The sequence below is a fragment of the Vicugna pacos genome, chromosome 1 (assembly GCF_048564905.1).
Source record: "Vicugna pacos chromosome 1, VicPac4, whole genome shotgun sequence".
In the NCBI taxonomy this organism is placed as follows: domain Eukaryota; kingdom Metazoa; phylum Chordata; class Mammalia; order Artiodactyla; family Camelidae; genus Vicugna; species Vicugna pacos.
In genome coordinates, this window is record NC_132987.1 from 55,754,590 (window position 1) to 55,826,678 (window position 72,089).

The following is a 72,089-nucleotide window of genomic DNA, read 5'->3' on the forward strand; positions in this document are numbered from 1 at the left end:
ATAGCTGCCCACCATGCGGTCTTTCATACTGGGAGAAAGTGAAATTAAATAAAGACAAAATCCTGACCCTAAATCCTGGCCTGGACCCACTTACCCTGGCTTTTTATCGCTGCTTGTCATTCCATGTCCACAGACTGAGTCCATGGAAAGATGTTTTACCCTGAGAAAGAAGAAGGAGAAGAAACCTGGAATACTTCCAAAACAGTGATTGAAAATCTTCCTTGAAGTCAAGGGAACTTAGTGTATCCTTACAAGGTTATGACTGTAGACCAGACAAGCAATGCTTTACAAATCTATACAGTGTTCCTTTCCCACTTTCAGTTTCATCCTCACTCACGTTTGTGGTTTTCCTGCTAGGGATTCCAGGTTGGTCAGGGTCCCTATCACAGGGGAGTGAAGTTGGTCAGCCGATGACTGGGTCCTAAACTGAAGAAACCGATAGAACGGCAGACTGTTAGGGCTAGAAGGAAGCTTGGAGATACTCTGGACCACAGTCTTCTGTTTACAGTTGGGTGTCATGGAACTGAGAGAAGGCAAGTGGGTTACCCAGCACATGAATGGACTGTGCCATTGATGCTCCCACCCATGTGTGACGAGGGTCCCTCCATCTGAAAATTACAAAGCAGCCCCTTTGTAATACTCAGATGTCTTTTATGAATAATCAACAGATTGTGCCCAATGCCAGGGAGCTGAATGCTTCTTACAGCCTGGGTCTAACTAAGCCACGGGCACCTCCATGAGGTATGGATCGTGAGTTGTCCTTGCCATCTTTTGCTCCATGGAAAGGTCAGTATACAGAAAACAGGGGAATTTCCCAAGATTATGTGATGACTCAGCGAAAGCTCTGAGGCAACATGCTGTTACTGGAGGAAAATTCAGAAGACAATAATTCCAGGCTTCATACTATCTCTAACCAGTTGAGAGATCTGGGGCAGCTCACTTCCCTCTCTGAGTCTCAGTTTCCCCATTCATGGAGGGACCTTTCAGCTCTGATGGCCTGTGAATCTAGAAGACGAGGCTCAGAGCTATTTCATCCCCAAAGCGTGATTGTATGAAGCCAGCCATATGCTGCTGCTATGACATGCCTCAGGGGGCAAACTGTCAGGGATAAATGGGTTTTGTATCCAAAACAGAGTAATAGTGATAGTCTTCTAGCAATTTGTATGCAAAAGGTCATAAATTCAGCTTAATTTTTTTCCATGGCTTTTTTCCTCAAACTCTTTATATCTGTTATCACTTGCCTGCTTGCAAGGGCAAGCACAGAACACAACAAATAAATGAGTAATAGACAGATAGCAATAGGAAAACTCAGGAACATAATAGTTTTTATCATCTTTACTTTTGAGATATAGGTAAGAAAATAAATAATATTTGCTGAATGCTTACCACAGTTTATACACACCATCTTATTTAAGATCCTTAAACAATCGGTGTTGTCAGGCCCTTTCATAGAAGAAAGCATCAAGGCTCAGAGATGAACTAATCTCCCTACTGAGCACACAACTGTTCAGCAGTGAAACCTAGATTTGAAGCCAGTTCTCCTGACTCCAAAGCCTGCGTTTTCCACAATCAAAAAGCTGCATGCACAAAACACAGACATATTGTTTGCTGGCAAAATTGATCTTCCATAAGGGAGGGAAATTAAATTTATCAACATTTTATTGGATCCCACAAAGAACAACACCATGGTTTCCCTGGGTTCCTACATCTGAACATCTCTGAAAACAGGTAAAGAACGTGAGGCATTAGTCTGACTTTCCCCAGGAATTCTAGAGAGAGGGGACACCCATGTCTAGAAATACTCCCATCAAACAACCAGGTGGTTGTTTCTTTGTTTAGAATTCACGTTACTTCAAACATGCACGGTGCACCAGGCTTTTGTCCTGACTCCCTCCCTGGTTTCAGCCCTGTAGTCCTCCTAGAGATAGAGGGCAAGATTGGTGTGGACTTGAAGAAGCTGTCTCAGATTCAGAGTCTCCCCTACAAGGGGAGTCTATACAGTGTCTCCTCAAAGTGGCCTATACATCAGTCCCCAAACGTATGGAGTAACCGGGACCAGATCCCTCAAGTTCTTCATTCTGCATTGATTGACGCCCTTGGATACTTCTGGCATGGAGCAAGTCTGGTACTACCAAAACAAGAGCAAGTTAGCCTTGATGTGGCCTTGGACACCTAACCCAAGTCAGGCCTAGACCCCAGGAACGACCATGGGAGGCTATATATTCCTGTGCCTGCTTCCAGGAGCTGGAGATAAAAGTCAAGTGATACGGCCAAGGGCCCTGCGTTTTCTGTTTTGGCTTCCACCGGCATGAAAATTGCTGTGCCAGTAATTTGCCAGAAAATCAGAGAATGTCAAAGTTTGAAATGACTCTAGAGAGCTGGCTATCACTTCATTTCAAATCCTTCCTTTCCGAGATGATGTTATGGAGGTTCAGAGAGTGGGAGGGTTGTCCAAGGTCACCCACAGAGTGTGGGGCAAGGCTGGAACTAAAACCCAGGTCTTCTGGCTCCAGGCTCAATGCTCCTTTCACTGCTGTTGTCTAATTGCCTTGGTAGCAGGGAGACATTACCCTAGAAGGAAAAGAAGTCAGTCTTTGTTTAAGGAAAAATTATAACCAAATGGATAGATAGATCTGCACTTCCTTTAATTGCAGTGGCTCGTGGTTACATTGGACTGATTCTATGGCCTAGTAACAAAAACACCTTATGCTGCGACCATTATGAACATCCTGAACACACCCAACTTTTTCATGTTGTGCACATTATATTCTTTTGGTCTGGAATATCCTTCCCCTTTCTTCTTCTGGCCAACACTTACTCTTTCAGACCCAATTCCATCACTTCCTCTGTGGAACTGGGGTGGATTTGTTCTGGGTCATCTTAGGTAAGCTGGAACTATGTTCCCAGATGCCCCTTCCCTACAGAGTAGCACTGGTGTTTTTCACAGTATTTGGAACCTGATAGTGAAGCCACTATGTTTTAATATTTAGAAGGTTGGTTCAGGGCACCCTGTGTCAAGGTAGCTTACATACATTGTCCCTGATCTGCTGGTTCACCTGTTGGGGTGGATTAGCGGCTGGGTCCACATCTCCTCCTCCACCAGATTGCCTCTTACAGCTCCTCCAAATCTCAGACCAGCAAGTAGAGCTCCATGGGGAAGGCCAGCTTCTCTTGCAGGTCACTAAGATCATCATCTATAGGCAGTTAGAAGCAGAAACAGACTCCAGCTGGTCCTTGCAGGTTGCAGTCCATCACAGCTTGCCCAGCTTCCTGCCCATTTCTCCTACGCAGCTGCCTGCTCTGCTGACTCCTAGTCCAGCATCAAACTCTGAAGCAACAGCCTCACATCAACAGATTAGGCAGTTCCTACAACTGTGAGGACTGAGTCCTGATAATGAACACCTGCTTCCACACTGCATGCAGTGGTTCTGCTTCTCTGATGGAACCCTAACTTATCAGGAGTCTTCTGTGAAGCTCCCAGGGTCAGTCTTTTCTAGGCTGTGCACGTCTGTGAAAGCACACAACCCGCCATGCTGCACTTTGATGACTGACAAGTCCTTTCTCATTAACGGGGATAGCTGACATGTACTGTGGGCTTACTTTGTACCAGGCACTATTTTGAACACACATTTAATTCTTACACCAACTGAATGAGGTAAAAGTTGTTATTATTATTTCCATTTTATAGATGAGGCAACCGGGGACCAGAAAAACTAAGTGATTTGCCTATGCTTTCATAACTAGGAAGGGGAAGACCCACAATTCAAAACCAGGCAGCCTGGTCCAGAGCCAGCACTCTGACCCTCCTCATGTGAGCTATTCAAAGAGCAAGTCTCATCCATTATCCAACTCTGGTACTAGAATGAATGAAAGGATAAGTGATCGCTCTATCTCATCAGAGGAGAAAATGACTTTTCTACAAAGTTGATGGAGGGTTGATGACAATGGAAGCTTCAGGGCCTAGGGTCCTACTGTACCTTGAATGCTATCTCTCCCAGACTGGAAGGTGACTTTATAAACAGTCCCCAGTCAAGGTCTTGTTAGTAGACAAGAGACCTGCTTCCACGTAAAGTGTGCATCGCCTGAAAGCTATCAGCTGCACTTGGAGCAGCAAACACTGACGGTGCAGCACACCACCAGGTGAGCCTGCTTTTCTCCCCGGCCCAGGAAGACACCCCACCCTGGGTGGAGCCCTCTGTGCACTGTGAGTCTCCGGCAGTAGAGGCTGAGCCTGGCTGGAGGGCAGAATTCCCACACAGGTGCCAGGCACACAATTCCTGTTTAACACTTCACTTCTTACACGTCACCTCAAAAGTGTCCTTTGTACATAGTGAACATGGACTAGGACTCACACTTAATTTTTAATGTGATTGCCAATTCCTAGATATCAAACTAGAATGGAAATTCCAGTTTGGACTTCATACCACAGTATCTTGAGCACTAGTCTGTTGTTCAGTATGAAACTGAGTGTTCCCTTTTCATCTTTCCAGGAGAGATTCAAGGAAATTTATGGCCTCTATCTTATGTGTGACACACCAACATTTTTTTAAAAAGGAGAAGGTGAAGGAGAAAAAGAAGAAGGAGGAAAGAGAGAAAGGAAAAAAGAAAGAAAGAAAAAGAAAGGAAGGAAAGAGGAAAAAGAAAGGAAGGAAGGTAAAAGAATTTAAAATATATAGGAAAAAATGGTAAGAAACAAAAACCAGTTGCTACAAAAATTAGGTTCAATGTCTATTGCTCTTCTAGGACATGGAAGGGAGGCAGGTAAAGATCTAGAAGCTTTGTGCAACTTGACACGTTCAATTATTCACATAAGAGGAGAAAATTCTCATGATAGTCAAGGCTCCATCAATGGCCAGCAGAGACATTATGTATGTGTTCTACATAAGCCAAACCATGAGAAGGGCTTGTAGTATTCAAATTTGGGGCTTTTATTCAGAGCCAGACTTGGAGAAGACCTCTGAATGGATCTAGTCTAACCTTTCATTCACAGATGAAGGAACTGAGGCTCTGAAAAGGTGGTACCTCTGATTCCAGGTGGATACTAGCCAATCTGAGAAGAGGCCCAGAGCAAAGGAGTCCCAGCCTGGAAGCAGTGGAGTCAGCTGGGACCCAGGGCTCTGGCTCCAGCAAGTCATCCCTCCTCACCTTGCAGGGTTCCACCTGGTACCCAGAGCCCCCATGCCTCCTTTGTGGGATGCCAAGCCAAAGGGTTCTGAGTCTGCCAACCTGGCCTTGCTGGCAGGGAAATCTGGATGCCCAGCCTGGGGGTGGTATGTTCAAATCTTCCTGGGGTTTTAGCCCAAGCTCATAAACCCATTTCATTCTTCCCACACCTGAGAGCTAGCTTTCCCAAACAGCCCCTGCCGCACCTGACAGGAGCCCCACAAGAGCTCCTTCATTTAATATCCAAAGGAGAAAAGGGGGCCAGAGTCTGGGGACAGTGCCACAAGGAGATTTATTTCCCTTTCCCTTAAAAATTTTCTTCCTGTTCAGGAGCATTTCCCCTGGAATAAAATACCATCAGTGCAGAGAGCCTTTAGAGACAGTCTAGCTCAATTCACTCATTTATTGGATGAAACTGGGACCTAGTGAAAGGGGGTGCTTTGCCTAAGGGCCCGCGGAGAGTGAGGTGGGCTGGGACTGCCAGAGGGCCCCTGGTCCCTGGGCACCACTCCTCCTGCCAGGTGCATCCGGCTAGTGTGTATGTGTGTGTGCGTGTGTGTACATGTGTGTGTGTACATGTGTGTGTATGTGTGTGTACATGCATGTGTATGTGCACATGCCTGTGCACACGTGCACTTGGTGCCAGGAACCCAGATTGCACTGAGAGGTTTTCTTGCATATCACGGAGGGGTGGGTGGAGAAGAGAAGTGGGTTTGTTCAAAGGTAGAGTCAAAAGGACATGCACACGGCGTGTGAAATTTTTATCTTCATCTGAACCAGAAATGAAGAGTCCGCCTCACATTTTTACCTGCTGCCTAATTTGAACAATTATTAACTGGAAAGTCACGTATGTTTTTATATAGAAAATTTGGAAGTTAGAAGAAATATGAAAGAATTGAAACTACGCCTAGTTCCACCACCTAGAAACTACCTTTGTGTTTTGGTTTACATTCCTCCGTCTTTGAAAAAAATGTAATTATGTGGCATGTTCTGTTTGTATGTTCTGATCAAGCTTTGTTTTCCTAATACTAAATACTCTTCCACGAGATGTTTTCGATGGCTGGCTAGTTACTGCATTTGCTGATGTATTCATTCAACTCATTTCCTACTACGGACACTTTGGTGTTTTTTTTTCCTATCACCAAGAATAGTGAGATAAATGTTTCTGGCTCTTGAATGAGATTTTTAAGATAGAATTGGTGGAATGAAGAGAATGACACCTTCAAAATTTGGCATATATGTTTCCAAGTCATACTTTAGAACAGTTGAATCAATATTTTTACATTCTCAGCAGCAGTGCAGGATATGAGCACTGGTTGCTCTATACATTTTGCTTACAATTTTCTGGAATTCCAGAAATTTTACTTCTGATTTAATTACATTTTTAAAAATTTGATTTAATTTTAATTACTGCTGTGTAGGCATTCACTATATTCCACTTGATTTCTATAAAAAATTTTGAAACTAAGCAATACTACAAAATACCTAATTCTGTTTTACATTGTTTGAAGTTTGATCTCCTCTTAATAAACATGAGTTTTCAAAGAATTATAAATAAGCATACACTGGCAACTTAGCATTCTTTTATGCAAATATTTCTTTTAAATGCTATGATGTGCAAACTTGACGTTTTAAAACTGTAAAATACTTTTAAAGCACTCTAATGGTCCAAGGGGTAGTACCCTGTCATTTGGTGAGCCACGCCTTTATTTTTGAGTACCTGAGTTGTTTTCAATTTGATTGGAATTAACAGGTAGAGAGCATGAAGGCTTCCTAGTTCCTGCTCCGTGTTAGTGTGTCTCATTGAACTGTGCTCTGTGCATCACTGGGGACAAAAACAGCCTCCATTGTTGCTTCTGAATGCCAGTTTTTGCAAACATCTTTATTTTTATACAAATAAACTGTATTTTTTCTCAAACCCCTGGACCTCTATTTTGCAGTTAATGTGATTATCTAATAGAAATGAAAAACTGAAGAGGAGGTATTGAAAGTATAGTTGCATATTTATCTGTACATTTTAAACTTTTTATTATATAATTAGTATATGTTGTATGTAGAAAGTTATAGAATGGAAGTGAAAAAAAATTAACTTGTAATCATATCATGCAAAGATAATGCCGTTAATATAATGATGTTAGTATCTCCCAGACGTGTCCCTAAAGAAATAGATACACATTGTCCATGGTGCTTTTATAACTACAACGATATGTGAGGAATGTATCATCATGCCAATATGCCAACCAGTAGACCCCCCTTATCCACTGGGATACGTTCCAAGACCCCCAGTGAACACCTGAAACCACGGATAGTACCTAACCTCGTATACATGATACTTTTTCCTACACTAATAGGCAGATCGCATATACAGCCACTGGACAAGCGGATGACTCACGGTCCAGGCAGGATGGAGCGGTACAACACAAGATTGCACAAGATCTACTCAGAACAGCTCAAAATTTAAAGCTTACAAATTGTTTATTTCTGAAATTTTCCATTTAATATTCTCAGGTCACTGTTAAACACAGGTAACTGAAACTGTGGAAAGTGAAACCACAGAGAAGGAGAGAGATACACAGCTATGAGCAGACCATGACCCGGTCCTCAAGGAGCGTACAGGCCAAATAGGGGGAGCAGGGAAGAGCTCCGGCTTCCCGAGCCCCGGTCCAGCACTGTTTCCCGGTTTACTCTCGTTACTGGCGAAAGCCTGGCTCCCTAACAGTTGTTATTTTTATTTTTACTTATTTATTTTTACATTCCCAGTAATTAAAAATCCCAGTTTGCTTAAACTTGTCTTTAAGTCACAGGGGTTTCTTATTGACTTTTGATCCATAGACAGTCAAGAGTCATGGTCATACTGCCTTTTCTATTCAGCGAGCCCCTGTCTGGCATGGTGGGACACAGGTCCCAGAAGCCGTGGAAGCAAACCTTTTCCTGCAGCAGGTGCTGCGGGCGTTACTACAAGTCGAAAGACATCCTGGCTTTGGGAATGCAGATCTTCCCGGTGCTGTAGGGTCCCTGGGGTAGAAGGGCCCTCCTGGTTCCACTGAGGGCTTTCTGCTCCCTAAAGCCTGCCATGACCCACACAGATGTCTGTGAGGTGGGACAGGCTCTCCAGAAGGGAAGCCGAGGCTCAGAGAGGGAGTGATGACTGAGGCCCTGCCCCAGAGGGACTGAGCAGGGCCAGGACGAAGCCCAGGCCTTGTGATGCCAGCACAGTGCTCCGTCTATCCCTCCCCACCTCCACTGAAGGCATGACCCACTGGGCTGAGAAACCAGCCTGGGTCAAAGATAGGCCACTGTTGTCTGCTCGTCCCATACACCCAAAACACACGGTGAAGATCTAGATGGAGAGATTGGTCATTGATTTAAAATAATCCTATAGATCACCATGAGTTAAGCTCAGAAAATCTTTCTTGTATTAAGTAAGACAGAGGATTGCTCTAAACTTTAAATAGTTGTGCCAATTGCTTTTCAGGGATAAAAAGATGACAGTTCATTAAAATCCTGATGTCTCTTCATACAGCAGTGAAAGTCATGAATATTAGTTGACATGGCTGAAATAAAGACATTTTCACAGACATTCAAGAAAGGTAGAAGCTACCCCTCCCTAAAAAGCTTGTAAAATTAACGTGCATCCATATGTACTAAATAATTAGCCACTGGTTTATAAAGCATAGGAATCACAACTCTCAGATTATTACATCAGAAGAACAAGAATGCTTCTGAATTTTTGTCATCTGTATTTTGATTTAGGATCATACCATGCATTGCAGAAGGTTTTATTTCAACTATGTGTGAACTTAATATATGAGAATTAATAAAACTGAGTGTTTTTTTTAACATGTTAAAACACATACACACACACACACACCTGAAACACACACATAAGCATATTCAGATAAAAACAAGCAATCCCAACCAAAATGCTCACAGGCATCCTGTAAGTCCTCCCACCCTGGAAGGATCTGCCTCGTCTTGTGGTCCTTGCACGGTTGCTGGAGCCTGATTCATACTTAACTATTGTTTGGACCAGACCACCCACAGCAAGAGACCATCTCCAGGCCAGCCAGGATCCCTTCACTGGAAGTTTCCAGGGCTGTAACACACATACCCCAGGGCCATGCTTTCCCCTAGCAGGTGGAGTCCAGAGGCTCAGGGCGACGAGTCCCAGACAGCAGACTCAAGAGCAAGATGCAGGGCTGTGCTGTGAAGAGAACCCTGCGATGATACAGTGCTCTAGAAAGCACCCCATTCCCATTAGAACCATATCTCCTCACTATACATGGATTGTGCTTTACGATTCACAGGCGTCTTGCCTGCCTGAGCCCTACGTGAACGATGCATTATTAATTTATTTCAGTAGTGAAGACACTGAGGTTTAGAGAAGCTTACTAGCCTGGCCTGCCTTAGACAGTGAGTGACGCAGCTTGGATCTAAAGCCCAGATCTTCTGACTCCAAAACCAACGCCCCCCACATTCTCAAATCTGGGCCTCAATACGTGATGTGAGTCTCAGTTCTCATTGTGACTCAGGTGGTGAGTCTGACTGATGAGGTTTGCTGTTCTCACTTAACAGGTGGGGAAATTGGCTCAAAAGTCAAGACAACCACAGTCCTGGGGCCATCTGGCCCTCCTGCCCCCTGCCTGGTCCCTGGAGAGGAGGGAACGGTGAACAGAGCAAGCTCAACAAAGACTCAGAGCAGACCGTGCACTCCCTAAGAGGGCTGCAGAGAAAAGTTTTGGGTGCTTCTGCTGAGAACCACCCCTGGGGAGTCCCAGTCCTGGGCCAGCACGGGAGTGTAATGTATGTTTAGAGGTCGTGTCTGCTTCCTTTTCGATGTTGTCGCCTGTGATCTTCCTTCTGGTCTAGGTCAGGATATCGATTACGATTGGCCAGGCATAGAGTCCTACTTTAGAATGTCCACCTGTTGTTAGCTGTGTGGTTTCTTTGAAGAAAAGCGCAGACAGGGCAAGGTGGGGAGGAAGTGGGTGAGAGAGGGCAAACACACACACGCTGGCATTGTCTCCTGCCTGTTCTTGGAAAGGGTTGTAGAGCATCTTACACTGATTCTGGCCTGTTCCTTTCACTGTGTATAGAGCAGAGTCAGAGACGCTGATGGGAGGTAATAGCGGGCAGACACGTTCGGAGACTGTTGCAGAAACCCAGATAGGATACGAAGGAGACTTAGAAGCAGTAGTAGGGTCAGGAAGTGGACACAGGCTGGAGAAAGATTTCAGAGGAAGAATCAACCAATCTTAGGGACCAGATGAAGGAGAGAACAGTGAGAGGAAGGAATTTGGGATGACTTCTGGGTTACTGTCTCAGGCAACTGGGTGAACAGGTGAGAACAGGGCTAAGGACCACAGAAGAAGAAGAAAGTTCGGGTAGAGTATGATGAACTTAATCTTTTATATGCTGAGGTTACACATCTGGGGAATACTCTCATGAAGCTGACAAGAAGGCAAGATGCTCGGAAGAGAGGTCCCCTGTCTTCACCCTAAGAATTCACAGACATTGCTACAGCCACCACGGCCACTGCAGACATGATAAGGAGGGATTTGGGAAGGAGTAGGCTGTGTTTATGGAGTTCATGATAAATAAAGGGAGGACCCTGGGTAGGAGTAAGTAGGCCTCCCTGATTCCCTTACAGTCCTTTATTTTCGTAGATTGTTCAGTAGACAAGTACTGATGTCACATTGAAAGTGTCATAATGGAATGACTAGAGCATCTTGAGTTAGGAGGTCTGGATTTAGTGTTAGAAATTATTAACTGTGTGACCTGGGGCAAAACACTTAACTTTCCTGATCTTCTTTCTTTCTTTATAAAATGGTTGTCTTATGAAAATGCTGTGTAAATTGTAACAGCTGTTCTTGGGTAAATGATTAGTTTAATATGTCATACCAATAAGCAACTAATTTTGTAACTGAAATCAAATGCTTACCAATTTGAGAAGCTAGAGCTTTAAGGAGGAAGTGCTAACAAATTGGAAAAACCCAGTGAATTTTTTTAGAGCAAATTATAGGAAACCCTCAGAGCTCCAGCATCCTGTAGTGATGTCTTTAGGGAAAGGAAGATGCAAGAATGGAAGTCAGGGGATGTCCCACCAGCCTCCTTACTCCCCCTCCCCCGACTAGCAGCGGTGATGTTTGCATGTGGAATGAATCTCTACGCTCTCGTGGATGCTGTGTTTGCTGCTCTGGTGCAGATCTATGTCACTTTGTTATCCTTGGATCTCCCACAGGGTTTTAGTTTGTCACCTTCTTGGGCACCAGCTGCTTATGATTGCTTAACAAGCAATCACTTCACCATCAACTCTTGAGGCAATAAAAGGGACAGAAGACACAGACTTCAGTTTAATGAAAACCCGATTGTTTACTGAGCTCCTTGGACTTTGGGGGCACTGTGCTAAGCGATGGAGAGAGAATGCTGAACCGAGCAGTCAAGGTCTCTGCCCTCAAGAAGCTTTTACTCTACCAAATTTCTGAGCTGGAAGAGATCTTAGAGACTGGGTGGATATATGGGAGAAGAAACATGGGCTGAAAAATAGATGCCTGAACTTGGAGTGATAATTTGATCTGTCCCTCACAACCAATACAGCTTTAGACGAGCTCATGTTCCTGCCAAAGGAGAATGTTAGAAATAAGAACTACCTTCCTTACAGTATGCTGGGAAGAAAAAGATGAGGATGTGCCTTGTCGGTGGCAAAGTCCTGGACAAATAAACGTTATTAGAGAGATGTTTCATTTAAAAAAAAAAAAAAGGAAGAAGAAGCAAGGAAGAACGGAAGAGTATCTTCAGCCCTGATGGGGATATCTGTTAAAACAACAAAAAGAAAAACAAAAAAAACCACTAAAGGCTGAACAAACCCTTTCCTGAGTTTCCTACCCCATCTTATCCCTATTCACACTGGTTTTCTGTTACCAGACTGTGAATTAGTCGAGATGGTAGTATTAATTTGTGCAATATATACCAAAATTACTTTGAAAAAAGGGGACTTTCTGTAGGCACGTGTATTATGAAAAGAACTCCAAGAAACATAAAAACATATACGCATTGGAGGTTGTTGCTCCACACTTGTTTTTGTTAACAGAGCCCTCCGTGGGGTCCCTGCAGCCTGACGCCTCCCAGAGCTTCTGCAGTGCAGGCTCCAGCTGAGCGGAGAATCCTGGTGTGACAAAACCCAGAGGGATCAAAGAGGGAAAGGTGTGTGGAGATGATTAGATGTTGCAGGACAAACAATAACATTTGTGTTCACTCAGATCTGAAGTCAGGAGGTAGCAAATTCCTCGGGCGGACAAGGAAGAGTGGTTGTTTCTTACCAAAAAAAATTTTTTAAAGTATACTTCTTTTTCAAAAAATTTCTTTCACGTATCTGAAAAATGAAATGCATGTTTTTCTAATTTAAAAAAATGCCTTTATTAGAATATTATGAAGTAGATAGAACATGGACTTCAGTCATTTAAAGCCATATTGCTAAAGTATATATACATGTTTGCCTTTGAAATTTATTTATTTTAAATTGAAGTCTAGTTGATTTACAACATCGTGTTGGTTTCTGGTTCACAGCACAGTGATTCAGTTATATATATATATATTTCTTTTCATACTGTTTTTCATTATAGGCCATTACAAGGTATTGAATATAGTTTCCTGTGCTCTACAGTAGGACCTTGCTGTTTATCTATTTTATATATATAGTTAGTATCTACAAATCCCCAGTTCCCGATTTATCCCTCCCCACCTCCCCCTTTACCTGCTGGCAACTGTAAGTTTGTTTTCTAAGTCTGTAAGTCTGTCACTGTTTTGTAAATAAGTTCATTTGTGTCCTTTTTTTGGTTTGCTTTTTAGATTCCACGTATGTGATATCATATGGTATTTTTCTTTCTTTCTGGCTTACTTCACTTAGTATGACTAGTATCTTTTTGTATCTTCAGATACATCCATGCTGCTGCAAATGGCATTATTTTCATCTTCAGCGTACCCCTCTGGTGTTGGGTTTGAGAAAGTAAAATCTATAGGCATGTTGTTAAAAGAAAGGGCAAGTGGCATTTCGTGAGCACCTACCATGTGCCATGCACTATGTGACACATTTTCTGTATACATTGTCCCCTTTTCTCATTAATCCTCACCACTATGCTCTCTCTCATCTAGATCTTTGAACAGGAGAATCCCTTGGCCCAGCACATTTTTTTCAGATCCCTTCTGCTCCCTCAATTAACATTTGCTCCTTCTCACTCCTCTGATCCCTTGGATAACTCTTCCCCATCAAGATTCAGCCTGGCCCAAGGTTGCCTAGGTTTTCTGCTCCATGCTCTTTTAATCTCCAGTCCTTCCTTACTCGTGCATTGCCACAGAGTATGGCGTTAGACTGCAGTGGATTTCCCTTATGAAGTGTAAGCTCCGTGAGGACAGGGGCCGTGTCTCTTTCTACTATGAGCTTAGCGCATATGGCAGTTCTCAGCACATAGAATGCCCCCCACGATGTTGGCTGAAGGAGCAAATAAATGAGCTAAGTATGAGCTAAGTATTATTAGTCCTCAATTTTCAGAAAAGAAAAATGAGGCTCAGAGAAGGTTAGTAAGTGGTCACACTATAGTAGATGTTTGTTTTGTTAAGTCTAGGATTTGAACCAGCTTGTCGGACTGTTCTTGCTCTTACTATCAACAAGAATGGGTCCTGCCTGATGTCCCACTGCCTGTCCTCTCTGGCTTCACTTTGTCATCCTATAGTGGTAGAACACTGATGAAAAAGAGAGGCCCCAGAGCACCTAAGGCCAACCAATGGTGCAGGAGCCAGCTATAACCTTGAGCCCAAGAGCCTCTGCGAGGAACAGAGAATTGAGGTTGATAAAGTTCAACATGGGTTTTCTGAGTGCTGTATGTTTCCCCCGTGCTGTAAGCTGTAGGGAGTGTGGAGACGGGCACCAGATCTCTCTTGACTCTCAGGCTGTTTCCGGGCTCTCCAGGGGTGACAAGATGACACACACACGTAGGGGAAACAGCCTCAAGTCAGAAAGGTCCCTGGCTGGAGTCAGAGGCCCTGCCTCTGCCTTTCTCTACCTGTGACCTTTGGAGAGCCACTTGCTTTCCTCTTAAAGCTTCAGTTTCCTCACCTGCAGAAATTAGCCAATGGACTAGAACCAGGGCATTCAGCAGATCAGGTCTGGTTTTGTCCTGCTGGTATAATATGGCTTGAATTGTGTTTCTCCCCAGATTCCTAGGTTGCAGTGCTAACTCGAAGCATCTCAGGATGTGGCCTTATTTGGAGATGGGGTCTTTATAGAGAGAATCAAGTTAAGATGGGATCACTAGGGTGGGCCCTAATCCAACATGACTGGTGTTATTAAACACACATGCGTGCAGGGAGAAGGCCATGTGAACTTGAAGACCGCCATCTACAAGCCAAGGAGAGAGGCCTGGGGCAGACCCTTCCCTCACAGCCTGCAGAAGGAACCGGTTCTGCCAACACCTTGACAATGAACTTGTTTAGCCACCCAGTCTATAACTCTGTTATGGCAGCCCTAGCAAACTAGACACCGTGGCTGTTTTTAACTTAAATACTTTTGGGTTTTTCACCACATTCCTCACCAGTTTCTGTTTTCTTCCACCCAGCTGCTCGGCCCATTTACTTTCTCACCTGGTTCTCCTGGCAACTGAGTCTGTCTTCCCTGGATAAAGACTACCCCAAAGGGCTCCTTGAGTGCTCACGTTTCATGGCTATTCCCTGAAAGTCTTTAAAGCCAAAGAAGCAAGGGTCACATTCCACAAGAAGTCTATTTCAGACCCTGGTAAAGCAGACTAAAGCCAGTGGTGTTTAATAATCAGTGCTTGAGGGGAGAAAGGGGGAAGCCCTGACTTGCAGTATTTGTCAATTTCTCACCATGGCCAATTTCAAGCTTTTGGCTTGAACTTGTTGAAAGGAGAGACGGGAGGAGATGTGTGCCCTTGGCTTCAGGAGGTGGCGGGAGCTGCCCCAGCAGGACTGCCACTGCCTTCCCAGTGCCCTAGATTTGAGGCACAGAGCTCTTTACACCTGAGGACCTAACACCTGAGCTCTTTAAATCACCTGAGCTGAACATCAAGAAACCAGGGTCCTAACCCTACCTTTTCTTTTGACTCACTGAGTGAATTGGGATAAGCCTCTAGGCTTCGATGACCATCATTTGTAAAATGAAAAGGTTTGAACAAATTAGGGGCTTACAGGTTTGGTAGCTTGGCTTCTGCACCACTGAGAGTGGAGAGGAGGGCAACAAGTATACTGGGCCCCCCAGCCGCTCTTCAGCCAAGGCACTGTGCCTTTATATACTTCCTATGTTGAGGGTATAGATCAGGTTTGTCTGGGGAGAAAAAGGAGGAAGTTCCACTGCTGAAAAGAAAGGAGTGACTTCTGAGGTCCCTGTGCCTGAAGTGCTCTGTGCTCTTCTGCGATTCTAGGCCAGAAGTCTCAGCCTCACCCACAGACTTTAGAAAGGAAGCACAGGCAGGGCACAGCTGGGGGAAAAGGGCCAACGGGGCGACCAGTTCCAAATACAAGACAATGGATGGGGACAGGCCAAACCACTGGATGGGCCCCAGCAATACCACACATTTTCGGAGCGTGTTTCTTCCAGAGGGCTCTTCTGACAATTTCTGTGAAGGGAGGAATATTTTTACCTGCTCTTGGATGGCTTCCAGGTCTGGGGTGGAAGGTGGCAGCTGTTTCACAGCCCATGGTAACACAGCACGGCAATTAGGGCAGGAAGTGAAGCAGGCTGCACGGCACGGACACGGGCCCGGGGGAATCTAGGCCGAGAGAACGCAACACCTCTGGATTGAACTCAGCCTTCTGCCCCAGATGGATGTCCTCCACCACTGGCAGGGCACTTGGGAGAGCAGGGGCTGGTTTCTATGAAGGAGAGTCCTTACAACTGTGGCCCAGTGTAGAGACTGGGGAGCAAGGACAGGACAAGGGCGGGAGGATGCCATCCTCATTGTGCTTGGGGATCGTGTGTCTGGCAGCAATGTGGAACACAGGCTGATGGGGGTGGCTGGGTCAGGGGACCAGGTAGCAGGTTACAGGGACTATCTAGGCGACAGGTCATATACATTTGCCTTGGTTAGGAAGAGTGGCAAGGATGGAGTTTGTTCTCAGAGGACCAGACACTTCATACAGAGAATGCCTTCTTGCTCAGACCTCCCTTTTATGGACACTTCCAACCTCTCTGTTGTCCTCTGGGTTGGCCTCTGGGCTTGGCAGTTCTTCTGATTGAGGGAAAAACAGACTTTTCTTTTGTATTTCTTTCATGCCATATTTATACTTGTGCACAGAATAGAATTGAGTAAACATCATTCCAGGAACCTCAGGCCATGGAATGGGAGTCACATCTTCCACCTGGGTTTAATAATCCTGCCAAGAAGCAGGACCCTTGAGAGAATTTGGATCTATTTTAAAAGCAGCTCAGTCTCTGTCCGTCTGTCTGTCTGTCTGTCTCTCCACACTTGGGCAGGGGAGTTTGTGAAGCTGATGATGGGATTCTAGTGCAGTCAAAGGATTTGCCGGCTTCAGGGGGGCTTTAGCCATTGATTTTTGGGTCAAGGAAACTGTGTTGGCTCCACATTTGACATATAGACCCAGAATCTTATCACTTTACATGCCCTGCAGCTGTCCCTCCTGGACTGTGGCAATCACCTCCTACCTGGTCTCCCTGCTTCTCCTCTTGTGCTCCTTGGTATAATTTCAGACTAACCCTTGCAGAATGTGCATGGGGTTGTGTCACTCACTCCTCTGCTGAAATCCCTGCCTTGGTGTCCCATTTCTCCCAGAGAGAAGTCCCAGGGCCTCCCAGTAGCCTTCCAGGCCCCACAGGATGTGGCTGTGCAGTGTCTCCCTGACCTGACCTACGACCCCCTCTTGGCCTCAGCTCGACCACAGGGCTCCAGCCACACATGCCGCCTGGCTGCTCCTGGCATACATTCCTGTTCGGGCCTTTGCTGGCCCCTGGCAGACTCTTCCCAGGTGTCTGCTTGGGCAACCCCTCTCTCCCCTCCTCTCAAAGTCTGCTCAGTCAGGCCCACCTTGACTAGTGATGCATCAGCTTCCAAGTCGCTCCCCACCACCCCAAACCTGGGACACCTGCTCCCCTTCGTGCTTCTCTACTTTCCTCCCCCATAGACTTAACACCTCCTAACACGACAGACACTTTTCATATTTCTTGTGTTGATTAATATTTGTCTCTGCCTGCTGGGGTGTCAGCTCTACAAGGCAGCCAGCGTCCTCTCTTGCTCATGGAAGTTTGCCTGCCTCGTGGTGAGCCCAGCTGAATGAAAGAGCATGCAGTCATGGAGAATGTAAGCTTTTCCTTAAGCATTTTACTTTGAAGGGATTTCAGATTTACAGAAGAGTCACGGAAGTAGTATAAAGGGTTCAAATATACCCTTTGCAGAGATGTGTTAATATTTTACGATCATGCTTCATTTGGAAATATTTGATAATGTTAATATTAGCATTCATAATGATAGTAGTACCAAAATTCACATACTGAAATCCTAACCCCCAAGGTGATATTAGGAAGCGGGGCCTTTGGGAGGTGATTGGGTCATGAAGGAGCAGCTCTCGTGAATGGGACTAGTGACCTTCTGAAAGAGGCTCCCAAGAGATCTCTTGCCCCTTTCGCCCTCTGGGGACAAAATGAGAAGGCGCCGTCTGCGAACCAGGAAGTGGGTCGTCACCAGAACGCCACCAGGCTGGCGCCTTGATCTTGGACATCCCACCTTCCAGAACTGTGAGAAATAAATATCTGTTCTCTGTGAGCCACCCAATCTGTGATCTTTTATTAGAACAGCTCGAGCAGACTAAAACACTTGTGTAGAACCCTCTAGGTGTGCCAAAGGCCTTATTTACTTGTTTTTCACGCATTAGTCTGACGGTCACTCTCCACATCTCCAAGGCGAGGCAGGGAAAGGCTGCTGCACCCACGAACCCGAGAGCAGAGCGAGGCTCATCACGCTCGGGCGGCTTGCTGCCCAAGGTCACGCCACTGGAAAGAACAGGGGCAGAGCTGGGGGTGGAGCCGAGGTTCTCTCACTCACCGGTGGGCACTGGCTCGCCTGCTGGGGCTGCCCGTTCACAGCCCGACTCCCTCTCCTCTGCTCCTCCCGTGGTGGCTGCCTGGGCCAGGAGGGGCTCTCTGACAAAGTGAAGAGGGCAGCTGCCTCATCCAGGCCGGGCTGCCCTCTGAACAGCTGGGAGCAGCACCACCAAGGCCGTGAGTCACCACATTCTTGCCCTCTCGGCGCACGTGCTCCCTTCACTCAGAGCCTCTGTCCTGTGCCCGCAGTGGCTGTGTGGGGACGGGCTGCCAGCCTGGGCCTGACCGCAGGGTCCTCAGGCGCCCTCCAGCCTGCTGACTGAGATGCCATCTGGCACCACCACAGCTGCTGGGCCTCCGCCTGGCCCGGGGAAGTGTGAGGATGGGTGAATGATGAAGGTAGGGGAGAGACTTCCTGCCTCTGGTCCAGGCTCCATAGCTGCCTAGATGGGACAGGCTACTGAGCCTCTCCCAGGCCCCAGTTTCCTCACTTGTAAAGTGGGGAGAATAAGTAGTTCTGAAATTGACCACGCTTTCTTGATCCTGCATCATCTCAGCCCATGATTCCTCTTCAGGGAAGACATCTCAAGCCCTGATCCCCCAGTAGGAAAACTGCTGGGCATGGGGACCCATCAGTAGAGATAAAGGAGGGGCAAGAAGTGTCAAAAGGAGAGAGAGCTGATGTAGACACTGCTACTAGGATTAAATGAGTTACTATAGGTAAAGCACTATAAGTGGTCAGCGGTCAAAGAATATTTGCAATAGCAATGGTAAGAAGGGCATCTTCCCTGGAGTCTCCCTCCACGTCTGCCACTCTCCCCAGGCCAGACCTCCTTTCCTCCCTTCTGAAATTCTGCAGTAGACTCTGGTCATCTGGACCTCCCTTTTCCAACCCAGTCTGCCTGCTGCAGTCAGAGAAATTTTCCTAAAGCACAGTTGTGCCACATGTCCCTTTCCTGCTCAGAATCCTTCAGTGGCCCCCTGCAGCCTCCTGAGTTGGGTTCAGATGCCTCCGCCTGGCAGTCAGTCCCCTCAATAAACAAAGCCCCAGCTATCTCTCCCACTGCGTTCCATCTGCCCACACCTGCCTAGTGCTTCAGGAACCTACCCCTTGCTGCCCTCTAGGCAGGAGCAAGCTGTCTCTCCCTTGTTGAGAGAGATGAGATGTTAGAGTAGTTAAGAGATCAGATTCTGGGGTCAGAAAACCTGAGTTTGAATCCTGTGTGGCCTTGGGTAAGTTGCATAACCTCTCTGAGCTTCAATTTCCTCATCTATAAATGAAGATTTAATAATGGCATCTCTTATAGGGATGGTTGTGAGGATAAAATAAAAGCAACTGATGTACAATGAATATCAATTAATACCTCTCATTATTTAACCCTTACCCTGAACACGTCCTCCCTACCCCATGCCCATCCCTCTCGTCTACTAACACCGTCCTACCTGACGGCACCCTGCCTATTCCTCTCCTTCACGCCCCTTCTGAGGCACTCCCTTCTTTCTTTCCCTTCATAAGGTGGTAACTTGATTGTGTTTATTTTTCCACTCTGACTGCGAAGTCCTTGAGGGCAGGGAGGAATCTGTCTCTCAGGTTCAGAGGTCTCTGTATCTCAGGATCTAGAACAGCTCCCAGCACCTAGAAGGTCTCAATAGCGATGTGTTGAGTGAAGGAACAAAGGAATGAGATCACAGAAGGCTCAATCAACGAAGGCATGAACAGTTGAAATGCAGAGAAGCATCCTGGTGACCTGGGGGTGTGATGCAATTTCCCCGAACGGGGGACACAGGCTGGCTGTGATGGACCTGAGGTTAGGAAGCTCGCCTTCGATCACTGTCCCAGGGGTAAAGCCACCCCAGGGCTCGGGCTGGAGTGGCCTCTGTATCCAGGCCCTGTTGTGCCGGAGCAGGTGCAGAGTGTGATGAACCAGGCCTGGCCAAGGTGAGGAGGGGCTGGCAGAGAGTGGGGCTGTATTCTATCTTGTCTTAAGTTACTAAAGCATCTTGGAGAAGTGACCTCTCCTGGCTCTGAAGGGAAAATTGGGCTAGATCAGTGGTTCTTAAAGCTTGTCCCAGAACAGCAGCATTGGGGTCCCCTGGGAGCTTGTTAGAAATACAGACTATCAGTCCCACCATGAAATACTGAGTCAGCAGCCTTGGGGAGGGACCCAGCCATCTGTGTTTTCTCTAGCCCTCCAGGAGATCTGAGGCTCGCTTAGGTTTGAGGAACACTGGGCTAGATTCATGGGGGCTTTCAAGGTTGTTTCCTATTTTTCTTTTTTTCAGTTTGTAATTGCAGTGGACTCTGTTTTTGTCCCCACCCCCACCCCCCCATGAAATCTCAGGCAGATGCCCAACAAGTAAAGCACATTAGAGCAGAGCCCCTCTGGTTGACGGAGGGGCCAGGCCCTTCATCCTGACTCCTCCCCATCAGCACACCCTGCCTGTTAGGCTCCCGGTCTCACAGGCCTCCAGCCAGCCGCTGGGCAGGGACCTCGGACTCCGCGCTGCAGGTGGGCTGTGCTTCCCAAGAAGACACTCCTCACTGGCCCCCTGCTCAGTGTCCCCAGCAGGCACTGCTGTGTACCCAGGGGGCCTGATATGGAACGGCCCCAGGCCTTGGGGAGGGGGGCGCCACGGCCTGGGGGAGCCTGGGCTCAGAAGGATGACTGAGGCTCCGGGATGCCTGCTGTGGAGGCTTCTGTTCTTGGCCCCCCAGCCAGCCACTGAGCCATCTTTGAGCACGCGAGGCAGGAGCTGCCCTGTGTTTGGGGAGGCAGCTGTCACACCTCACTTCCCCTCTGGCTGCTTTTGGAGACAACATGGCACTGCTCAGATTTGTATACCTTCCCTTTCGTGAAGTTCAGCTGATCAGGCGAAGCAGGCAGGAGGCCTGTAGGCCTCCTCATCTGGACTCACAGACTCACCCTCTCTGCTTCTCCCCCTCCTGCTTGGGGGCCGATGAGTCACTTGCATTTCTTTTTTATTTCATTTTCTGAAATGAAGATGATGGTTGGAGAGGGGAGCCTGCGGGTGGGGGGGACGTTGGGGAAACCCAGGGTTAGAGGACTTCACAGAAGAGGCCACGCTGGTGGAGAAGCAGAAGGGAGAAGGCCCTGGGGACTGTTAGAAAGTGTAGGTGACGGCTGGGGCATTCTTTGAGGTGGAGAACCAGAGAGAGGCCTGAGATTATGTCCCTGACCTGAGAATACACTGGAGGATGCAGCCTTTGCCCAATAGCAGAGACCACACCAACGGCAGGGGCTCGGGGAGTGTGGGGACAAGAGGTAACGCCAGGGCTCCCAACTTGATGTGAAAGTGGCCATCTTCCTGACTCCAAGTCAGGATACATGTGCCTCACACAGCTGAGCAGAAGGAAATCTCCCTGGCCTGGAGCACTGTCCCAGACAGTCATGCAGTGGTGTCATTCTCAGAAAGAGAGGAAACACCAGGCCATGGGCTGGCACTGGAGTCCTCCCAACGAGGGAGCCCTCTTCTCTTGGTCCTGGCACTAAGGAATGGGAGCCACACCTCTTCACATTTCTTTGCCTTGATTTCCACATCTGGAAATAAAGAAGAATAATAAGTAGCATCGACTTGCTTTAGAAAAAGCACTCGGAGCAGGCATGGCCATCTTAGCACCTCCCGTTTGTCCAATGTTCAGGTGCTTCACATCCCTGATCTCACTGATCCTCCAGTCAAGTTTGGGTGCAAATTGCCATCCTCGTGGGAAAACTGCTGCTCTGAGAGGGTGAGTGTTCTCCCGAGATCACACAGCACGTCAGTGTTAGCACAGGTTTTCTGATTCTCAGCTCATTGCTTCCTTTTAGGTCCTGCTGCTTCCTCATCTGTGAAATGCAAAGACCTTGCAAGAGAAAGCTTGCCCCTGGTTGCTCCAAATGCTTGCAACCTTAACAACCTTGATTGCATTCACCCCACTCTCGGAACTCAGCCTTTTCCCACCATAAAGACTGGCGCAGGGCTTCTTTGGGACAAGCTGGCAGGAGACTCAGCAATGACTTGTGCCCTATTTATCCCTGAGCCCAGACAGAATTCCTTCAGATTCCAAGGGGCTCATTTGGCTTCCTAGTTCTCATTTAGAGTCAGTGGGAAACGTTACTTTCCTGTGGATTCCGGAGAGCTTGACTCCATGACTTCAAAGACTATTCAAACACTGAGACTGTGTGAATTTATGACCTAGAGGGGAAAAATGCAAGGCCTTCCCAGGGGAGGTGGGATCCTTGCACGTGGCTGGCAATCACTGAGTTCAGATCCAGTGTGCCGGGCCCCTCACCTGTCTCTGAATTCCCTTTTCACCACATTTCTGAAATAAAGATGGTAACAGCTGTCTGTGAAATGCCTTGTGACCAGGCAGCAGGCACTGTATTGTGGCCAAATATTATAGAACAGATGAGCTTTGTCTGAATCCATCTCCCAAAGCATTCAAGTGGGGAATATTTGGAGGCACACACAAAATGCCATTGCTGGAAGGGGTGTTCTGGCAATTATCTAGCCAAACCATCTATTCTCTAAATATATGCTTTGTTCACCACTTTCAAGGAGAGGTGGTCCAGCCTCTGCTTGATTGCTTCCAATAATGGCAAGCTCACCATTCCAGAAGGCAGCCCATTTCTCTGTTGTACATCTCTGCCTTACAATGAGTAGGAAGCCGGTCGCCTTTAATTTTCACCCGTTTCATCTAGCGACTCCCCAGAGAAAATCAAGCTTCTACCCCCACTCTATCCTTTATATATAGGGTATACTTGAAGGTGGCTTTAATGGTCTTTCTTTCAAGGGACCCCATGTGTGCTTCATGACCTTGTGTGGATGCCATGTTCAGAGAAAGTGGGAAGGTGGCAGCGAGGCACTGGGTTCTGCCTGTGTCTCTTTCAGCCCTCGAGGACTAAGAATGAAGTCCCTCCTGCACCCCCTCACATTCCTGACTCCAGCAGGTGCCTGACAGCCTGTCCATTTTACTGTGCAGCTTATCAGTCAGAGAGCTGAGTGTTATACTGCCACGTAAGGAGAGTCAAACATTAACAAGAAAATTTAAAAAGGAAAGAAGGATTAATTAGGCAGAGGCTGGAAAGCTTCTCCGATGGTTTCGGCACTGAGGCAGAAACAAAGATGCTTGCTCTGTCGTGTGCACCTGGGGCCCTTGGAAGGGATCTCTGTCACAGATGGACTAGGCTTCTGTTTAGTCATCTAGGGATTAGAAGTCACTGGTCCCTCCCCGCCACACACAATCCTCAAGGCTGCAGGCTTATACAGAACAGCATTTCAAAGACACCCAAAAAAGAGCCCACGGTGAAGAGTTTCTGAAAGCTCAAAAGCCTGTTATTCTAGGATTCATATTGTGTTTGAGGAGCAGAGTTGGGAAAGATTAAGGGATTTGAGTCTAAAAGCCTGGGTTTGGGTACAGGCTCTGTTGCTTCTTGGTTATGTGATTTTTTGGGCAAGTCATATCACTTCTCTAGGTCTCAGTTTCTGAATCAGTAAAATGGAGGAAAAAAATTCCTTAACTATAGGGTGTGTGGTTGTGTGTGTGTGTGTGTATATGTTTGCTTGCACAAGTTCACTAATTTTGGGATTAAATGCGCTAAAGTTTCTCTTGTAAGTTGCGTTCACTGTTGTCAACTTCAGAATGGTCTGCCCAAAAGTCCTTTTCCAGTCGTCCAAGATGTCAAGAGCTAGTTTGTACGGTGACAACTTTTTCTTGCATCCAGTTTTTTTTTTTTTTTTTTGGAAAACTAGATTATATAAATAGGTTTGAGTCTTTATCCACCAGTCAATATACGTTGAAGAGTATAGCACAGCTCTTTAGTGCTTTGATAAATATTGGGAAATGGAACCCTTGTCTTTCATTTTAGTTTTAAATCTTAATAATCTACTACAGACTCACACTCATGTATCTTTGTAGTTTGAACCTCAAGCCACCAGGAAAATATCAAGTTACATTCTAAAGAAATCACACCCAACTTAGGACCTTTGCTGTTGTTTTTGTTTCCATCCATTTATTCATCCACCCATTAATTCATCCATTCAATGACCGTGTTTACTATGCCTCTGCTATATGCTGTGAGGTATTCAGTGTGACCCCTTGTCTAAAGAGATCACAGTGTAGTTGGGGGTGTGAGAATGGCACACACAACAGCAACATGGAAAGTGAAGTAAGTACTCGCGACATTTACAAGCACACTGCTTTGGATGTGCGAAGAGGGAAGAGCTCCTTCTCCCCACTAGTAGGAAGAGGGGGGAAGGTTTAGCATAGCCTTAGCAGTTCAGACAAATAAAATTAAATTAAAAGTCACATTCAGTGATAGAGTGTGGGGATTTGGAGTCCCCCTGGGCTTGGTTCCTAGCTTCCCCATTTCTTAGCTGTGTGGCTTTTGGCAATTTTCTCGGCTTTTCAGCAATGAGAACGTGGTAGTTCCTGTCTCACGGAATTGTTATGCAGGTTAAATGAGATAATGCAATGTTCGACCTGTAGTAAGAAGTCAGTAAATGTTAGTTGATGTTGTTATTATTTCACAGAAGGTAGAGGCTGAGGTGAGCCTCTCTGGATGAATAAAATTTCAAAAGATGGAAAACAAGGGTATTCCAAACAGAGAGAACAGTCTGAACAAAGGTTCAGGGGAAGAAAGTTTGCAGAGGAAGATGTCCAGCCTTGTGAGTTTATACAGTGCAGTGTGTGGGCGATCATGGGAATGGGTGGAGTTAGTGATGGTTGGACTTACGGGCAAAGAAGTAGGTCACCAATCTTGGAAGGCTAAGGACTGATTTGGGTAGATAAGGGTTTCCAAAAAGGAGTGCATGCTCCTAGGAGGGTATGCAAATCATACCAAAATCTTCATTTCTATTTACTTTTATTTACATAAAAGTAGAATTTTAAAATGCCTATTATTTCTTATATAGATTTTGGGGGTTATTGTTAATGGAGGTACTGGGGACTGAACCCAGGACCTTGTGCATGCTAAGCACACGCTCTACTACTGAGCTATATCCACACCCCATATAGACTGACTAAGGGACCCATGTCAGATCCCTGAATCAAATGATGGCATGTCACATCTCTAATTAAGGTTATTCTGAGGGAGGGGTAGGGATTCTATGCCATAGAGTGTCCAAGAGGTACCCACGCTGTCATTTCAATTTAGCAAGTTTTTTGGATTTATGGAATCTTTACCTAGATTTTACTAAATAAATTTACATAAAATGGACAAGAGGTCTTAAAAAGATTCCTGCAAAGAACTTGTGAACTGAGAATAATTCTTATAACAAACACAAGCAAACAAGAAAATGGCAGAGCTGACTTTTCTCCTATTCTTAGCTTGCAGCTGGCCACATTTCAGGGGTTAAAGCCAATGATGATCTAATCACATATAATACGCAGTAGACAAAAAAAAAAAAGAAGAAGAAGAAAAGAAAATACCTTTAAAATTCTCAGGAAGAATGATGCTTGAAATATGGGTTTGCATTCACTGTGATTAATGATGAGCTCTGCCTAGAGTGTTGATTGTGTCTTGATGGTCTGGTGTTATGAGATCAGCATACATCTTAAAGTATTCTTTATTTCATATTTATCTCTTCTTTCAGAATTTCTATTTTTGGTTTATTTTTATAACATGCATAATATATTGGCATGGTTTGACACCCATGCATATATGTGTATTATAAATTTATTTGGGCACACAAACTATTAATCTTTTTAACCAGTGGGGCTACAGACTCAGAAAAGTTTGGAGGCTGCTGGCTGGGGCCATGGGAAACCATTACTGGAGGCTCTTCCAAAGTGGGAGGCATGATCAGAGCTGTATTTGGGGTGATAAACTTGATCACATTTTCTCAAAGAGAGAAAAAAGAGAAAAGTGTTGCACCAGGAATCAGGGAGGTGGAGTCTGGAAGGGAGTCATTCTACTTGGCTCTTCCTCTTCCAGAAATGTTGTTCTCTCTTCCCTATGAAGGTAAACCTCGGACCTCCTCCAACCACCAGCAGGAGGTCTGCAGGACAGGTTCCTGGGCCAGGCTTTCCCTGGCTGCCTGCACAGGACGAAGACTGCCTAGAACAGCCTTCAGCTGCTCTCCTTTCTTCCACAATTCTAGCTTTAGAAGCCAAGCCTAAGACAGTTCTCAGCTTTGACCCACAGCACAGGTGTCTGACACTGTCAGGTGATATGAGCGCTCCAGGCTTTCCAACCTGAAGGAGGCAGGATTTCGGAATGGTGAGAGGCAGGAGCTCTGGAGTCAGACAGCCGAGGTCCAGTTCTGCCAGCTATTCCTGGACTCACCTTGGCTGGTCACTCACTTTCCTTATGCAGCAGTTTCCTCGTCTGTAAATTGAGGTTAACCATCATACCTCTGTGGTACTGGTAAGGAGTAAATAAGACAATGCGTGTAAAAGACAGAGAATGCTTTTTGGCATAGAATAAATTCCCAAGGAATGTGAGTTCTTCTCATTACAAAGGAATGAACTGGAGCATGGTCTGAAGGGCCCCAGGGAAGAAACGAGGAAGGAGGCTTCCAGGAACACAGATCCTTTAATCTCCTTAAAGCAATATCCAAACAAAAGTATAACTCTGTGGAAGCCAGCGTGCTCAAGGTTGCCAGTTTGGGGGGGGGCGCTAAGATGGTAGTCTCTGAGTCACCCTCTCTCCCTGACTCATCTGTCACCTCTGTCATCTCTGGCTATTGCCACAGTTTTTGTGAGAAATTACGAAATAAACAGCCAGTGCGGTAATGCCTGGGTGACTAGGTGAACCTGGGGCATGGGGCCAACTCTCTGTGCACTTTAAATATCCTTAGATTTAGTGGACTCTGCATGATTTAATTTCCTTAAAGAAAAAAGATGCTAATAATCTTGCTCAGGAGGACTAACAAATGCAAAGTTAACATTCTAAGGCCTTAGAGGGTGAGATTTACCCAAAGCAAAAAGATGTGGTGGGTGGTAGGAGTAAACCCTGCTCATTCATAGCCATGTCCTTTTGTTTCCAGATGTTTTCCTGGAAGTCAAGGATAGATAATCATGGTAAGAGTTAAGTCACCGTGCCAATATGCTCATTTACACTGGGCTGAAGAATTTCCCAAGTGCTTTCTGATAGGATGATACCAATGATGATGATGATGAATTCTTTTACCGGGCCCTTTATCACCTCCTTTCTCTTTCAATCTCCCAGCAGTTCCTATGGATGTATTATGATCCCCATTTTACTTGTGTCAAAACTGAGGCACAGAGATTTTGAAGAACTGGGTCCCAATCACACAGCTGAACAGTAGCAGAATCAGGTGAAAATGCAGTTCTTCCAGCTAAAAGTAGAGTCTTCTTTCCACTCTGCCACTGCTGCCTCCCCATTTTGTTCATGTGTGATCATCCTAAAGCACTCCAGATCCCTTTGGTCTGGAAGGAAGTTTCCTTCTCTGTCAGACCTCCTGTCTTTCCCAGGCAAATCTGGCCATTGCAGTAACACCGCTTTGTCAATTTCTCTGTGACAGCGTGCGTTACACCACATGCTGATGATCTTCTTATATGTGTCTCTCCCACGGGGCTGAGATGTATGGAAGAACTGGGATGCTATCTGACTCATCTGGGTATGCCCAGCACCTAGCTCAGAGCCTGCTATGTGGCAGATGCCTATTGACTGAATGAGGAATAAATGAAGGTCTCCAAACTAAATGTCCTTAACACTCTTTTCTGCCTCTTCTACTTTTATCTGTCCTTCTAATCCCAGCTTAGGGCCTATGATGTGATCCATCTCTTCTGAACCTCTTTAGAACCATAAACTCTCAGCCATATCCTTGGAGTGTATATATCTTATCTATCTTTAAAGGGTTCTTGAGGGTAGAGATTACATCTGAATGTCCAATGAGTCCTTCATGGGATCTAGGCCAATTCTAGGTAGAGTGGATGTGTGGTGAGTACCCATGCCCACACTTACATGGTTGCCTGCACTTTGTCAAGAGCTGGTGGAACAGGTTGGTGGCAAAGCCCAAGGTGTCTTGGCAGAGACTTAATTGGTAAGAGACAGAAGAGCAGATGGCCAGGAACCCAGTCTTTACCTGCCTTATCAGCATGCCCCTTTCACAATCACTGAAACTGTGTCTCATGGACACTTTTGCAGATGGGCAATTTCCTGAAGCCAGATAATGGATCTGTGAAGTGTTCAGGCTTTAGGGTGAAAAGTTATCACTGCAATTTACTTGTGTAAAAATATGTGTACCAGAGGGTCATTGTCAGGAAGGAGCAAATATAAGGGATTCTGTGAACCAGTTAGATGTGAAAAGAAACAAACCAGGAAACTGGGACATTGAGCTAGTTAATTAGTGAGATGGTGAACTAGTCAGTTAGTTTGTTTAAATGAGGGAGGAAGACTGTGATTAAAAATAAACACATTAAAGGAAATAACCACCAACAACTTGTTCAAGTTCTCATCTCTTTTGTCCTAACAGTTCCACTGTTGGAGAGTTATTCTAAGAAAATAATCCAAGACTAGGAAAAAGGATGACAGGAAAGTGCCCAAAGAGGATTATTGATAATAGAAGTAAATTAGAGGTAACATAAATGTCCCAGGACAGTTTTGAAATGCTGATATAAATGACAATGTGTTCGCTAAAGTTATATTTTAAAGCTATTCAAATAGGTCATTATAAAGACCACGCTGGAATTGCTCATTGTGTGGCACTTATGACAAAGATTAGAATGCAAAATTATATTTCTGCTGCATGTCCAACCCTGTGAGAATATATGCTTTTTTGGAAAAGACAGGAAAGAATGGAAATAGATGATTTATAAAGATAGTAAGCTTGTGGGTGGCTTTTTATTTCCATAATCATGGTATTATGTATTTGTATAATATAAAAAAATTTATGTTAATCAGATATTTAAAAGAAAAGCACCTTAACATAAGGTACTTTGCGCCCAACAGTCATTTCAAAGAAGCCAGACGTTAGACACGCTCCTTTCCACACCCTCATCTTCAAACACAGGTCCAGTTTAGATTTCTTTCACTGGTAACAAGTTTGAAACCGTGTACTTGAAAGTCAGAAAGACTTTGGACCCATAACTATAGATATGGATAGAGCTATGGATACACAGATGGGTGTGGGTATAAATCCCCTTGAAAGATAGACCTCAAGAAGCTTCCCGTGTATCAAATGCCTCATGCAAAGTGATGCCCTGTATATGAAGAGTGGAAAGATTATGAATGTGGGGATTTAAATGCTCTTCAAAATGCATGAGAGATGAAAAATCAAGGGAGACCATGTTTAAGGGATCCAAGTGGGAAAAAATTCTGGTCTTACTTCCCAGTGTTTCCCAGATACCCAGACACCATCCTTCTTTGTCAGGTCTCCTTGTCACTTGGTCTTGGCGATTTGCTGCCAAACATCATAGCAATTGGAAAACCCAGTTATCTTTGAATTCATGGAAGTTAGCAGTCTGTGTTCTCAATAAGTACCAAAGTCAACAATAACAAGGAAATAATCACAATAAAACCAGAAATACTCCTCGCCCATCCTTAAAGACCTGGATACCTGTCTTTCAGAAGCCCTATTTTTCTAGCTCTCAGAAAGAAATTTCAGGGATTTTGGGGGGGGTGGTACTCAACACCAGATGATCCTGTTCATCCATGTACCTCAAAAAATAGCAACTGGATTTGTTAATAAAATGATTAAAGCAATATTAGATTAAAAATGAACCAATAGGTTTTACATATCACTTTGAAGTATTGTTATGGATCATATGTTATAAAGTATCATGACCACAGAAATTACTTCTGTATCTCTATTGCCTAAATCACAATTTTCACAGGACTTTAAAGTTCTAGTGCCCACGGTAATTTTTTTTTTCATTTTTAAAAAATATTAGAATATTATAACAAAAAAACCTGAATGTAACAGTATATTGCTCAATTTATTCAAATTTCTCTTTAATAGAGAACTTATCTTGATCTGCGATAGCCAGAAAATAGATTCCATAGTTAGTCTGGGGATTATTGATATATGAACTGTCCATCTCATTATCTTTTCTTCTGATTTTATTGTTTTTTATTGGAATATCACTTATATTGCATATTTGACATAGGACTTTTTTTCTTGAGAAAAACCATTTTCCCTAAATAAATAAACATTTACAGGTGAAAAAGTCAAACTTTGATCTGTTTGGTTGTAATAGCTTTCTAATAGTATTAACAGCAAGCAATAATTCATACAGAATAACAGAAGATAGGCAAATTCAAAATTAATTATATTTTCCTTCAGAGACCATAATCGAATGTTTCTTTGAGAAGCTTTTACTGTTTTGCTTCTTTCTTTTAGTGTATTTCATATCTTATTTCTATTAAATCTAATTGCTGTAATAGTGTTCCCCATTATATATTCAAGAGTGCTTGTTGGGTCAAATATGATGTATGTTGCTCTATCTTTAGACAGGTCAAAAAAAAAAAAAGAAATATAATCTTTGAATTGTTCCAAAGTATGTGATTTCAATTATCACAATTGAGGCTCATCTTCCAGTAACAAATTTAAACTATGAGCCTTATATAGCACAAAGAACACTTTGGATTTTGGGGTAGAATCCCAGTTTATAAACTTTTTTCCTTATCATCCATGTTGCTGTCATTATAGGCCTGCCTTTGGCAATCTTTTTTTTAACCATTTCATTGAGATATAACTGACTTACAAAAAGTTAGGAGATAAGTTATCCATCAATGAAACCATCACTACTAACTATCTATGTCATAAATATATTCATCCCCTCCCATGGTTTATTTTCTACTATTATTTATGATTATTATTATTATCATTGTTGTGATTATTACATGTGTGATAAGAACACTTAACATAATATCTACCCTCTTCACAAATTTTTAAGCATACACTGCAGTATTGGTATAGTTGGCACTGTTGTACAGTAGATCTCTAGGACTTATTCATCTTACATAACTGAAACTCTGTACCCTTTGACTGATACCTCACCATTTCTCCCGCTCCTCAACCCCTGGCCACCACCATTCTACTCTCTGCTCCTATGCGTTTGTGTATTTCGTATTCCTCATGTAAATGGTTATCCTGTCCAGATGGATTAAAAACTTAAGCATAAAATCTGAAACCATAAAACTCCTAGAAGAAAGTATAGGGAGAAATCTTCCCGACATTGGCTTTAGCAATGATTTCTTGGATATGACACCAAAAGCACAGGCAACAAAAACAAAGTAGACAAGTGGGATTACATCAAACTAAAAAGCTTCTGCACAGCAAAGGAAACAACAGAATAAAAAGGCAACCAACAGAATGGGTGAAATTGTTGCAATTCATGCATATGATAAAGGGTATATATCGAAAATATATAAGAAATTCCTACAACTCAATAGTAAACAACAAATAGTCTCATTTAAAAATGGGCAAAGAAACTGAATAGACATTTATCCAAAGCAGACTTACAAAAGGCAATTGTTTAAATAAATGTCAATAGCTGAAAAATTTTTTTACTTTTTCACTTAAATCAAAACCTATACTTTTCAAGGACCTAATGTATATCACAGGGAATTATATTCAATATTTTGTAATAGCCTATAATGGAAAAGAATCTGAAAGAGAATATATATATACACTTATGTATAACTGAATCACTTTGCTGTACACCTGAGACTAACACAGCATTGTAAATCAACTATACTTGAATTAAAAAATAAGTAAGTAAATAAAAATAAATTTTTTTTTAAAATCCTATACTTTTTTACAAGAGTTGTAAAACCAATAAAATTAATTGTGTCTCCCTTTCTTTCCTATCTGGTATAATTCAGTGACATGTATAATTGTTAGTTGTTCAGGATGACTTTTGCCCCTAAAGTAATTTAGTTGTATGGACAATATGTGCTTGTTAAAATTTTACAGATTTTTTGCACTTTACTACCTACTTAATTAATAGTCTCATATTGAAATTGCTATCCCAAATAATGAAAATAGATTTTGTTACTTCGAAATCTGTCTTCCGTGTTTGGGACATTCCAATACTTCATTCCAAATAATTTCTACTAGATCCAGAAATTTTCCTGAAATAATTGATCCATTTGTGCTGTGAAAAGGATCTTTATGTTTGGCTAATTATTGGCTAAATAATATTATTCTCAACACTTTGTACTAACATTCAAGCATTTGCTTTATCTTTGTTGTATTTTATCAACTGCTGTTTTTTTCCCAGCCTTTTTTTTCCCTCAGTCGACATAATCTTACACAGGCTTTTCTGTGTGCAAGTCATTGGCTTATTTTCATTATTTCTATTCTAAAGAATTAGGCAGATCATCTCTGTATTCCTTTTCTATTCAAACTTTCTTCTTTTCTTAGGTTCTCCTGTGCTTTTTCTATTTCTCTTATCCAGATGTGTTCTCACTTTCAGTGATCTAAAAAATGTGCTATTCAACATCATCGCCACTAGCCACATGCAGATATTTAAATTTAAATCCGTTAAATTTAATAGGAAGTAAAACTAAAGTAAAAATTCCTCTGTTGCACTAGCCACGTTCCACAGGTTCCACATCTTCCATTTTGGCAGCACAGCTGTGGAACATTTCCATCACAGCAGAAAGTTCTACTGGGTAATGCAGATCCAAAGGATTACAAAACAAATTGTTACCTGTATTCAAAGTGTCTAAAATTTGAATTCTTTTCATCAAAAATGTACATGAAAGTAAAGGTAGTAAATGTAAAAATTAAAATTACTTTCCTTACACATTTGCAAAAAGAGTTCTTCAAAAATATCTTAGCTATCAAAAATTATGAATTAAAAGTAAAAAGAGGGGAAAGGTATAGCTTAAGCAGGAGACAGCATGCTTAGCATGCACGAGGTCCTGGGTTCAATCCCCAGTACTTCCTCTAAAAATAAATGAATAAATCTAATTACCACCTCCAACAAAAAATAAGTAAATAAAAAAATTTTAGAAAGAAGTTAAAAAAGTAAAAAGGGAACTACAAATGTTACAATTGGCAGGCATTAACCTTTTAAATAAAAAATACTTAAGTAAAGCTGATTTTCCAGTGTAATTTTTAATTTAATCAAAATGTATCTATTTCTGTAAAAAAGTTAAACTATTGAAAATGCTAGCTTTTAATGCCTACTTAGTTGAAAATATTATGAATCTATATCATATTTGTCATATAGATAATGTCTTAATCTACATACATACATACAAATTTAAGAGTAATATGAATTGTTTAATTTTGCAAAATATTCCTCAACTGCCATGTAAAGCTGCTGAAAATTCATGCTAAATCAAGACTTCCTCCAGGGTCACGAATTAGAACGTAAAGAGAAGCAAGGAATGGGCACTCAGTACCATGTTCTTATTAAGGAGCTATTACATTCGTGCCATCTGAGAGGAAGGATTTGACAAGTTGATTAATTAATTTCCCTTACCTAAGTGCTTTAACCATGCAGATTCTTCCTGTTCTCCAAAGCAGTATCCATTTGCAAAGTAGGTAGTGACACAACCTCCAAACTTTCACAACATCCAGACACAACTGCCTTTTGTTTCGAGGATGTAAGGTAAGAGATCTGAAGACCTGGGAGCCTGAATGGTGTTTCTCACAAGAACTGATGTTTTTGGTTATGGGTCTTGTTCTGCCAGGTCTGTGTACCAAATCCTGAATGACAGACGTGTCCACGCCTTCTTTCTCAGATGTATTTGTTCTCATGTTTGTGGTATGCCATGGCATCTTTCCTCTAAGGTTAAGCCAGGGGCCTTCTTGCCTAGGTCTTAGGGCAGCGCTGTCAAGAGCCACGTGGATGCGTTAAGTAACATGGCTAAGAAACACCTATAGCCAGGTGAGACAGACCTACAGCAGGTACCACTGATGGAGCACTTCCGTGTGCTACTGACCAGGCCCTCCTCAGGGAAACCCAAGATAACAGAGCTGGTAAGAGGCAGAGCCAAGTTTTGAAGCCAGGACTATCTGGAGCCAAAGCTCAGCCTAACGACTCCACGTCCTGCCTCAGACAGACGGCTGAGCGTGGGTGGGAGAGCCTCTAGCTCCCTGGAGTGGGTCATCTGAAGGGAGGCTCTTTCTGGGAAGGGGTTGGTGCTGAAAGCTGCCTTATTTCATGGCTGAGGAGAGTAGGACTGAAGTGAGATGCAGCCGGAGCGTGTGGACCCCCGACCGGAAGGCGACTAGGGGAGAGTCACTGCCACCATCACATAGGTCTCCCCACAGCTCTACCTTGTCCCCACGTCTCTATTGGTGCCGTGGAGCATTCCTTCAGGACAGGCCACACTCCTCGGCCCCCTGATCTTGCCCCAACCAACTTATTCAGTAGTATCTCCCTCAGCCCTAACTACCCCCAGCATAGCCCTGATTTTAGTCTCCAGGAGCTCCATCTTGTCAGAAAACAATGCACTCTCTCATCTTTCCCACCTGTGAACACACTGTTCCTCTGCCTAGAATGCCCTGCTTCCTCCCACCTGTCTGAGAAGCCTTCCTCATCCTTTAGGTTATCATTCAAATGCCACTGCCTCGGTCTCTAGTTCCTAGATTCCTGCAGAGGGTCGGTCACACTCTCCTCTGTGGCTTCTGGAACTTTATTCAGACCTAAGCTAGAGCCCCATCACCACAGCAGGCTGTGATGTTTGCCCGTATGTCCAGATTTCTCACCGGACAACGAGCTCCTGTGGAACAGAAGCCATTTCATAGTCACCTCTGCACCCTCCCCGTCCCAACCTTATGCCCCAAGCACAATCCCTCAAATATAGCAGGTTCTTAACAAGTGTTGCGAGTTGACCTAATGGACACATAAGCGCCAAGGGAAGGAGACCTTGGGGGCTTGGTTTCCTGGGAGGAGCTCTGCTCTCTGCACCCACGGTCCCCTTTGAGCAACGTCCCATCCATGGCATTGAGCCACTACTGAGGCCATTGCAGCAGTAGGAGCTTAGGGTGGGGCTGATGTAAAAACAAACAGGGTAGACAAAAACAAGGGATGTGTTGAAACCTAGAAGATGTTCTATTCCTTGGTGTTCAAACTTGCCACACCTTCGAAGTCAGGCAGGTTCTTAGCCCGGTGCCCTCAGAGGATCCATTGTAGGTATAAAGGCTTTGGGATCATGGCTGAGGGGCAGGGGAGAGACCAGGGATGTGAAATCAGCTTCCTTTGTGTAGCTTTCCTCTTTGTGTGCCTGTTTGTCTTTCCGGACTGAAGAAACCCTGACCTTCCCTGCTGTAATTACCTAATTGCTTTGACATCTCGGGCTGTTGCATCACCACAACACATTGTTTTGTCAGGGATACTGCACCGGGGTGGATCGAGGCTTAGGGAGAGGCAACTGACAGGAAACAAGTCCTGACAGCCAGGGAAATGTTGGGCAGAGGAAGAGATTGAGGGGCGGGGGTGAAAAGAAGAAAAAGGAAATGTTTGGGATGGTGAGAAGAGGAGATCTTGGGAAAGGTGGCAGCTAGGTTAGCAAAACTGGATGTCTCTGTCTGGAAGATTTCCCAGATGAGGCTTCAGGGAGACTGTGCCCAAGCAGGCAAACCCGTCAGCTTCAGGTCCCTGAAAGGGACACAATCAGAGAGCTCAGATCACCATTCTAGGGACTACCTCTGGCTGAGAAGCTCTCTTCCCTCTGGATCTCAATTTCTCCCCTCAAAAGAAGGCCAGGTTTGGAATTTTTCTCACAAGCCCCCAAATGCTCCTTACTTAAATACTCTTGAGACAAAAATGGAAGACTTAATCAAAATCATCATAAAGCCCTTCACAAGTATTCAAACAGTTAGGACTGGGGATTCTGAAAACGAACGTGGTCAAACAGAGTGTTTGTCAAAATTGTGAAACACAGCTCCAGTGAAGCACAGTCCTGGCAGATTTAACCTGGCCTCTCAATACTGTGTGGAGGGACTGAAGGAGCAGATGCAGAGAAGCCAAAAGCTTGACGATCTCTCAGTGTGAGGATGGAGAGGTGTACGTTTCTGTTGGATGAGCTGGGGTGTGGCTCAGGAGACCTGCGTTTTAGACTAACTCAGCACATTGCTTTACAGACGTGAATCCAGGTTTCTCAGCTGTAGAATGAAAGCCTGCGTCTCTGCAGGGCTCGTGTTCCTCTGGCTGGGTGGGCAGGGCTTTGCAGCCAGATCCTGGGGGCCACAGTCAGCTACGACGCAGCTTCCTGGAACATCAATTTTACCCAATGGTAAACACTTTGAAACATTATTTTTTTATTCAAAAATGAATTCACTTGGTTAACAAATGCTTATTGAGCATTTGCTCCATGTCAGGTACCATTTTAAACACTGTTTTAATAGCAAAGTAAATTATGGATATATTTTGGGGTAATGTGAATAATTTTACATGATCTAAGGCAAACAATGGTCCCTAAAATTATCTTTCACAGGCAGGGGCACTTCTGATTGTGTCCGTTCACTCTCACCTCCAGCCAGATAACACAGATTTTTTCTCTTTTGCCCCCGGGTGCCTGCCAATTGACAGGTGGGCCAGTGGTCTCAAGCCTTTTCCAGTAGATACAACCTATGCCATCACAACCACCAGAAATTAAACAAATCCTCGTTGTTGACAATAAGCTCAATATTCATATCCACCAGACAAAAGTGGAAAAAAGGAAATTAACATTAAATAAGCACCACTACCTACCTGACAGGTAATAAGGGTATCAACCCTTTTGAAATAATTTCATGTGATCTTCATATCCATCCACCTGCAAAATCAGTGTCATTGTCTCCATTTGAAACCTCAAGAGAGGAAGTAGAGGCGCCAGGAAATTCAGTGATTGGTTCAAAGTCTCAGTGCTGATAAATGGAGGAGTCAAGATTTCAAGCCGCCTTGGTCTGGCTCCAAGCCAGTCCCCTTCTCACACCATGGCCCCACCCACCGAAGGTAATGGTGCTCCTGTCACCTTTCCCTTTGATGTCTCTCTCCATCTCACAGCCTGGAAGTATCATCTTAAACGTGAGTGCCAGGGACACAGTGTTAGAAAGAAAATGCCCATGCCCCAACCCACAGGACCACAGAACGTCAGAACTGGGCCAAACTGTAGAGACTGTCCAATGCCCTTGTTTCCAGAAAGGAAACCCAGGGCCTAGGTTATAAAATGAACATTTGTGGAAAGAAGCCCTGATGTTGGTAAGATGTATCCAAGTGCAGCCCTGCCGTGTGCCCCTGAGACCCTGAAGTCCCTTAAACTCCCCAAGACTCACTTTCTTTTTCTATAAAATGGGATGGAATGGTGAAATCATGGCATGTACAGAAGGCTGTTGTAAAGACTATATAAAATCATGTAAGTGCGAGATTTTTAAGCCTTCCAGGGCTATGTACAGATGTATATGACTCACCTAAGCTCTCCCAGCACAGACCCAGTACTCAGATGTAAGCGTCCTGACTCCCGCTAAATATGCCTCCTCTGCTCCAGCGTGCTGGAGACCCTTCTTGAAGCTGCAGCCGCCCTGCTAACCATCAGGACAGACTTCTAACCCTCTGCAAAAGAGTGGATGAGTGCACACTTTTGTAATCTGAGAAAATGAAGCAATAGCGCATCTATCCTTACTCTAAGAAGCTCCTTGTGGGAAGAAAACACATGCTACAGACAGCGTGGCTAGTGCCCAGAATGGGCTGAACACTGTACCCAGAGCAGCCAGAGCTGAGGTCCCTGCCCTCCAGGAGCAAGTCCAGGCGAAGGGAGTTTCCCCAAAGGAAGTGACTCACTCGGGGTGTGTCCCTTTGATATGCCATGCACCAGGCCAAATCTGTTTTGCTTACTGCAACATCAAGTCTGTGAACAGTGGGAATATGGAGTTTTCCTCCCCTCCCCCCACCCAGGATCTCCCCAGGTCCTCTCTGAATGGACAAGATGAACTCATGGCCAGGACACCCCGCAGAGCCATCCCAAACATACCACAATGCCTCCAGTTCTTCTGGGGCCCTCTCCAAAGTTCCCCCAGGACACTCCTGCCATCACTGCCCCAGCCCTGAAAAACATGGAAAATATTCACTTTCTAGTGGTATCATTGGAGAAACTGAAGCCCAGAAAAGATTCAACATCTGCCTGTCAATCAGCATTTTAAAACCCCAGCAGTACCCAGGAATCAATCCTGACTCCCGCTTCTCATGCTCAGCCACCAAGCCCCTCCCACTCCCAGCTCCGCGTCCTCCCAGGGAGCAGAGGCCAGGCGTCCACAGGCTGTGCCAGCCCCTGGCACCTCCAGTGCCAAGCATGGCACTTTGCACGATGTTGATCAGTGACCGGGACTTACTTCTCTCTGACTTTCTGTTTTCTCATCTGCAAAATGCCAGGTTTAAATTAGATGATCTCAAAGATGCTTTCCATTTCTACCTGGTACTTTTCAGCCAGCCGAGTACCTTAGCTTGGCGAATGAGCAGCATGGAAATCAGATCAGGAAAGTTGGTTGGGGTTCCAAGAAGGGATGGAGAAGCCATCATTGGGGATGCAGGGGTTAAAGCTGAGGGAGAGGTGTGAGGGCTAAGCCCTCACAGACTCACAGCCTGGGGCAAACAGTAGTCTCACTAAGAATGGAGGTGGGCAGGCTTAGCTGCTCAGGGAATCTTTACAAGCTTGGGGGTTGGTAGACCTGGGTGCCTAGGTAGAGACTGACTTTGTTTTGCTGAGGAACCCTGGGAAAATTACTTCCTTTTTCTATACCTCCCTGGTTTTAAGTCATAAATGTTCACTCTCCTACAAGGTCATGAAAGGAGGATTTTCCCTCCTCTTCCTTGACAGGGGTGGAGCAGGAAGAGTCCTTCTTCCACTGCCTGGGACTCTCTCCTCAAAACGTAGAGCATGTGGCTAACTTTGCCCGTTTTCACCTGGGAATCCTTTGCAGCAGGTCATGGCTTTAGTCCTGACTGCATGTTCAGAAATTTGTAGAAATCTGAGTAAGTTATGGACCTTGACCTTCTCTAATTCCTCCAAATGGGTTCCCTTTATCTTCCTTTTGTTAATGTTTTAGATCAGACACCCTGCTCAGAGGACACTACAGACTCTCTGGACTGGAAGTGACCTGGTAGTCTTTACATCTAGATCTTCGTCCATCTCAGCATCAACCCACCCAGGCTGCATCTAAACATCTCCAGGAGCAAGGGTCTCAGTATCTCCCAAAGCAGCCGGTTCCATCTGGGGCAGTTCTATTTATTAGAAGGCTTTTCAAAGGAAAGCTGAAAGTTCCTTTATTTAACAGAAGCCTGAAAACCATCAGTGGCCAACTCACCAGCTATATCCTTGGATCTGTCTCCAGCAAAATGGCTGGGTTTCCCCAGGACGATTACAGTCGTACTTGTAGATGTCTTGCCTCGGCAGGTGTTCCCACCTCCGATCCTAAATCTTTGCCTTCATTCAGACTTTAGGCCCATCTTGATCATTCACAAGTCCCATAGTAACATATTGCTTGTTAAATAATGTTTGATTTTGCCAGGTTCCAGTCCTTTTGCATCGATGGTTGTTTAGCAGTCAGTTGTGGTTTTGTTGTGATTGTGAGAGGAGGTGAGTTCATGGTCCTTTCACTCTGCCATCTTGACGGGAAATCCCCTAAGTAATGTTTGACTTTGAGAATTCTTTTTCCTACTTCATTTTCTCTAAGGAACTACAACTCAGTGGTTAATTACATGAGCTAACTCCATACAACTGATCAGGTTGAGTCTCGGCTTAATCCAGGTCTCAGTTCTGACACACTTTGTAGTGGTGGGAACTTAGTCAAGTAACGTACTCTCTCTGAGTCTCAGTTTCCTAGTCTGTAAAAATTAGTAATACTTATTTGATGGGTTGTTTGAAAGAATTAAATTAAATAGCTCAATTGAGGTGTCTGTCCTAGTTAGAGGAAGGGTTAAGGAGTTCTGTTTTTTCTTAGAGTTCATTTTAATGTTGAGTCCAAATCCACCTCTCTGCAGCAGTTACCATCTTCTTGGTCATATTTCTATCCTCTGGGACGAAGCAGAATAGGCTAAATCCCTCATCCACGTGGCAATCCTTCAAATATTTCCGTTTGACCACAACCCCTTTCCATGGCAAAGGGCCTCACCAGAGAAACTGAGGTGGGATAAAGTGTATCCAGGGCCTCACCACAATCTGGAAGGAGAACCAAGAAATGCTGACTTCCCTGGCCTGGAGTGACCACTCCGACATCTGCCTCCAAGAAGAGTGGGGTGAGCCAGGACTCCTGGGAAACTCAACTTTGGCAACATATGACATTGAAGTGTTGAAACATGCCACTTTAATGTGGCATTAGCTCATGATATTGCTTTATTTTCTTAATTTAGAAGAAAAGCACAGCTGCTAGAATTTTTAATATAAGAAGAAGAATGGTGGTACACCAAAGATTTTCAGGAATTTTTCCACAAGAGCACTGTACCCAATTGTGTAGCTTTTTTTTAATTAATATTCATAGAAATAATTTTTTTTCTATTATGCCAAGGCCATCTTTTAAATTGTTTCTTAACCTCTCAACTTCTAAACGATTGACTCCTTGAATGATCAATGAACTCTGTCTAGTCGAAACAATTTCTAGAGAAAAACAGCGTTTAATTACATAAACCAATACTTAGTTTGAATTGCTCTATAAATTGAATGGAGATCCTAAAAAAAAAAAAAATCTATCCGTTACCTTTCTACCTGCTTGGGATATAAACATTAGTTGATACCATGTTTTGAACTCACGAGAATGAGACCACTAGGTAAATGCAAAATATTAATCTCATCAGCCAGACCCATAATATAGCCTATATATAGATAAATTTCCTGTCTCTGCATGCTTTTCAAGCTTGGACAGTTAGTGTCAGTGACTTGCCTGGGAAACTATAGAAGGGACTGTTTCATTGGAAAGAAGAGTGGACTAGAGGCCCCTTAAAGATATCTTCCAACCATGAGGTTCTACTTTTCTAATCAGTTATTGAGACGACCTGTGTTGGGGTTAAACAAAAAAAAAAAGTACTAGTGGAGACTCGCTCTTTGGAAGATAACTCAAAAGAAATGTATCCGACACCCAGATGGTCAAAATTCCAGGATTTAATTTTACTATTTTCTATGTAATACTGAAAATTTCTCTAGCCCATAGTAGAAAGCCTGGTCAAGGTCAGACAAATCAAGGACCATATAGTTTTTCTTTCTTTTTTTTTTTTCTTTACCAATCTCATTGCCTAATTCACTGAGTATTTATCATGCAGAATAAATCTGCAACTGTTTTTATTAACCATCTTTAATTACCTGCAGAATTTCCCATGTGATGTTTGCCTGGTGGGTTCCAAGAATGCCCAGAAGTTGATCCTTTCCTGCAGCCTTCTGGACCGTCAACAGGACCTGGAACAGCCAGGTTGTGAGGCAGTCGTCTCTGATAGCAAGTAGTCTGTTTACCCCAGTATAACAAAGAAACACTGTCAGTTTCTTTGTGTGCTGTGGCATGGGAGGGGTTGGGAAGCACTGATCTTCATTGCGAATTTTAGGCCTTGCAAAATGTACAATATAAATTTAATATCATGGAGACAATCAAAACTGGCCACTTTTTATTTTCCTTATGTTTGTTTTTAAAAATAAACTTTGGTGGAAACCCTTTCATGTGACCTAGTGGCTATGGATTGTTCATCCCTGTCTGACTCCATCTACTCATATGAAGACGAGTAGCTGTAACTTAGAAGACCTAGTTGAAATCTCAGGAGCTCCCTCATGTAAGATGGGCAAAATGTTCTCACCAACATACTTCCTCCACCGCCCCGAAATAGGCACTACCTCAGATGCTGCTCATTCAGCTCAGCGATGCCTTCTCTGACTCCTCCCATCCCATAGCTAAAGCTAGAAATCTCCCCATTCTTTGAATCCCTGTAACTCTTGTTCTCTTCTTTCCTTACCACATTTAACAATTTTCGAATCTGGTTCAGTCGTATGATAATAGCTGTCCTGGAATGTAAACTTTGGGGAGGTAATGTCCAAGTGTTACTTTCAATATCCTTTAAAATATTCCTGATAGACTTGAATTACGCATAAAAAGCACTTAACCAGCTAAAGGAAAGACAAATTGACACTTTTCTTTGATTAGTTATATCTGATTAATTTGGAAATTTAAGTTCCTTAGGAAGTATTTTAAGGGGCATTTTCTGGGGGGGGGGGTTTCAAAAAATTCTGGAAACTTATGGCAGCTTATTTTTAACTTTAATAACACAATCTAGACAAAAACAAAAGCACATGGAAAACATTAAACTTTGCTGTTAAGCAGAGAAGTACAAATGAAAACAAATTTGAAGCACTGTTTTTAATATATTAAAGTAGGAAAAAATTTTAAGCAAACAATCAATGCTTGAAAGAGCTGTGGCTAAATTGGCTAGTGGCATTTTAAATTAATACTTTTTAAAAAAAACAGTAACGAGAGTTAAAATGCCTCGGCATATTTCTCCAATCATCCCAAATGTAGGACTTTTAGAATCCATGCAACGATAAGAATTCAGCAGCAACAACAAAAAGCAAAATATGCAAAATACACAAAGGTGTCTCTGACAGCTTTCACTATAATAGCAAAAAAGCAAACAAATGAAAAACAAAAAAACTGAAGACAGCCCAAATGTCCCAAAGTAAAGGAGCGGCTTTATTAATGATAAAGCAGTATCAAAAAGTGTATTGTATTATTATTAAAATGCAAACTTAAAAAAATGCCTATTATGTAATTTTTAAACAATCAGGCCATGAAATGAAATGTGCATTATGCATGCATTTTAATGACGACAAGAAATAGACAAGAAAGTGCAAAATACAAATAAATGAATATGTTGTAGGATTCTGGCTTGTTTTCGGTTTTAAAGTCATTACATCATCTTTTCAATGACAGATTACATTTTAAGTAATTGAAAACAAAGTCTCATTAGCTTTGTCCTTGTATAAATTCCCAGAGAGAACACATTATTCTTATTCGTTTCTACCTCTGCTACTTGTCTTTGATTTGGACCTGCTCCATCCTCTTCTCCGACTTCTCACTCCCCTAATTAGACTGGAAAAAGACCCTCACCAAGCGAGTTCAGCAGAAGCTGTGTATCCAAACTGGCAAACATCAGAGGACAGGGTCTGAGACCTCGCCCCCACTGTGGCAAAGGCAGACCCAGATTCTTCAATGACCACAAGTGGCCTTGGTTTAACAAGCCTTGCCAACAAGGCATAATGTTCCCGTCCTCAGAAATAGTCCCCGGCAGAGCTTCCAGGGGCCCATAAAAGTCTGCACTCTTGGAAGAATGTGACAACTCTGGCATCAAACACAGATTCGTCATTTTCTATAATAAGAGAATGTTCAGTTGCATCAGGCTTTTTTAGCAGGGCCAACACTTAGTAAAATTCTCAGGTTGTGCAAGTGAATTTTTGCTCAGCTCTAAACTCTTTTCCCTGCCTCCAGATAATCAGTTAAATCAGTTTACAAAGCCCTTTCACATCCAATGTCTCACATGGGTCCTGTTTCTACCCAGTAAGGTCAGTGTTATTATTAACTTCACGTTTCAGAAGAGGGCACGGAGCCTCAGAGAAGTGAAATGCCTTGCCTATGTCCGCACAGCAAGTCAATGACTGAATGAGAACACGAGCCCAGCCTGGACTTCTCCCGCATTCTGCCTCTTCCAGTCAAGGGACGCACCTGTCCAGCGCGCCCACTCACACCAGTGTGCAGTGTACTGCCATCCCAGAGTATCTAAACCATAAAGGAAGGCAGAATGGGAAGGAGAGTGTATAACCTTTAAGAAGGAAAGACAAGAGGGGTTCCTAAGACGATGTTGACCTAGCCTGATATACTGGCGCCTTTCCTTGTAGATCAACTGTGAGGAAGCACAGGGGAAAAACATGAAGTTGCAGAGAAAATTGTAAAAACTCCCTGGAGAGGAAGAAGCTCTTTTTATTTGGCATGTACATGCGTCTGGAATGGTCCTAACCTAAGGACAGGGTATTCATGATGCTGTGCAGAATAAAACAAGAAAGGAGCTGTTGATTCTTAGGGTCTTCATCCCCTAACTCTGATTGCCCTGGGACAGACAGGGCTGGAGCTTAGACTTGTTGAGGAAGTGTGCTTTAGGTGTAAAAGCAGGGCAGGAGAGAAGCCCTGTGCCTGAGTGGAGGTGAGGAAAATACATTAAGATTGACTGGTCAGGTGGTCACTACCCCATCCTCTCCTTCTAAACCCCCAGGGCTGGTGGACTAGAATCTCCTCTTCTAGATGCTAGTTCTTCCTAAAATAAAGAACACATCTAAGGAGCTGTTTGGTAGGGTAAGGAATAAGTAGCTTTGGTTTTCGGATGCCTGGAATCCTCCACTTCTTAACCTCCATCCTTAACCCTTAACTTGAACAAACTGATGCTGACATAGATGGAGTTCTGATCTTCAGCCCTTCCTCCATCATCACTGCTGGACGAAGTAGCCCATAACCCCAGAGGAATGGAAGTTCATGGGCGAGAAAAGAAGCACTGATATTTCCAAAGTAAAACAACAAACTGAGTTACAGATTCCATAGGAACCAGAGGTATTAGAATTGACAGATCAAGAATTTACATATATTTTAAAGAATTTATTTAATTTTTTATATTTAAAGAATAAGGAATGATATTAGCAATACATAAAGAAAACAAAGAATCATAAAAAGAATCAAGCAGAAATGTTAAGTATGAATATATGATAGTTGAAATAACACAATAAATGGTAATTAGTAGAATGGATTTTGCCTGAAGAATGAATCAGTAAACTCGGAGATCAGGTTTAGGAATTCTTCTTAGCAGAAAATTAATTAAAAAATATAAAACATTTACATTTATATATATATATTAGATCCAAATGAAGAGGAGGAAATATTTGAATGAATAATGGAGACAATTCCCACAGAATTATGGAAAGATTAAAAAAAAAACACCCTGAGCTTAATAGGAACCACTAGACATAAATTATGTTGAAATTTAAGTATTTCAAAGTAAGGTAAAGTTGTGAAAAACTTCCAGAGAAAGAAAGAGGATCTCTTATCAAAACCAACAACAACAACAACAAAACAGAAGAAGAATACTGATATCAGATTTTTAAGCAGTATGCAAGAGTGCAAGTACAGAATTTCATATCCAGCTAAACCGTCATTCAAATGTGAAGACATGATAAAAATACTCCAAGACATACAGAGTCTCTGAGTGTTTGCCGCACAAAGACCCATATGTGAAACATTTTAAAATACATTTTTACATAAGTAGAAACCAATTTAAGGGATGATGGAAGAAACACGTGAAGAAAAGGTGATAAAATATCTTTGTAAAGTTTGTCTTGGTCTTAAAAAATAACTGAGACCAAAGAAAAGAGAAAGGAAAAACACGTCTATGAACACAAAGAATGAGAAGTCTAGATAAACTCAATATGATGGAGCAGGCAAAGACTGAGGGACATTAGAGTATGTTAATGTCCTTGGCTAATATGAGAGAAAAGAGGGCCAACTTTTAAACAATGAACAAAACGTGCAAAACATGGAAAAAAGTGTGACAAATTGAAAAAAACCTAATAAAGTAGAAAAAATAAAGTAATCCGTGTATTAAGATATTAGGATAACTACCACAGATAAAAATGAGCTAATTTGCCAAATAAAAAACCCAAAATCCAGTTATTTGTTATTCACCAGACACATTCTAAAGCAACACATAAGCAACAGATGGAAATGAAAGGATTAAAACTGATTAATCTGGCAAATAGAACAAAATATAGTATTATCAGATAATATGAAGATCACAACCTTTATACCAAAACTAGGAAAAACTGAGAAAGGATAATTACATAGCTATGCCAGTTATTGCTATAAATGTAAAAATCGTTAAAAAAATTTTAGTAAATCAAGTCCAAAGGGCATTAAAGTGACCATACACCACACTAGGCTTTCCTCTGCTGAGGACAGTCTTAACATTAGAAGATCTGTAAGCATAATTTACCAGCTAATATTGCTAGTACAATAAGATAAGCAAAATAAGAGACTTAACAATTGAAAAAGAGGAAGTAAAATTACCATTATTCTCAGATGATTTGATTTTGGGACCAATTTCCATAGCTGTTCTTGGTGAGGTTAGTCATGGTTAAAACTGGGAGTTTGTAAACCACTTAGAAAAGCAATTTGATAATATCTTATAAAATTGAACTTTATGGACTCTACAACTCAGCAATTCTACTCCTATGACTATATTTAAAAGAAACTTTGTATATGTATACTAGAAAAGGCAGATTGAGAATGTTCATTGCACTACTGTGCAAATTAACAAACAAAAAATTACCATCAATAGAGAATGATGAGTGAGCTATGGCACATTCAAAATAAATGAATACAAGAAGCGACAGTATGGACGAGTCTTCACAATATAATATTAATTAAAGAGTAAAACTATCAAAACTATTTGTGCATGATGTCCTTTTTATAATATTAAGAACATTAATCAAATATACTTTTAAAAGAATATATATAGGTGAGGTAAAACTATTTAAAAAGGAAAGTAAAGGGATGAGGAACACAAGATGCATGATGGTGGTTACTCTGGGAGGGGGTGCCAGGGGCTGAGTTGGGGAAGACCACAGGGGAAGATGTGGTCAAGCTACTGTTGAAGTCCCAGCTTTCACACTGAAGGGTCATTTACAAATGCTTGTTACCTTAGATTAACTAAGGAAGTAAACACAGTGATGCCATACATGGAAAAAGGATTATGCTTAATCCAATTCTAAGTCCCTGAGATCTAAAAGAAATATTTCAAATGGGAGATTTCAGGCACTGAGGCCCTGGAGGTGGAGGTTTCTTTAGGTAGAGCTGTCTGAGTCATATATTTAGTGGCCATTTGCTCCTTTAGGCCTGGAGGCCTGCCTACTTCCATAAATATTGGTACCAAACCGGTTGTGAAGATCACGTGTAAAGACTAAATTTCTGCTCTCAGACACCCTGTTGTTAACCAGAGGTCGGCATTTGCTTCTCCTGCGGCAATGGTATCTTAACCAGTCTCCTTATCTAAGGCCCACCCTCCTTTACAGTTCTCCATACTGCCTCCAGAGTGTTACTGCTAAACTGCAAAATTCATCAGATCACTTTCCCTACACCACTCTGTCAAGTCCTTGGCCAGGTATTACAGAAGCTCAGTGATCTTTCCCCAGCAGAACAGCCCCGAATTACTCATGAATTCCTGAATGTTTCCTGCAGTTCACACCAGCCTGCCTTTGCACATGCTGCCCTGTCTGTCTGAAATGCCCTTGTCCTTACCTGCTGACATTTCACTCTTTTTCAAATCTCAGCTCCCCTCCTTCCTGTTCTATGAAGACCTGGCAGGAGAAGGCAATGGGCCAGGAGGGTGGGACTCACCAGGAGCTCAAGAATAACTGTATCTTTAACATGGACAAAGCTTAGACACACAGAGTAAAGGCAGAGACAGACCCTGCATGTCACATCCAGGCTGCAACTGAGGCTCAATTCTGGTGAGTTACACTGTGTCGGTAGTGCCAACCCAGGCGGGCCTGAAGCTCTGATCTTTTCCCCAGTCTCCCAGAGGTGCTTTCTAGGCAGCAGTGAAGAAAGAGCTTGGGCTTTGGAGTTAGACTGACTTAAGTCAATTCTGGATCTACCCTTTAAAGTGCATCGGATCTATGGGAATTTAAATACCAGCACGCTGGAAATGAGGGAACAATTTAAATAGTGCAAGTGATTCTGCCCATCACTTTATTAAGTTTGTGGATGAACCTCAGCAAGCAGGAGAAGACACACTAGAATCTATTGCTTATGCAAAACCACATACGCTGTACTTTACTGACAAATTGAGGGACTGCCACAGTAATTTCTGACTGTGAGCAGTGTTTACCTCATGCACTGATTCTGAAATCCTAACCCCTGGGTGAGATGCTACTCCAGTGCATAAGCTGTGACTTTGAACAGGATTCTCAAGCACCCTGAACTGTGATTTCCTCATTCTTCAATTCTTTTAGGAGGGTGGCAGGTGGTATTTTCTAAAAGTGGTCACAGTAACATCTGCCACCCGACCTGAGCTCTCTCTCCACAAAGAGTGGGATCTGTCTTTCCCCTCCCGGGATATGCGTGGACTAGTGACTTGCTTAAAGCCAAGAGAGTGAAGCAAAAAGATTATGATGTGACTTCAGAGCTACGCCAGCTCCCACCTTTTTTCGCCCTCTGGAGCACTTGTTTTTAGAGCACTGCGCTAGAAATTCATGTAAGAAATTCAGTTGCCCTGAGGCCACCGTGCTGTGAAGGAACCCAAGCCACACAGAGAGGCCACACTTAGGTGCTCCCGTCCCTGTGGACAGAGAGCAGCAGCTGCCAGACATGCGACTGGTGATGGCCGACATGGTCCCAGCCCACAGCTGTGGGCCTGTCAGCCTCTGCATCTCCCAGCTGAGTCTCAGACACCACCAAGCAGAGACAAGCTGGCCCTTTTGTAACCTTTCCGAATTCCTGACCCACAGAATCCACACTCATAATAAAATTAATCTTTTATGCCACCAAGTTTAGGGGTGGCTTTTAAAGCAGCAATAGAAACTGAACCAAAGATTTTTCTGAGGACTGAACAAATATAATTTACATACAGCCCATGACACAAAGCATGTGCTCGGAAAATGGTGGCTGGTACCGGCACTGTATCCTATGCCTGGTCTAGCAGCCACTGTTTTTCTGGGCCCAAGGCTTCTCTTTAGGAATTCCTGCCCGAGTAACTCAAAAGTTTGTGTGGATCAAATAGGATGACGGATGTGAAAGTGCTTTGGAAATTGTAACGCTCTGTACAAAATCAAAGGAATCCTTACATTTGTATTTTATCTGTCCACTAACAGCTCTGGATAGGAGGGCACGCTCGTCATCCTTTAGTGACAGTCAGTGTCTGAGATCCCGAGATCAAAGGACCTCGGCCCGAGGCCTCACATTGGCTCCCTGTTGGAGATCATTAATTTCAACCATTCATCTAATAAGCTTTTATTAAGTATCTACTGCAAGCTGAAAATTTACATGTTGGGAGTTTTCTGGAGAAATTAGGGTACTCAGTTCAGTTCTCTAAGAAAATTCTGCAGAGTTAAGAGGACAAGAAATAAACCTGATGCCAGTAGAATTATTGTCTCTCTCAGTTCTCACAATGAGTCTGTGAGGTGGGTTGTTTGTTAGTAGCCTTTCCAAAGGAGAAAACAGATACTAGGAGAGATTAAGTGTCTGGCCCAAGTTCACAGCAGTAGTAAGTCAGCCCTGAAATCCAAAATCCAGGTCTGGAGATACTCCACCATGCTGCTACACTTGAGTATTGTTTTCTGCCTCAAAGAATTGTTTCTTCACATAGACCGCAAAAATTTTTCTCATCTGAGATTCAATCATTTCCTCACTAGATAACATTCCTGTTCAATCAATTGTCTTCTGAAATTTTATGTTAAAATAATTAATAATAGCAATAGCATCCCTTTAGCACGGAACTTTTGCATTTACAAAGCACATTCTCTTCATCTTTCTCTTCCTGGGTCCTCTAAAAGCGCTGTCCGGGAGGCATAATGTCATGCCCAAGGTCTCACAGACAATAAATGAGCAAATGATTGCACTTGAATCTGCTGTTATATTGTAAGAGGAGTATTTCCTTAATGGTATGTAATTTGTCTCACATTATGCATCACCTGATTTTAAGCGCCACTGAAAATTTGATAAAGGCTTATCGTCATGTTCAAGATGAATTTTACATGTTATGATGCTCACCCCATCCTACACAATATTCATCTCATGACACAGTATGCATGTACATTGTGGACAAGAAATATTCGATCCGTTTTTTAAATGTCTTCTTAATAATTTCGATTAGTTTTTGGTTGACCTCCTGTCAGCTCAGGTTGGATGACTACTACATTCTCCTTGAAGTGGGACTAGCAGAGGCTTTTTACCAGGAGTAGAAGGATCAGCACTTCCATCTCCTTGTTTGATAGTACTTGCAACATAGGTTATCTTCTTCAATCCACTGTTCGTCAAAATCTTTTAAGGCAGAAATCATTTTAACTCATTCTGAATCCATTTTGAAAAGGATAGTCCAGTTGAAACTGAATGATATAACCTGAAGATACATTTGACGGGGTTCGTTTGAGCTTGAAGATGTCACAATATGCTGAGAGCCTCAAAAGAACGCATGTGACTACCCCACTACTCAACTCCTGTTCTGCCTTCAAGACATCTTAGATATGTTAGAAGGATGGGATTTTCTCATGCAGGTGTGAACACCAACATGGGTAGCAGTGCCCATCCCCTTATCAGACATTGGTAAAACTTTCTTTTTTTATATTTATAATATAAAAATAGAAACTCTTGGTGCCTGCTTAAATCCACACATGTGAAAAAACTGCGTAGAACTATACACATACATATACACACATAAATAAGTGTAAGAAAAAAAAGAGAAAATCTAAACAAGCACTGTGGACCACAAGAGTGTTGACTTCCTTCTTCTGGTATTAGACTATAATTAAGCAAGATGCCGTTACAAGGTGAAGGATATGGCTCCATCTCTTTCAATTTTGTTTTTGTAAGTTCCTTTGGATCCATAACTACTTCAAAACTTATATAAATAGAAGTTCTAATATCCATTTGGCATCCCAGTGGATTGTTGAATGCATCTCCAAACAGGCCCTTTTTGAAGACCGTGGCTCTGGCTCACTGTGAAACCTAGGAGAAGTGACCTCCTCTCTTCAAACCTCACTTTTCCTCATCTATAAAACAGATAGTTTGGCTCAAAGCTCCAGTCTGCTCTAAAATTCTAGGATTGCATGCACATAATTTTGAGGAGGTATACGTCTCTCTCAGGTTGTAGTATCATGAAGCATCTCTAGCTGGTGGAAGGAAATGTGGCCAAATATTTGATACCAAGTCCTCTGTCCTGGAAGGTGGACTTAAAGCCCTTCACCCCTTCCCACAAGCTCCTTCTAAGAGTCTTCGAACTGAGCGAAACTCCAAACATTTAAGAATATTTTCAACAAGAATCAAATAATGCATCACAGAGACTGGATAAAAGAAAAATGTCACATTACCTGCTGAAAATGATGTCTTCAGCACGAGACCTCCAGAGTCCATTGAGAGTATGAGGTAGCTATACCCTGCTTTCGTGACTTGTTCAGACTGTCCAGAATGCTAACTGCAAAGAAAAACACCACTTAGCAGCCAAGTTGGAAGAGCTGCAAAGGGATTTGTAAGTAAGCCTCAGCCTCCAGGAATTTGTAGATGTCACCCTGACACTGAAGGGGGAAAGTTGATTGTTCTCCAGTGCGTAGCAGTTAAAAAGCTCATCCTTGGAGAAAGTCAAGAGGTGTGGCTACATCTTTTTCACATCTACAGACAATCTCTTAACCCTGGTAACTGCTCAGTTGGGAAGATATATTTACCTTGGCTTGGGAACCAGGAAGAACAGTTCTTGTCATAGCTCTCCTGTTGGCCATATCTTAGAGCTGTTTCAGCTATGTGTCTTCCTCTGACCAAGTTATTTCTTGCTTCCTTTCTTTTTTTTTTAATACTTGTTGTTTTTGAGCAGTTTTAGATTTATAGCAAAACTGAGTGGAAGGAAGAGAGATTTCCCACAGACACCCTGCTCCTACATATGCATAGCCTCCCCCATTATCAATATCCCCCACCAGAGTGGTACATTTGTTACAACTGAACATCATTATCACCCAGAATCCATAGTTTACATTACATTTCCCCTTGGTATTGTACATCCTATGGGTTTAGAAAAAAGTATAAAGACATGTATCTACCATTGTAGTATCAAAGACAATAGACAATAGTTTTATTGCTTTAAAAATTTTCTGTGTTCTGTTTATTGATCCTTCCTTGCTCCCTAATTCCTGGCAATCATTTATCTTTTTACTGTCTCCAGTTTTCCAAAATATCATATAGCTGGAATCATACAGTATGTAGTCTTTTCAGATTGTCTTCTTTCACTTAGTAATATGCACTTATGTTTCCTCCATGTCTTTTCATGGCTTGATAGCTCTTTTTTTTTTTTAGTTCTAAAAATATTCCATTGTCTGGATGTGCCACAGTTTATTTATCCATTTCACCTACTGAAAGATGTCTTGGTTGCTTCCAAGTTTTAGCAAATATGAATAAAGCTGCCATAAACATCCATGTGCAGATTTTTGTGTGGACATAAGTTTTCAGTTCATTTGTGTAAATACCAAGAGTGTAATCATTGGATCATACAATAAGAGTATGTTTAGTTTTGTAAGAAACTGCCAGACTTTCTTCCAAAGTAGCTGTACCATTTTTGAATTTCCAACAGTGAATGAGAGTTTCTGTTGCTCTACATCCTGGCCAGCATTTGGTGGTGTTATTGTTATGGATTTCGGCTGCTCTAGTAGGTAGGTAGTTGTGGCTCATTGTTGTTTTAATCTTCAGTTCCCTAATAACATATGATGCGAAGCATCTTTTCATATGCTTACTTGCCATTTGTATATCTTCTTTGGTAAGGTGTCTGTTCAGGTCTTTTGCTCATTTTTAAAATCTGTTAGTTCATTTTATTATTGTTGAGTTTTAAGTGTTCTTTGTATATTTTGGATACCACTCCTTTATTAAATATGTCTGTTGCAAATATTTTCTTTCAGTCTGTGACTTGTCTTCTCATTCTCTTTCACAGAGCAAAAGTTTTTAAATTTAATGAAGTCCAGCTCATCAATTATATCTTCATTGATCACATTTTTTTCTAGAAAGTTCTTGCCAAACTCAAGGTCATCTAGATTTTCTCCTATGTTAACTTCTAGGGTTTTTAGAGTTCTGCATTTCATATTTAAGTCTATAATCCATTCTGAGTTAATTTTTGTGAAGGGTTTAAGGTTTATGTCTAGGTCCTTTTTTTTTAAAATTGCATATAGGTATTTATTTATCCCAGTACCATTTTTTTGAAAAGACAATCTTTACTCCATTGTATTACCTTTGCTCCTTTGTTAAGGGTCAGTTGACTATATTTATGAGGATCTATTTCTTGGCTCTCTACTTTGTTCCACTGATTTATTTGTCTTTTTTTTTTTCTTTTTAACAAATACTGTACTGTCTTGATTATTGTAGCTTTAGAGCAAGTCTTAAAGTTGGATAATAGTAGTCCTTTGACTTTTGTCTTCTTCACTATAAGTTGGCTTTTCTGGGTCTTTTGCCTTTTCATATAAACTTTAGAATTAATTCATCAATGTTCAAAGAAACCTTGCTGGAATTTTTATTGAGATTGCATTGAATCTTTAGATCAAGTTGGGAAGAGATGGCATTTTGACAATGTTGAGTCTTCCTACTATAAACATGAAATGTCTCTTCATTTATTTAGTCCTTTTAAAATATTTTTATCAGAGTTTTGTGATTTTCCTCATATAAATCTTATAAATATTTCGTTAGATTTATACCTAAGTATTTCATTTTTTTGGAGTGCTAATATAAATATAGTGTTTTTAATCGCAAATTCTGTTTGTTCATTGCTGGTCCATAGGAAGGCAATTGACTTTTGTATATTACTCTTGTATCTTACAACCTTGCTATAATCACTTATTAATTCCAAGAGGCTTTTTTTTTTTGGTTGATTCATTGATTTGCTACATAAATAGTCATGTCAACTGAGAACAAAGGCAGTTTTATTTATTCCTTTCCAATCTATATACTTTTTACCTACTTTTCATGCCTTATTGCATTAGCAATAACTCCCACTATGATGTTGAAAAGCAGTGGTGAGAAAACACATCCCTGTGTTATTCTTGATCTTAGTGGGAATACTTTGTTTCATTAAGTATAATGTTAGTTATAGGGTTTTTGTAGATGTTCTTTATCAAGTTGAAGAAGTTCCCCTCTATTCCTAGATGGCTAAGAGTTTTTTTAATCTGAATGAGTGTTGAATTTTGTCAAATACTATTTCTATACCTGTTGATGTGATCATGTGATTTTTTTCCTTTTTAGCCTGTCGATATAATGGATTGCATTAATTGATTTTCAAATGTTTAATAATTATTGTATACCTGAAACAAATCCTTCTTGGTCATGGTATATAATTATTTTTATATATTGTTTGATTCAATTTGCTAGTATTTTGACAAAGAAAATGTGTTGATAATTGTCTGTCTGTGTTCATGAGAGAGATTGGCCTGCAGTTTTTTTTCTTTGTCTTTGTCTGGTTTTAACATTAGGGTAATGCTGGTATTATAAAGTGAGTTAGGAAGTATTCTCTCTGCTTCTATTTTCTGGAAGAGATTGTAGAAAATTAATGTAATTTCTTATATTATTTTTAAAGTTTTGTAGAATTCACTATTGAATCTATCTGGGTCCCACTCTTTTAAATAAAAAATTTACTGATATATTTATTGATTCACATGCAGGCATAAGACATATTACAGAGAGATCTTCTGTGCCCTTAACCCAGTCCCCCCCAGTGACGCATCTTGCAATACTATAATGCAATATCACAACAAAGATATTACCATTGATACACTCCACCTCTATTACTGGTATTTTTCATTTGTGTATGTATTTAGTTCTATACAATTTTATCACATGTGTAAGCTTATTATTGACTAGCATAGTCAAGATACAGAAAAGTCCAGATTTCTTTTCATCCTTTCTGCAGCAGTATGGATTCTACAAATGCTAAGTGATAGAAACTCATTGGATACTTATCAACACATTTTCTTAAGGGATTTCATTTCTTACAACTCACAGCTGTTTTCTAGGGTCTCCTTTGTTCTATTGTCCCTAAAATGGGCCCCATAGGCCATTGCAAGGAACTGTGGTTAATGGGCTTATTCCTGCACCAGAGTTGCTGAATTCAGCTTCTTGTTCACGTTTGACATACATCACGTTTTAACTGTTAGAAGCTAACGAGCAGGACACAACCTCCTTCTCAGATGAAATCACCTATCTACATCCACAGGGCTGAGGGATGGCACTTCAAATCCATGACAGTCAACAGGATAAGTAACATGTTCAGCTTGACTTCTGAGAGTCTAAGATAGAGTTATGTCTACACAGCACATTGATGGTTTGGAGGAAAAGTGCCAGATAATATAATTTATTTATTCATTAAACAAGTGTTGGGAGATGATTATGTGTCATCTTGGATAGGGATACAAAGATGAACTGAACAAAGATTTTTGCCCTAAAACAATTTATGCACTAGCTAGGGAAATACAACATAAATTCAATTAGTCTTCTTTCCCACAACTTCACACTTTGTGCTCTAGCCAAACAAACTACCCATTCACTAGTCACCAAACTTCACACGGTTTCCTTGCCTCTGCCTTTGCTCACAGTATTTCCTCTGACTGGCCTCCTCTTGCTTCTCATGACCACTTCTTTCCCCAAACCAAGATCAAATGCGAACTTCTCCATGAAGATTTTCCTGACACCCCCTAAACAGTAAGTGATCTCTCCCTCCTGAGGTCCTTTATAATGGCTTTAACATGTCATACTTTGTATTTGAGTCATTTATCTCTATGGTTAAGATCCCTGGTAGACATGAGCTTTGAAGGCAGGATCTTATATCCATGAAGCTGAGGATCCAAACATGTCCTACCAAGTACAATAATATTTTGATAAAACTTAATTAATTTTCATAGCAAGTCTTCATCCTATTTCCCCTTCTTCCTCTCTGCATGTGAAAATTAAAATGTGGTTATGCTGCAAATATTTGATATGGACCTTAGAAAATATGAGCCAAAAGCACAGGACAACATAATATTCTCATGTTTTTTTCTAATATTTGTTTTATGATCCTGCAAGCATTCCCAGGCTTCCTGTGGCAAAGATCATTCTCTCAGTTCCTAAGCAAAATTCCTTAAGGAATAAAAGGATTGGGCAGTATTCTACTATCAGAGTTGGAAGGTACCTTAAGGATTATCTAATTCAATCAACTTGTTTTAATTTAATTTTATTTTTTAATTTTTTGGATTTTGGTGGGGGGTGTAATTAGGTTTATTTATTTACTCACCTATTTATTTATTTATTTATTTATTTATTTATTTATTTATTTAAGTGGAGGCACTGGGGATTGGACCCAGGACCTTGTGCTAAGCATGCACTCTGCCACCGAGCTATTCTGTCCCCCCTCAACTTGTTTTAAATATGGGGAAACTTGAGGCTTGGAAGGGAGATGAGCCTTGTTCAAGGTCACAGAGTGTTTCAGGGGCCAAGCTAGACCTGGAGTGTTGGTCTCTTGGTGGTTACTGCAACATGTCTGTCTATATACCAGATCAAGTTGCCAAGTGGATCCCGCTTTTGCCCAACACCCTCCCTGAAGTTTCTGTCTGAAATAAGCCCAGACCATTATGAGCATTACAACAGGATGGCCAGAAGCTTTGCTTAACACATTATCTGCCCAGCCTTCCATGAAATTGAAGAATTCTGTAATGAGGGAAGTAACTGGACACAATGTGTCACCAAGAGCCCCAAAGGAAGCACATCGTGACCCACACAAGACTAAGCCCGAAGACAGCAGCCAGCGCTGGTAGGGGACTGTGCCTTCAGAGCGATAGACTCCTGGCGCTGGGGAGAACCTTGGAAATTATCTAGAAGAGGAAGCAGCCCTGGAGCATGAGGTGCAGGGCTTTGTCTTCTGGGAAAAAACCCTCTTGTATACCTGTCATGGAACATTGGGCAACTTTTCCCCCTTCTCCAGTCCTCAGTTTCCAAGTGTATAAAATAAACAGGTTGGATTAGATGGTACGAAATGTACTTTCCAAATCTGACCATTTTCTATTCTATAAAGCATCCCACTTCCTAGTTTAACAGGTGAGGAAAAGGAGGATTACAAGGTTCAAAAACTTGCCTGAGGTTCCAAGGTGCACTGGTGGCAGAGCGGTGACCAGAGCCCAGGCCAGCATTTCTACCTACTGCCCCACATGGCTAGAACCATCACTTCCAAGCTGCCCTGTAGCCTTGTGAATTGTGAAATTGCTGTCCCAAGGCTCTTGCAATGTCTGACTTCTCTGTCCCCTTGGGACTGCTGGCAGCACCCGGAGGGCTGGGGGAGACGGGTCTGGGTAGTCTGCACCCTTGAAGTGGAGCAAAGATCAAACCAGCCCTTTCTTCCCTCACCCTGATAAAATGAAACCAAAACCCGCTCTATAACTCAAGGAACAGTGAGGCCAGAGGAGAGGTGCCCCTCAGCCTCGGCTGATGCAAAGCCTCAGCCCCACAGAGTATGAAGGCCCTTCGCCTGGGGGGAAGGTGGTTCTCCTGCCTGAGTCTCTGCAGAATGAAGCCAGATGATGAGTGAAATCCAGAGCAAGGTGCTTGACCCAAGAGGAGCAACACTGGGTCAAGGTGCAGAAAGACTCCGTCCAGCAGGGCTCAGAAATTTACCTCCTGAGTGACTTTGAGTCACTTCAGGTCCCATCTAGAAAAGGGGAAAGGAGGTATGCAGAAGGGAAAAAAAATTGTACTTTGAACTTAATATTACCTTTGAGCCCTGCAACTTCTTTTGGGGCCGGATACAGAAAGCATTTTCCTCACCTGTTTCCTCTGCAATACAGTAGAAAAGCTGTTTCAAAAAGGTAACTGGAGTGGACCCGCCCTGAGTATCAGACATTGTTATTAGCATATCTTCATATCTTAAAGGTGAGTATAACCTAGCTCTTCCCTTTCTTCCTTGAGAAGAAGCCATATGGCTCCACAAACCCTCAAGCCAGGAGACCCCTTTTGAATAATCCTGCTTTGGATGTGACTTGCCCAGAGTCACAAGAAAGGCACAAGCGGAGGCAGAAATACATACGGATGGCCTGACTTCTAGTTCTCATTCCCAGTTGTTGGAAGAACATAACGAAAGTAAGAAAGGAAGCTAGTCTCCAGAGAGATATAATGGCTATTCCTTAGCCTTTTTCAAAATAAGCTTCAGATAATCAGAAGTTCGAGGTCAGAGGATAACTTAAGGCCATCAGAAGTTGGCCAGATTGGACTCAGGCTCTCTAGAGAATTCTGGCCTTTTGGCAGCCAGATACAGTGAAGAACGCCAAGCCAGGCCTGTGTATGGGCGCAGCTCCAGGCTCCAGCCCCCCCAAAGCCCGGACTCCGACATGCACAAGGAGCCCAGCGGCAAGCAGGGTCCATTCCTGAACATACGCTTTTAATCAGAGACACTGGGCTCTCAGGCGTGATTTAATTCCTCCCACTTTGCAGATGTAGACATCGAAGGCCAGATCTGGGGACGGGATATGGAATGCTTGCACAAGGTCACTTGGCAACTTACGAAACAACACAGTCGAGTGGAAAGGAGTGGCTCTGGGGTGGTAACCTGGCTCCAAATCCTAGCTCTGCTGCTTAGCAGCTAAGAGACCCCAGGTAAGTCACTTGACCTCCCTGAATATCAATGTCCTAATCTGTAAAACTAGGGTGGGGTGGGAGTATAATTACATTGCCTGAATTACAAGATTTTTATGATAGTTAAATGAGGTGAAAAAATATCAAAGTGATTTGTAAACAGGAAGTCATTATTCATACTTTAATGTTAGGATTAAATTAGAATAAAACACTCAACCTAATAACAACCATAGTGCACTTTTCTGAATGCCATTCACATGCCAAGTGCTTCACATACATCATTTCTTTTAATTCCTGCTGAGACCCAAGAGGGACTCTCACCAATAAACATATGCTTGGAGCAGGGTTTAAACCAGGTCATATGCACAGCAGGATTTAAGTACAGTCTGTTACATGGTACTTTCAGTTCTACATCCAGAAACCTGGGCCTGGCTTCTACCCCTGGGCCACACTTGGCTCCCCACTTCTCTCACTCACCCCCTTTCTAGTAAATGGGTGGCTCTTGGCTGTTGAGGGCAGGATGCTCTCCTCATCCTGGTTTGCCTCAGGAGGTATCCCAGGACTCGCACAAGGTTAAATATCAGTTATAAATAGATAGATAGATAGATAGATAGATAGATAGATAGATAGATAGATAGATAGATAGATAGATACAAATCAGATAAGAAGCGACCTGATAGAGAAATTCAGATTTCTTTAAAAAAATAGCTTTATTGAGAGTAACTGGGTAGATAAGGGTCTTTGATTTCTGTGCAGAATCCACCAACTTCCAGCTAAGCCAGACGGAGGACAGGGATGGTCCACGACAATCAAGCCACATAGAAAACCTGAGTTTGTCAGGGATTTCAAACAAGGAGTTGAGTCCATAAGCTACTATCCGGCCATTTGTAAAGAGCTCTTGCTGTTCGCTTCTGTAAACATGTTCTCTGATAGCTTCTCAACCAGCTGCTTGATCTCCCCGGATATCATTTCAGGGCCTTTGCTAACAATTCCCCCAACCCACTTCTAGTTTCACACACTCCTTTGTTAAATGATAGGACTTTGCTGGAATTTTTTCAGTCTCTCTTCATGAAGGGACTTGTCTGTCAATAACTAACTGTGCTTTATTGCTAACACCCTTGGTGCAGAAACAACTGCCCCTTCTCCTGGGGTCTGAGACCCTTGATCTTCCTTGTGACAGTGCTGTGGGCTTTCCTTCTTTGGCAGACTGCATTTCCTGAAGATGGCTGCAATAATCTCTCCTATACCATGTGCCCTTCTAGAAACCTGCTTCTCCTCCCATCAAAAGGTGGGGTCTAAGTCTTCTTTTGAATCTGAGTGGGGTTATGACTTGATGGTAATCATTTCAATACAGTGTAAGTGACAATGTATGATTTCTGAAGCTACATCACATACAGAGATGATGCCGTTTCCTCTTTGTTCACGTGGAGCCCTGAGTTGCCAAGGAAGCAGTCCAGCTGCCCTGAGACTGCCACACTGTGTGGTCCCCACACAGAGGGGCCACATGGAGGGGTCCTGAGAGATACTTGGCCTGCTCCCAGCTGCTCTGATACCCCCTTTCCAACTCTCCAAGCTCCAGCCACTGTCTGCAACAGCACGAGAACCCCTAAGCCAGAAATACACAGCCCAGCTCCTCCCAAACTCCTCACCCACAGTTTAAACCACTACATTTATTAAGGTGCTTTGTTGCAACAATATTAACTCCACGTTCCCCTTTCTCCATCTTGCTGCTGAATCTGGTTACTTCCAGCACATCTCTAGTATCCGGGAAAACATTCAGCCACATGCCTTTCTCCCGCTATTTGCTAATAGAAATGCACCCTGGTTCTCCTACCACATAAACGCCCTTAGAAAGATCTCAACATCTCAGACCTGGTTTCCCTGAACAGGAAAAGGGGAATAAGAGTTGTTTTCCAATAGAACCATCTGAGAGGGCTCTACATATAATGATTTTTACTGTATTGTACAACACCTACTCCACATTCTTCTGGGAAAGATCACATATACTCTCATTTTAATCTTTACAACACTTTGTGAGGCAGCTGGGAAGATGTCATGTCTCTTGTCAGTTGAGAAAAATGATATTCTAAGAGCTTGAATGACTTAGGTAGGTTCAAAGAGTAGTTGGTCCAATTGGAAGAGAGTCCAGATCTTCTACTTTCTGGAAACCTGGACCTGGTCTGCACAATCCCATGAAATAGCAGGGATTCTTAACCAGCATTAGTTTCCTCTCCATTTATAGCCTATCTTTCTTCCCTAAGGATCTACTTCATTTCGCTTACTGCCCCGACCAATCCTCTCTCCATCTTCAGTGCTACCGATTTGGTGGAGACTCAGTCTATCACATCTTTATAGAGTCCCCTTGGATCATCACTCCCAAAGAAACATGTGGTGCACCCTCTGGGGAAGGGGTGCTGGATTGTTTTGAGTTCTCCATGAATGAACAAAAGGTGACGTTTCAGACAGCCTAAGCCAGAATCCATTTAGAGCTTCCCTCACTAACCTCATATACTTGCAATTTCAACCAAGCCAATCTAACTAATCTCCTAGAAGTGAGAAATCCAGACCTGGGGGGTTATCTAGCCCACTCCTGATTGGCCCACAAGTGCACACTGAAATAATAGCCACCTTGGGTCTTGACATCCATATTGTGCCTTCAAAGCCATTACTTGTTTTACTCCTTGCACTGGGCACAGGGAAAGATTTTGCAAAACCTCTGCTCACTACTTTCAGGGAGTGCTGGTCATCACAAAGCAGAACCTGACAAAGAGTCAAAAAAGGAACTTCAGCCTCTTATGGGAAAGCCGTGGGCCTCAACACACTCAGAACCTCAGGAAATACACCTGAGAAGTAGCAAATCTAGGGTCCAAGGAAGAAGGCTCTGGAGTGTCGTTCAGGTCTCTTGCATTTGCAAGGACTTAAAACATGCTGAGGTAGTTTCAAAGCTAGTTATCTAGTGAGCCGAAATTTTTGAAGTCACAGGGACACTAAGTAAATATATGACTTCAGGGCAATTGATTCCTCTCATGTTCCCTCTTTTGTAAAGGCATGAACTAGAAGTGGCCTGGAAAGCCAGCTCTAGCACATTCTACTGTGATGTTCTGGAAAGTTACTTAATCTTTCTGAGCCCGCAGCTTCCACATCTGTAAAATGGGAATAAGAGCTACATAACAGAATTGCAGTGAGAATCAAATTAGACACTATGTGTGGAAGAGTATATGGTCTTGCCTCTTGAATTAAGTGGTTGATAAATGTTATTTCCTTTCCACCACCTCCTTTGTCTTGCATTCTAATAGTCTCTGCTCTCTGACCAAATTTACCAGACGACTGCTTGATTTCTTCTGATCCTAATCAAGTCAGAGAAGGTTAGTGAGGTCGTGGTGCATAAACCATTCTGATGGTCGAGAGTGAGTTTTAGGTAAATTGTGGTTTTAATGTTTGAGAAAGAGCCCGTAACTAGTGGGGGTTTCCATTTTTCTGTGGCAAGACACACAAGCACAGGTCTGCAGTAACACACAGCTTTTCTGCTCTCGGCAGTCTTGTGGCTGAAAGATGTTTTAAAAGCTCTTGTTTTCAGATGACCCTATTACTGATCAGTAAAGTGTCATTTCTATTTTAGGTCCACAAAGAGAAAGGCAAGTGAAATTTGCCCCACCTCATCATATCCAAATGGGCAACATTACTGAACAATATTTAAGGTCCTCACAACATCTGTTTTTTTAAAACATATTTTTAGGTTTGAATTGAAAATACAAGTTCATGAACATGCCGGACACCCAACATCCAATGCCTAACTGGATATTTTCCCTACTAAATGAATCAGAGCATTTGTTGCTTGCCACAACATATATGTTGAGTCAAGAAGAGATTAAGCTGGAAAATTCTGTGTCTAAAATAATGATGATGATAGTGAGAAGTTTACCCATAAAGAGCATTTTATAAGTGGCAAAGAGTTTTCATTGCCAACATTTCTCTTAAGTCCCCCAGCTACCTTGTGAGGTAGATGTGAAAGGAAATTTTATCCCCAAATGATAGATGAGAAAATAGAGAGTCTGAGGGTTTAAGTGACTTACCCACAGTCAAGCTACACTTCCTGAGACACAGTGCACCAGGAAGGTCTCTGGTCGACTTGACTTGAGACACGGAGCTGAGGAGTGCATCACTTGTAAATTCCAGTAATGCGTGAACTCCATGCTGGTCCATCCAAGAAGGGAAGCAGGTGGAGGGGCACTTGGGTACAGCCCACCAGCCTATTAAGAAGCTGGGTTCATAGTGGGAGGAAGAAAATGGGAGACTCAGCGCTTGAGGACCCGGGAGCTCCAGGGAAAGTTGGTGTATGAGTTTTCTCCTGCTACTGTAACAAATTACCACCAACTGATGGCTTACAACAACACAAAGCTATTCTCTTACAGTTCTGGAAGCCAGAAGTCCAGAATTAGTTTTTCTGGGCTTTAAAGTCAAGGAAAGCTTTAAAGTCAAAGAACAGGGCAGGTTCCTTCGGGAGGTTCTATAGGAGAATTTGTTTCCTTGCATTTTTCAGCTTCTAGAGACTACTTGTATTCTTTGACTTGGCCATCTTCAAAGGCCATCATTCCAATTTCTGCTTCTATTGTCCCACAGCCATCTCTCTGACTCTGACTCTCCCACATACTTCTTAAAAAGAGCTTTGTGATTACATTGAGCCCATCTGGATAATCTAGTATAATCTCCCCATCCCAAGTTCCTTAACTTAATCACATCTACAAAGTCCCTTTATCATGTAAGGTAACATAGTCACACACTCCTGAGATTAAGATATGGGCACCTTTTACAGGTGACAAGGTGGCAGGTGGATGGTAGCAGCCGTTTTTTTTTTTTTTTTTTTACTGCTAAACGCATCACTTGCATGGCTGTGTTTGCCTGTCTGAAAGCCACACTTGTCGCTGCCACCTGACGTGTAGAGGCCAAAATAGAATCCATATCTTTTGATTCCAAGTAAACTGCTCTTTCAGGCACATCATACCCGCCATCTCAAAACTATATTTACATTCCTTTTTTTTGCAAATAGCTCACCGTGGTATAGATGGTAATTAATATTTGCATAATGCCTTAGAGGCTATAATGTCCTTTTCTATTTACATGAAGTCATTTAAATCCCTACAATAACCCTCTGAGACAGTTATTATTAACACATTTTACATATGAAGAAGCTAAGGCTAGGAGGGGTGAAGTGATTTGTCCAAGGTCACCCAGCTGGTAAGGGCAAGACCACAATGCAAATCCAAAAAGTTCTACTATGCGCCGTTCTAAATAATGAATCCACACTCAAGTTCACTTTGCTAGAGGTGGTCGTTTATCTTTTGGGGATACTCTGAAGGTGACTGGGATCCCCAGGATGTTTCTGAGAGAAAATGAGTCAATAAATGTGAAAGTGCTTTGTAGCAGTATGACTCACGACTCCAGAAAGTCATTGATAGTGTTATCATCATCGTCACCATCATCACCATCATCAACTGCCCCGGAGACCAAGGGAAGTCAAATGGGTCAACAGCTCTAATTGCTGTGTTTAAAACACTGACCTCCATTGTCCCGCAGTCCCTGGGGATGGTGGCTCAGGGTTCTGTGGTTTCTTGGCCACTTCGCAGGTGTGACTGGTGGGAGCAGAGCTCTGAGTGGAGAAGCCAAGGTCTTATGCCCTCGTAGATAGACAGGGTGACCTCTTGCTCCATGAAGTAGGGGTTTCCATAAAATTTCACTGTGTGTGAAAGGACATTGACCCTTCTAGGTACGCGGTGATATTTTATAGCTTTTACTTTCTTCTTCTTTTTTTTAGTTTTCTTCTTCTTTTTTTAAATTTTCTTCTTCTTCTTCTTTTTTTAAATAAGACCATTTGCTCTGTATTTCAAGTATGTCTAATTTGGTGGGGAGGAGGGGGCTGGGAGATAATTGGTGGGGACAAGAGAGTTAGACCTAGCCGTTATCTGGTAAGTGGAACTCCGCTTCACTTCCACACCTCATTTTTTTAAATGAGCAGCTCCAAGCTTCTGAAATTTGCACTTTCAAAACCAGACCAGAGGACTACTGAGAAGGAATAGCTCCGACGTCCTCCCAGTGTGGTGAGCAGTCAGCCGGCCCCCACCTCATTTGAGTGAGACCGCCAAGAGCCTTCACGTGGCGCTTGGGCCACAGGACCACAATTAGGAAGAACTCTCTTCCCCTCACAACGGCTGCCTTAGCCAGGCAGTGGGGACGGAAGAGAGGCAGGTGCATTCAAATCATCCTGGTTTGACCAAGGGAAATGAAGCACTAAAACAGCTTTGTCCCATAATGAGTCAGGATGGGGGCTGGGAGGGGGGGCGCCCAGAGCCCTCTGACCCTTCTTGGGAACTAGTCCTGCTTATGGTTGCTCAGCCCTGTGAACCCAGTGTCTGGTGTGAGTCTCAGTTCTCAGGCTCCATTCTATGGAACTGGAAGCATCACACTGCCTGGGGACTCTCTGACCAGTTGGTCCCACCTGTAAACATAGTTGCTTATCAGACAGTGTGTCCTCATCCCCAACCCATGCCCCCTCTGCCTGCTCCAACCCTATCCATGCTTCATGCCTGGGTCCTACCGCTTCTAAGAAGACTTCCCTCATGCCTCTGCTAAATCTAGTCACCTCCTCTTCCTCAGAACCGTCTTTATGCCTTCTCTCAGGTATTTATAGATATCACCTTTAAATGAAAATAATTTCTCATCTATTAAGTCAGACACCCTGCCAAGCACTTTTACACTTGCTGTTTAATTTGCTGTTTAGCTCCACCTAATATTAGACAGAAACTCCTTGAAGACAGATACCGTGTCTGACTCATCGCTCCATGCCCCGCCAGGCACTATGCACTCAATAAATAGTTACTGGGTTAATCATTTTAAAAATTTATTTGAAAAACATGTAGATTAGTAGAGACATTGAAGAGACTTTGAAGTCAGTGTGGAGTGACCCCTTTGTCCAAGTCCCACTCAAGGAAGCCAGGGTGACTTTGATGATAGCCTGCCCTCAGGGAGTCTCTGCCTGCCTAAGGGACTCTGGCCTGGGAAGGGCCATAGAATACACTCATGTCCTACCTGGGGGCTTCATCTACTTCTGCCCCACAGATCTCCCTGGGGACACTCCCTTGGTTTGAGAGTTCTGAGTACCATCGATAACCTGAGGTCTCCCGATTCTCTATCTCCATTCCCCTCTTCTCTCCCAACCACCACATTGTCTTCCCAGTTGCATCTCACATCTCCAGTGGGGGGTTGCAGAAGTTTAAAACAGTGTGCTCAAGAGAGAATTCCCTTTCCCCCACCCCTCACCTGAGCGTTACTGAACCTGCTCCTTTGTGTTCAGCCCTGGTTATGAGCATCACGTTCAGTCCACCTCTAGAGCTAGAAATCACAGGCTCATCTTAGGACACTTCCTTCCCTTGCCCTCCATGTGCTAATCATCACCCCCTAGGAGCTTAACTCCAGATTCTAATTTCTCTCATCCATCCTGCCTCCACCCACAATGCCTTGACTCAAGCCCTCATTAGTTTTCAGCAGGACCACTACAACATCTGCTCTCTGCCCTCCATGTCTCCTTGGGTTATCTTCTTAAACAGCAAATCTAACCAAGACATGATCTCGCTTAGGAATCCCTGTTGTTGATCCACTGCCAATAGAATTGAGGCAAAATTCCTTGATGAGGGCACAGAACACCCTTCCTGATCTCATCCCAGACTTCATCTCCTGCCTCCTCACTCCACGGAGTGGCCCTGAATTTCTGACCCCAACATACTGATGTCTTTCACAATTTTGTATCTCTTCCCTTCTCTGATTGGAAAACTCAGTCATATTTCATGACCCAACTAGTATTTCACCACCTCTGTGAGGTCACCCCCTTATTCCTTCCAGGCAGAACTATGTGCTCTGTCCTGATCTCCCACAGCCCTTGTTTATATCTCCCTAATAACACTTAGCACACTGTACTGTAATTTTCCTGTTTAAGCATCAGTCACTTCATTACAATATACAATCCAGGAGGTTAAGAACCTGTACCTGTTCACTTTTTATATCCCCAGGGAGTAGCCCAAGATCTGCTCATAGTTGGCCTTCAGAAAAATACGAATTGAATAAATCACTGAACATATTCAAAGGTTCTCTATGTGAAAGGGAGCACTACCAAGGTGAACTTGGCTCTGGATACCAGTCCCAGCTCTGCTGTCAGTGGTTAAAAGGAAGATGGACTTTGCAGTCAGATGTACTGGTGTTCACATCCCTCCTCTACAACTTGCTAATTGTGTGATCTCAGGCAAGCGACTCCCAACTCAATGCCTTAGTTTTCTCATCTCCAAATGGGGATAATAACTACCTCACTGCGTTGTCATGGATTATATAAGAAGCTCAATATGTTAAGTGTGAAGTGTGTAGCACATGGTCTGGTGCCCAACAAGCAGCCATGATGATTACCATGAATTAACTGTATGGCCCTGGGCCAGCCCCTTCCTCTCCCTGAGCCTCCGTGGAAACTTCCTGTAGACAATGAAGGTTTACACTGGTGTCCCTGAGGTTCCTTCATGTTCCATCAGTGTGAGGATTTACTGCAGTCCATCACTTGGTGTGGCATCACTTGATTTAGCCCTGAAACTTGGCCTCCCCGGTAAGATGAATTCTAATAGTTTCTTGGGCATGGCTTTGTTCACTGCAGCCAGAGTCAAATTTATCATATTCATATTGGAGCTCTCAAGGGCACAAACCAGAGCCTTTGCTCTCCTGAAGTATCTGGCTCAGGGCTGAGTGCAGAGAAGCAGAGCAAGGAGGGGTTCTGTCTCTGTCGGGTCAGCACGAATAAGAAGCACAGGCCAGTGCAGGGTCCCAGTCACATAATGTGCTTCTCACTTGCATGACTTTTTAAACTTATTTCGCAATCCTGTGTTTATTCCCCGGCTCCTTCTTATTAATGTCCTATTAACATCTTAATTTGAATTGTGGCCACTGCATTTCACACAAAGAACACACATGAGTCTATTTAAATTTCTTCCGATTCTCCCAGACAGGAGGTGTCTTCCTTCCACATTTGCACATTTAAAATTTATTTTTGACATCTTAACGTGATTATTTTTGTTCTTGTAAAGTAATGGAGTAACAACAACAAAAAATCTCATTGAGTTTCTTTCCCCCAACAGTAAAAACAGGGAAAATAGCCAATTCTTTGGAAACCAGTTGTTTGGAGTAACATTTGAGTTCTCACTGAGTGAAATAATTAGGCACTTCTAAAGAATAAAGCCGCAAAGCACTGTGGGAAAACAGCACACTCGGGCCATTCAGCAGACCTTGGGCAGCCTTCCCGCTCCCGGGCAATGAATATCTCCAGAGGGTCACCCGGCTAGGGGAAGGGACACGAGCCCTGGGGTCAGTCAGACCTGGATTTAACCTCATGCCTCCCACTTGCCAGTTATAAGCTTCAGGCAATTTCTTCAGTTCTATGAGGCTCAGTTTCCCCATGTAGAATGAAGAAAATAATAGTACATACCTCATGGTGATGTTAAGAGAATTAAAAAATAACAACATATATAAACACATAGTGGATAACAATAAATAGAAATTCTCGTCTATGGTGAGAGCATGGTGCCACGGGAACCAAGCTGTTTATCTTTTTACCCTACCTTGTTCCACAGAGGAATTAAGACAATTTGCACTGATGCTTCCAATACACCAAAGTGAAATTAATGCATTTTTTAAAAAAGGGGAAAAGAAAGTGAGGCAAGGTAAAGTAATGGCAACAGAGTAGCAAGTAGGACTCAAGAAAGCAGGTTGATTTGCAAAATGCACACAGAGTCCCGTGGTCATGATACAGGGATGCGACGAGTTTCAGCAGCGGTGAGGTAACCTGCCATTCAAGAGGAGACCAGCTCTTCCTGAGTGAGAAACCAAAAAGAAGGATTTTCTTACAGCCAATGAGCACTAGGAGAAAAAAACACCTACTTTCCCTCCTCTCCCCAGCAAGTTTTTCACTGTGTGACCCTGTACAAATCACGTCACCCCTCTGGGCTTCCATCTCCTCATCTGTACACACTGAAGCCCGGATGAGATGAATTCCAAGGTCTTTCTGGCCCAGACATTTTATGACTTGATTCTATTCTGCAAAATGTCTACAGCTTTCTCCTCCAAGCATTTGCAAATTATGTGACATTCTCGTTGAAATTTATCCATCTACTCTAACGGGATGAGTTCTTCATTTTGTGGATTTATTTCTCATTAGCCCTGTCATGGGCCTCACAACAGAATCTAGGGAGCCAACATTCTCAGCGTAAGAACCACCTGCTCCTTAGGTAAACTTTGCAATGGCACCATGAAAAGCAATTAATACTAACTTGGGCAGATCTGTATTTATTCAGAGTAAAGGTATCGTATTCTCAGCCTTCTCTTCTCCAGTCTCAAGCTCTAATTCTGTCCACTTTTCATAGTATATGTGACATAATTTTCTTCATAATTTCCTTTGTTCTCATTGGGAATGTCAAAGAGTCTTGAGCAGCAAAGAGACAGGGAGCAGCTGATGAAGAGACTAGGTATTCTGCTCATGAGAATCAGTTGCTCAGAACATGACTCTGGTCTGGCTCTTAAGCCATAGATTGACGTTCTGGTTTATAACAGGGACTCAACTGAACTAGCTTTGATTTGGGTGGGAGGATTGGATGGAGAGGAGAGAGATCTTGGACACTAGGAAAAGTCTCTTTAACATCTGTCTCATCCACCACTTCCTTTGCATCTCCTATGAGCCTGCCCTCCTACAAATCCCTCAGCAGGAAAATCTGTGTCCTCCACCTGTCACCGTCCGTCCCATTACTTACTTCACATGCCCTGCATTCCTCCAGATTCTGTGTGCTCTCACTCACGGTTGTCCCTCAGAAAGGGTAAGTAACTCATCCAGGAACACACAGCCACTAAAGGACAGAGCTGAAGTTCGAATTCCAGTCTGCATCAAAGCCAGCCACTTAATCCTCACTGTTAAACTGAATCTCTGATAGAATTTTATAGTAAACTCTTCTATGAAAACTTTCTCAATTTTTCTATTAATATATCTTTTGTGTGCGTGTGTGTATATTTCTCAATCCTTCAAATATACCAGTCGCCCCCAAAGTGCTTTGCACATTAGAATCACCTGAGAATTTTTTAAAACTTCCAAAGCTGAGGACACACACCAAACAAGTTAAATCAGAACCTCCTTGGAAATGGGATAGAGTCCTCAATAGTTTCTCAAGCTCCCCAGGAAAGCCAGTGTGCAGACAAGTTTTTATCACCGCTGTAAGTAGAATTCATCCCAGTATGATTATAAACCGTAAGCTGCTGGAGAGCAGAAATCCTATTTTATTCAAATATGTGTCGTCTGCAGCACCAAGGAACAAGTGGTAGCTCAGTGACTATTATAAAATGATTGCATTGGTCCAGCTTAGGTTCTATCCATTTAAACAAACCTAGACAAACGAACAAGGATCCAAATGACAGGACTGGAAATTCCTGATGTGTTGGAGTATTTCCTGAAGTGGAAAAGGCCAGTTCAGGCTCTGTGATCACTTAGCGTGAAAATAGAGGACTCTGATATGATATTAACAATATTCTTCCATCACAAGAAAAAAAATCAGATGAGAAAGGCGAGTCTCTGCTTTTAATCTCTGCTAAGGAGATGGGTCTAGGCTGCCACCGAAGTTGAGTGGCTTAGACCTTAGGAACCAACTCCTGATGACCCCAAATGGAACATTCTAGAATGGGGACCAAAGAAGTCCACAGAATCGTCTTCTCAAGAGAGGTTTAAGAAAGGATGAGACTACATATCGCTTTCCGTTCTTAACTGAAGAGGTTGGATAAAACTTCCACTATGAGCTACAAAAAGAATTTTATTTTTTCAAGCTGGCAATGTGGTTGAGTTCCTGATTCTTTCTGGGGATTACAAAACAATCCACTGTATGAGGTCCAGGCTATAAATTCAGGCTTGCAGATTGCTCAGAAGACAGTTTGAGAAAGCAAAAGGCAGATCGTCCAATCTGGCTGCTCCATGTGCCAGGAGTTATTAATTATGTCTGTTCTAATAACAAGAGCTGGGAAGCAGCAAACTCTAAACATGCAAGGAAAACAAAACAAAATAAGATAGTGGTTTGCCTTAATGAGAGGAGCTAAGAGGCAGCAGCTCCAGCACCAGTCTCGGTAAACTGGATACAAATCCTGCCAGCAGCAGATTTTAGCTGCAGCTGGGCGTGAGCACCAAAGTAGCTCCAGAGGCCGTGAGTCCCAGTGGACTCTCCAACATCTGCCCGGTGACCAATGAGGTCATCTCCTTTTCTGTGCTTTTCTGGAATGGGTGAAGAAGGATGTGAGAAGCCATTGAAAGAATTTGACAAGTTAAGATTTGCTGTTCTGTGGATCAGAAATTCTCAGAGTTGGAAAGGACATTTGCAGATCAAATAAACAGTCCAAGCCTACTCCTATCTTCACATGAAGAAACTAACTTCCTAAGAAGTTATGCAGTATAACCCAGGGCACCCAACACCAACAGCCCAGGGTCAGCATTCTCTCCGTTCAAAGCAGGGCGCCTTACTTCCTCCTTAAGAAACGGGCTTTTCTTCGACTTGTACCAGCTCCCTGCATAGCCAGCAGCGTCAGGAGCACATTTGCTAAGGTGTTTCATCCTCCATCATAGGCGTGGCCCTGGATCAGCCCTGTTTGGTGGGTGATCATCCCCTACTCTGCCTGGAACTCTTCTCCAGGTCTGAACCTCAGACGTTCCGGCCCTGGGATGCTATGACGTTTCTACCAAATGCCGCCCGGTAACCTCTGCTTGCTAGGCTAGCCATAGTCTTACCGGGGAAGCTTACATATGGCTGCTGTACGAAGGGCCAGCAGACTTCCCTGAGGGTATCCCCCGACCTACTGATCGGCATGCTGCCTCAGAGTTCTCTAAGGCCAAAACCTTGGAGACCAGGGCTTCTCTCTGAGCCCCTGGACTCTGGGAATTTTGAGGGCATCTTCATATCTTGCTTGTCACTTGGAAGATGCTCAGGAAATCTTAATAAATGAATAACCCAACACTTAAAGGGAAATCTTTACAGACTAGAACTCAGAGGAGAGCAACCAGGACTGTGAAAATCTAAATAGGATAAAGGGTGGATTTAAAATGAGATCTCCAATTTGGAGAAGAAAATACCCACTGGGGAATGAATTGATCATCTTCTAATAGCCAAAGGGCTATTGTGGGGAAGATGAGGAATAGGAGAAGCTAACCATGTGGAGAATGACTTCAGATGAACAGAAGTCAGCATCCCGTCTTTAGTGAGGACCATCTCTTGATAGAAATTTGAAGGGAGGAGAGAATCAGCGAGGGATGGAGCTTGGCCCATGGCTTCTAAGTCTAAGGAACCTTGGCCACCTTGGAATAGAGGACGTTTGGCAGCACTTTCTTTGGAGGAAACACTGAAGACAAGGGGTATGTATCTGCAGCGAGTTGATCTGGAGATAGTCAGAAAAATATTGAGTTCGAGGGTAGGACCAGCAAACTTGGCTCTCCTAAGATTCCTCTTTCTATAATAATAACAACACTGGTTATTGAGTGCTGCTGTTTGCCAAGCACTGTATTATAACTTTG

The 72,089-nt window shown here is 43.0% G+C and overlaps 1 long non-coding RNA gene across 1 annotated transcript; it reads left to right on the forward strand.

The window, feature by feature from the left end:
• Positions 1–19,992: 19,992 nt before the first annotated feature.
• LOC140697219 (uncharacterized) lies at positions 19,993–41,775 on the forward strand. The gene is made up of 4 exons (XR_012074081.1): positions 19,993–20,168; positions 21,891–21,977; positions 36,242–36,393; positions 41,434–41,775. It is a non-coding gene; the product is annotated as an uncharacterized lncRNA (long non-coding RNA).
• The last annotated feature ends 30,314 nt before the right edge of the window (positions 41,776–72,089 follow it).